The sequence below is a fragment of the Lissotriton vulgaris genome, chromosome 12, assembly GCF_964263255.1.
Source record: "Lissotriton vulgaris chromosome 12, aLisVul1.2, whole genome shotgun sequence".
Classification (NCBI taxonomy): Eukaryota; Metazoa; Chordata; class Amphibia; order Caudata; family Salamandridae; genus Lissotriton; species Lissotriton vulgaris.
Window position 1 is genome coordinate 671,527,460 of NC_141700.1, and position 72,089 is coordinate 671,599,548.

Genomic DNA, 72,089 nt, shown 5'->3' on the forward strand with positions numbered 1-72,089 from the left:
TCGAAATTCACTGAAAAAAACATAGGTTTGGGGCCTTATATCTAGTTAGGAATTAGCATTTAAAAAACCTATGAAATTCACTGAAAAAAACCATAGGTTTCACACCAGTTATAGTTAGGAATTAGCATTTAAAAAACCTATTAAATTCACTGAAAAAACCATAGGTTTCACACCAGTTATAGTTAGCTGGAAATTTTACTGACATAAAACCATTGAAATTCCCACGTTATAGTTAGTTGGATTCACTATAACTTGCGCGCCTGCAATGCACTGCTGATGACATCACATATTACATCACTCATGACATGATCAGTGACATCACTCATGACATCACTGATGACACCATCCTTGTGACAGAGTGACAGACCTCCTTTCAGTGTAATGTAATACAAATTCAAAAATAGAAAGTAACATTTTCAAAAAAATGGAGATACCCATACCAGTTACAACAACCAATTCAGTAATACCACCATCTATATACACATCCACTCAGTTCAGTTCAAATATCTTTATTTGGTACTTAAAAAGATACCATTAAAGAACATGACAATACATACATACAATGTTTAAAAAGCATGTTAAAAATGACATATTTAAGAGCAATAAAAATAGGTCTAAAAAGGGGCGAAAGGAACAATGGATCATTGGGAATCTTATACAGACGTTGATTCAATTTACAGCTTAATGTGGGCCGATATTTCCCTGGTGTTCCTTAATCTCTTGGCCACCTTAATAAAGCTTATTATACATAACAGAGTGTATGGGTCTGAGGCTTTTTGCAAAAAAAGGAGGGCTGCTTTAGCATGTCTCAGTCTTTTATTTTTCAGGATCCTTACTAAAAACTTCCGTCTAGGGTCTGAATAAAAAGGGCATAATAAAACAAAGTGAAGGGTATCCTGCGGAGACCTAGTGTCGCAGCCGCAGGTACCCTTCAACTCTACCGAGCGCGTGAATCCTGCGGGAACAGCCAGTAGGTGGTGAAGGAGATTAAGTCGGAACCTAGTCATATAAAACCTTTCCTGCGCATTTTGCATCACCGCTAGGTATGGTTCCATTCCAGGCGTTGTTTTTAGTGGGCCATGGGCCACAACGGATATTTTCCCGGTTTCAGCGTGGGCCCTTCTAGCGGTTGTCCAGGCAGTAAAAAGTTTTTTGACCAGAGTTTTATTCAGGTTGGCCATGGACTCCGGCTCCAAGAACAGATTCTTGCAACCAATTCCTTCCATAGTGTCTTTTACGTATTTGAGCCACGGAATCTGTCCCCCTCTCTCCCGGCTCAAGCAATCCTTAATGATCTGTCTACTGAGGCCGGCCTCTGGGTTAGTCCAGATCTTAATCCAGGCCAGGATGGGTTGAACCATGATTCTATCCTCGATATATGGCTCGCCCAATTCCATGTGTGTTATATATGAGGCGGTGCTCTGAGGAACCTTTAATAATCTTTAAAAAAAATTATTCTCCTCAGCTTGAATCCGGTGCACATGATTGATTTTGCAGCCCCAAACCTCTGCCCCGTATGACACCTTGGAGCAAGAAACCGCTCTATATAGATTCAGAATCTGTTCCGGCGACCATCTGCCTAACCTCCTCCCGTATGCCTTTATGGCACCCGTTGAGGCCACCAATTTGACTACATGTTTTTCAGCCAAGTTTCTGAATTCCAATTTCTCATCGAAAAGTACGCCTAGATAAGAGAAAGACTTTACTCTTCCTAGTCTGTGTAGTCCTATACTGTGTAAAAAGTCCTTTTTTGAATTTGTACCTGTGGACATAACGAAGGACTTATCCAGGTTAGCTGAGAGGTCCAGTGAATTCATAAAGTTGACGAAACTATCAATTAACTTTTGTAGACCCAGTGGGGTGCGGGCTAGCAACACTGCATCGTCCGCATACAAGAGGACGGGTACCGGGCGCTGGCCTATTTGGGGGGAGTCCACTCCCAACTTAATAAGTTCTCGGTCCAAATTAATAATGTACAATGAGAATAAAAAAGGAGCTAATATACAGCCCTGACGGACGCCGCTTGTACAAGGAAATGGCTCTGTCTTCATTCCTTCTTTGTTATAACGAACTGAAGCTGTGGTCTCCCAGTGTAATGCCTTCAATGTGTCTACTAACCCTTGATCCACCCCAGGGAGATCATCAGGGCCCATAACTTCTGTCTGTTGACACCATCAAAGGCCGCTGAGAGATCCATGAAACCCATATGGATAGCCCCTCATTCAGCAACAGTTCTATATAGTTACTCATACATATACTCACTCATCATATGTAGTGATACGCATATACATCCTGTTACACACCGACAGTCTTCCAAAAGTTACTCACACACATACTCACACATGCAAATAAACTATTGAACATCCATTTATTAGCATATACAACTAATACACACACTACCACCTTACTTCTAAGGAAACTTACAAATACTTACTCTCTTAAACAATCACTTATAGAAACACATACTTATTTAAACAGGAACTCTTACAATCTCTCACTCTCACATATACTCACTTATATACATCAATACTCACATATACTAGATTAGGGCTACCGTCCTTTGCGGTGACGCCGGATTGGCTTCACCTTGGAAACGCTGTGCTTACAGCGGGGCTCTTTCCACGGCCGGGCCGACCGCTAACATACATCAAACAGAGTTACCTCCAGTGGAAGAGCCAACAAACCGGTAGGTTGTAGTCCAAGTTGTACTTTATTTCACGAAGGCTGCACACAACAAGGGCAAGGAAGTCATCCCAGTTCAGCTGCCCTGCCAGACGCGTTTCGAGTCTCCTGACTCTTCTTCCATGGCATCATAGGCTGCGTGGCATCAGGCCGGAGTGTGCAACTACTTTACTTTGATTCCTCAGCCCCAGTGGGCGCGGCATGTCTTGTAGCCAATTTGAGTTTCCCGCCCCAGTGGGCGTGGCCTATCGTAAGGCTGTGTGGTCTTTGTAGTATGCACCCGATTATAACTACAGTTAATCCGGTCCGTGCAACGTTAATTTTAAAAGATTACTCCCAAGTGGGATGATGACGCTCCTTATCACAAGTCTGTTGCATCTTTGTGCCTTCGTGAAGCAGGCTACCGTCCTTTGCGGTGACGCCGGATTGGCTTCACCTTGGAAACGCTGTGCTTACAGTGGGGCTCTTTCCGCGGCCGGGCCGACCGCTAACATACATCAAACAGAGTTACCCCCAGTGGAAGAGCCAACAAACCGGTAGGCTGTAGTCCAAGTTGTACTTTATTTCACGAAGGCTGCACACAACAAGGGCAAGGAAGTCATCCCCGTTCAGCTGCCCTGCCAGACGCGTTTCGAGTCTCCTGACTCTTCTTCCATGGCATCATAGGCTGCGTGGCATCAGGCCGGAGCGTGCAACTACTTTACTTTGATTCCTCAGCCCCAGTGGGCGCGGCATGTCTTGTAGCCAATTTGAGTTTCCCGCCCCAGTGGGCGTGGCCTATCGTAAGGCTGTGTGGTCTTTGTAGTATGCACCCGATTATAACTACAGTTAATCCGGTCCGTGCAACGTTAATTTTAAAAGATTACTCCCAAGTGGGATGATGACGCTCCTTATCACAAGTCTTTTGCATCTTTGTGCCTTCGTGAAGCAGGCTACCGTCCTTTGCGGTGACGCCGGATTGGCTTCACCTTGGAAACGCTGTGCTTACAGCGGGGCTCTTTCCGTGGCCGGGCCGACCGCTAACATACATCAAACAGAGTTACCCCCAGTGGAAGAGCCAACAAACCGGTAGGTTGTAGTCCAAGTTGTACTTTATTTCACGAAGGCTGCACACAACAAGGGCAAGGAAGTCATCCCAGTTCAGCTGCCCTGCCAGACGCGTTTCGAGTCTCCTGACTCTTCTTCCATGGCATCATAGGCTGCGTGGCATCAGGCCGGAGCGTGCAACTACTTTACTTTGATTCCTCAGCCCCAGTGGGCGCGGAATGTCTTGTAGCCAATTTGAGTTTCCCGCCCCAGTGGACATGGCCTATCGTAAGGCTGTGTGGTCTTTGTAGTATGCACCCGATTATAACTACAGTTAATCCGGTCTGTGCAACGTTAATTTTAAAAGATTACTCCCAAGTGGGATGATGACGCTCCTTATCACAAGTCTGTTGCATCTTTGTGCCTTCGTGAAGCAGGCTACCGTCCTTTGCGGTGACGCCGGATTGGCTTCACCTTGGAAACGCTGTGCTTACAGCGGGGCTCTTTCCGCGGCCGGGTCGACCGCTAACATACATCAAACAGAGTTACCCCCAGTGGAAGAGCCAACAAACCGGTAGGTTGTAGTCCATGTTGTACTTTATTTCACGAAGGCTGCACACAACAAGGGCAAGGAAGTCATCCCAGTTCAGCTGCCCTGCCAGACGCGTTTCGAGTCTCCTGACTCTTCTTCCATGGCATCATAGGCTGTGTGGCATCAGGCCGGAGCGTGCAACTACTTTACTTTGATTCCTCAGCCCCAGTGGGCGCGGCATGTCTTGTAGCCAATTTGAGTTTCCCGCCCCAGTGGGCGTGGCCTATCGTAAGGCTGTGTGGTCTTTGTAGTATGCACCCGATTATAACTACAGTTAATCCGGTCCGTGCAACGTTATTTTAAAAGATTACTCCCAAGTGGGATGATGACGCTCCTTATCACAAGTCTGTTGCATCTTTGTGCCTTCGTGAAGCAGGCTACCGTCCTTTGCGGTGACGCCGGATTGGCTTCACCTTGGAAACGCTGTGCTTACAGCGGGGCTCTTTCCGCGGCCGGGCGGACCGCTAACATACATCAAACAGAGTTACCCCCCGTGGAAGAGCCAACAAACCGGTAGGTTGTAGTCCAAGTTGTACTTTATTTCACAAAGGCTGCACACAACAAGGGCAAGGAAGTCATCCCAGTTCAGCAGCCCTGCCAGACGCGTTTCGAGTCTCCTGAATCTTCTTCCATGGCATCATAGGCTGCGTGGCATCAGGCCGGAGCGTGCAACTACTTTACTTTGATTCCTCAGCCCCAGTGGGCGCGGCATGTCTTGTAGCCAATTTGAGTTTCCCGCCCCAGTGGGCGTGGCCTATCGTAAGGCTGTGTGGTCTTTGTAGTATGCACCCGATTATAACTACAGTTAATCCGGTCCGTGCAACGTTAATTTTAAAAGATTACTCCCAAGTGGGATGATGACGCTCCTTATCACAAGTCTATTGCATCTTTGTGCCTTCGTGAAGCAGGCTACCGTCCTTTGCGGTGACGCCGGATTGGCTTCACCTTGGAAACGCTGTGCTTACAGCGGGGCTCTTTCCGCGGCCGGGCCGACCGCTAACATACATCAAACAGAGTTACCCCCAGTGGAAGAGCCAACAAACCGGTAGGCTGTAGTCCAAGTTGTACTTTATTTCACGAAGGCTGCACACAACAAGGGCAAGGAAGTCATCCCAGTTCAGCTTGCCTGCAAGACGCGTTTCGAGTCTCCTGACTCTTCTTCCATGGCATCATAGGCTGCGTGGCATCAGGCCGGAGCGTGCAACTACTTTACTTTGATTCCTCAGCCCCAGTGGGCGCGGCATGTCTTGTAGCCAATTTGAGTTTCCCGCCCCAGTGGGCGTGGCCTATCGTAAGGCTGTGTGGTCTTTGTAGTATGCACCCGATTATAACTACAGTTAATCCGGTCCGTGCAACGTTAATTTTAAAAGATTACTCCCAAGTGGGATGATGACGCTCCTTATCACAAGTCTGTTGCATCTTTGTGCCTTCGTGAAGCAGGCTACCGTCCTTTGCGGTGACCCCGAATTGGCTTCACCTTGGAAATGCTGTGCTTGCTGGCCCAGCCGTGGATTCAGCCCCGCCGCGTAACGCAACGGTCTGCAAGTGACGCCAGATGGAAGTCATTAAGACAGGAGGTTCGTGCTGGAAAAAGTAACCTGCACACTGTGAATAGTCTGACTTTTGGCAGAGCCCACTCGGGTTTCATTTGAGGAAGCTACATAGCGCGAAGCACCTCACATGAGGAACACTTAGGCACTTCAGTGACCAGCAAGCCATGCGAAACTGCCACGGGGCGGAAGCTAAGATTTGAATATAAGTGCCCACTATGCTTTGCGCTCTGTTGACGATCCTGCCTTTGAAAAAGTGAATGGTTTCACGAAACGCGTCAGGCATTTCATCTGCGAGGAGCTGACTCTCATGATTGTAAGCTTCCAGGATTAAAGACACGAAGAAAAACCTACCTGTGTGTGGCTGGTCTCTTGGGTGTAACTCTATTTGACTTTATGAATACGGCTGGCCCAGCCGTGGATTCAGCCCCGCCACGTAACGCAACGGTCTGCAAGTGACACCAGATGGATGTCATTAAGACAGGAGGTTCGTGCTGGAAAAAGTAACCTGCAAACTGTGAATAGTCTGACTTTTGGCAGAGCCCACTCGGGTTTCATTTGAGGAAGCTACATAGCGCGAAGCACCTCACATGAGGAACACTTAGGCACTTCAGTGACCAGCAAGCCATGCGAAACTGCCACGGGGCGGAAGCTAAGATTTGAATATAAGTGCCCACTATGCTTTGCGCTTTGTGGACGATCCTGCCTTTGAAAAAGTGAATGGTTTCATGAAACGCGTCAGGCATTTCATCTGCGAGGAGCCGACTTTCATGATTGTAAGCTTCCAGGATTAAAGACACGAAGAAAAACCTACCTGTGTGTGGCTGGTCCTTTGGGGGTAATTCTATTTGACTTTATGAATACGGCTGGCCCAGCCGTGGATTCAGCCCCGCCACATAACGCAACGGTCTGCAAGTGACGCCAGATGGAAGTTATTAAGACAGGAGGTTCGTGCTGGAAAAAGTAACCTGCAAACTGTGAATAGTCTGACTTTTGGCAGAGCCCACTCGGGTTTCATTTGAGGAAGCTACATAGCGCGAAGCACCTCACATGAGGAACACTTAGGCACTTCAGTGACCAGCAAGCCATGCGAAACTGCCACGGGGTGGAAGCTAAGATTTGAATATAAGTGCCCACTATGCTTTGCGCTCTGTTGACGATCCTGCCTTTGAAAAAGTGAATGGTTTCACGAAACGCGTCAGGCATTTCATCTGCGAGGAGCCGACTTTCATGATTGTAAGCTTCCAGGATTAAAGACACGAAGAAAAACCTACCTGTGTGTGGCTGGTCCTTTGGGGGTAACTCTATTTGACTTCATATATATATATATATATATATATATATATATATATATATATATATATATATATATATATATATATATATATATATATATATATATATATATTTTCTTAATGCAAAGGCTCAGCTTTTATAAAAGCACTCCGCAGCGTTTAAGGTTGCACCTCATTTATTGGCATACCGAAGGTGGCTTCACATCCGTTTTTTAAAAACATTTCAACACGACAGCTTCATCATGGGAAAAGCACCACCCAGGTGTAATGAAGGAGGGAGCCTCTGGAGAAAGGGGCCGTCAGACCAGGACTATCCAGAGGTCTAATACACGGCACAGCGTTTGGTGAGAATTGTGAAGGTGGAATCAAACACCGGGGCACACTGGAGTGCTTTAATTATCACAGTGGTGCCTGATTCAACGACTGTGATCTTGTGAAATATTACGGCAAAACGGAACCCACTGTGGGTGTTTCAAACATAGAACTACATGTCCCAATATTCCAAGCTACAAAGCTGTTACGCCTACAGCTGATACTACTAAAGACAGCTGCAGCAAGGACTTTGAACAGTTAAATATACCGATCTGCCGGAGCCCAGGACAAAGGAGTAGACAGCTCAGAAACGCGTTGGCAAGCAAGTTTTAAAAAAATGGATGTGAAGCCACCTTCGGTATGCCAATAAATGAGGTGCAACCTTAAACGCTGTGGAGTGCTTTTCTAAAAGCTGAGCCTTTGCATTAAAAACATTTCAACACGACATCTTCGTCGTGGGAAAGCACCACCCAGGTGTAATGAAGGAGGGAGCCTCTGGAGAAAGGGGCCAACAGACCAGGACTATCCAGAGGTCTAATACACGGCGCAGCGTTTGGTGAGAATTGTGAAGGTGGAATCAAACACCGGGGCACACTGGAGTGCTTTAATTATCACAGTGGTGCCGGATTCAACTACTGTGATCTTGTGAAATATTACGGCAAAACGGAACCCACTGTGGGTGTTTCAAACATAGAACTACATGTCCCAATATGCCAAGCTACAAAGCTGTTACGCCTACAGCTGATACTACTAAAGACAGCTGCAGCAAGGACTGTGAACAGTTAAATATACCAATCTGCTGGAGCCCAGGACGAAGGAGCAGACAGCTCAGAAACGCGTTGGCAAGCAAGTTTTAAAAAAACGAATGTGAAGCCACCTTCGGTATGCCAATAAATGAGGTGCAACCTTAAACGCTGTGGAGTGCTTTTCTAAAAGCTGAGCCTTTGCATTAAAAACATTTCAACACGACAGCTTCGTCGTGGGAAAAGCACCACCCAGGTGTAATGAAGGAGGGAGCCTCTGGAGAAAGGGGCCGTCAGACCAGGACTATCCAGAGGTCTAATACATGGCGCAGCGTTTGGTGAGAATTGTGAAGGTGGAATCAAACACCGGGGCACACTGGAGTGCTTTAATTATCACAGTGGTGCCGGATTCAACTACTGTGATCTTGTGAAATATTAGAACAAAACGGAACCCACTGTGGGTGTTTCAAACATAGAACTACATGTCCCAATATGCCAAGCTACAAAGCTGTTACGCCTACAGCTGAAACTACTAAAGACAGCTGCAGCAAGGACTGTGAACAGTTAAATATACCAATCTGCTGGAGCCCAGGACGAAGGAGCAGACAGCTCAGAAACGCGTTGGCAAGCAAGTTTTAAAAAAACGAATGTGAAGCCACCTTCGGTATGCCAATAAATGAGGTGCAACCTTAAACGCTGTGGAGTGCTTTTCTAAAAGCTGAGCCTTTGCATTAAAAACATTTCAACACGACAGCTTCGTCGTGGGAAAAGCACCACCAAGGTGTAATGAAGGAGGGAGCCTCTGGAGAAAGGGGCCGTCAGACCAGGACTATCCAGAGGTCTAATACATGGCGCAGCGTTTGGTGAGAATTGTGAAGGTGGAATCAAACACCGGGGCACACTGGAGTGCTTTAATTATCACAGTGGTGCCGGATTCAACTACTGTGATCTTGTGAAATATTACAACAAAACGGAACCCACTGTGGGTGTTTCAAACATAGAACTACATGTCCCAATATTCCAAGCTACAAAGCTGTTACGCCTACAGCTGAAACTACTAAAGACAGCTGCAGCAAGGACTGTGAACAGTTAAATATACCGATCTGCCGGAGCCCAGGACAAAGGAGCAGACAGCTCAGAAACGCGTTGGCAAGCAAGTTTTAAAAAAACGGATGTGAAGCCACCTTCGATATGCCAATAAATGAGGTGCAACCTTAAACGCTGTGGAGTGCTTTTCTAAAAGCTGAGCCTTTCCATTAAAAACAATTCAACACGACAGCTTTGTCGTGGGAAAGCACCACCCAGGTGTAATGAAGGAGGGAGCCTCTGGAGAAAGGGGCCGTCAGACCAGGACTATCCAGAGGTCTAATACACAGTGCAGCGTTTGGTGAGAATTGTGAAGGTGGAATCAAACACCGGGGCACACTGGAGTGCTTTAATTATCACAGTGGTGCCGGATTCAACTACTGTGATCTTGTGAAATAGTACGGCAAAACGGAACCCACTGTGGGTGTTTCAAACATAGAACTACATGTCCCAATATTCCAAGCTACAAAGCTGTTACGCCTACAGCTGATACTACTAAAGACAGCTGCAGCAAGGACTGTGAACAGTTAAATATACCGATCTGCCGGAGCCCAGGACGAAGGAGCAGACAGCTCAGAAACGCGTTGGCAAGCAAGTTTTAAAAAAACGGATGTGATTCCACCTTCGGTATGCCAATAAATGAGGTGCAACCTTAAACGCTGTGGAGTGCTTTTCTAAAAGCTGAGCCTTTGCATTAAAAAAAAAATATATATATATATATATATATTCACGTAAAAAACCATAGGTTTCATGCATTATATAGTTATGAATTAGCATTTTAAAAACCTTGCAAATTCACTTAAAAAAAACATAGGTTTCAGGCCTTATATAGTTAGGAATTAGCATTTAAAAAAACATTGAAATTGCTCCTATATATTTAGTTGTACTAACTATATTTCGCGCACCCGCAATCCACTGCTGATGATGTCACATATTACATCATTCATGACATGGTCACTGACATCACTGATGACATCACTGATGACATCACTGATGACATCTCATTTGACATCACTGATCACATCACTGATGATATCATTCATGTGATAATACGATGCACCTCCTCACACTCTAATATAACCTTTGATACACCCAGTGTTAAATACAGACTACCATTCTTGAAACCACTGACACACCAACACCAGTTACTACATACGCACTCACTGATTCCTAGGTCTACACACACATTCACTCATTCACCCATAGAATCACTCATACATACAGTCACTCATCAATACAACACTATCATATGCACTCATTCACCTATGCAGACACTCACACACTGCCACTCAATTTCAATTTCAAAAACTTTATTCGGTTATATTTCATAAATAACCATAAAAGTACATCAAATCACGTCGAATTAATACATCTTCATGATTAATATTATAAAAACAGAAAACACGATATTTATCATAGGCTCATAATTAAAAAAATTTACATGATTAATGTCTTACGTAAATAAAAATTACTCTTAAGAAATGCCGAGACAGATGCCACTGAGAATAATATATCATCCAAAGTTTGCATAGCTAAAAATGCTGGACGGCACTGTCTCATATTCATATATTTTAAAATAGGCATAATCCACCGTTTCCTAGATATTGAGTATTATCTGCAAAAGAATAAAATATGGAGATCTGATTGAATAGAGAGATTATCACACGGACATTAACAGATTTCCTTAGTCCAATCATTTGTAACAGGAAAACTCAGCAATCTAAACAGTATCCCAAATCTAAAACGGGTCAACAGAAACCAATGTGATCTTTCATTTGGAGGTTTAGGTATGGCTGAATAACCCTTGGTTTTAAAATCAGTTGATGGGCGATCACTGTCTTTTTTAACAGTTCGGTTTGTTCTCTTCGGTTCTCTAAGAAAATTAAGCTTAGCTGTTTCAGTGCTTTTCTGGAGATATTAAACATCGACAAAGGATCTTCATAAAATTCGGGGTGATTGATACTATCACAGAATGTCTTAATATAGCACAGCCATTTCATCCTGTTCACGCCGTCTAATTTCAGGGCATCCCCCAGAATGAGGCGATTAAGGTGGCATTTTTCAGTGGTCCTTACCCGATGCCATAAGAGAATCGGTTGAACCTTAATTAAGTCTTCCAGATAAGGAATACCCAATTCAGTATGACAGTTGTAACTAGACGTACTCTCTGGGACGGCTAGGAGATATCTTAAAAAGCCATTTTCAGTCAATTGTAAACTAATGGCATTAGAGTCACCCCAGATTCCTGCCCCATAGGTTGCCACCGCAACACAACTAGCTTTGTCTATATATAGAAGCTCTTTAACTGTTTTTTTCCCATCTTTTTGCTGAAAGATTTGAGGGCCATTATAGATTTGGAAAATAGCAGATCTCTAGCTTTAATTGCACTGCCCCATTTGCCAGTACAATCAAACAAAATCCCCAAATATGGGAATGTTGGGGTATGGTCTAAGGGTATCGAGCCAATGAACATGTTTTTTTTCTTCTGTTTCACATTACCACCACAGTTCATAGAGAATGTTTTAGTGCAATTTACCTGTAAATCTAGTTTAGTCATAAAGGAGCAAAAAGAGGGAATCAGAGTCTGCATGGCAATGGGGGTTCTTGCCATTAGAACAGCATTGTCTGCAAAAATAAGAACAGGTATTCGATGAGCTGAAACAATTGGCATATCAATGCAGTCCTGTAGCAAGGTTTCCTCCAGATTGTTTATATAAATAGAGAATAAAAAAGGTGCGAGGACACACCCTTGCCTCACACCCCTCGCTATATTGAACTCTCTTGCACACTCCCCATTTTTACCATACCTAACCATTGCACTAGCCCCGTTATACAATTCTCTCAGAAATGTAATGATATTTTCCTCCACACCCAACCGGGTTAAAATTATTCATAGTTTGCCATGATTTACGCTATCAAAGGCAGATGTCAAATCTAAAAACGTTAAAAACAATCTGCCACTCATCCATGGAGTTGCTCACACACCTAGTCAGTCATGCAAAGAATCAATCACACTTCTATTTCCTCAACTATACAGTTATACACACAACACCTTACTTATTCAAACATATACTAACACATATTTACTCTCTTATACAATCACTGATACAAGTACACAATGATCCATACAGCCACTCGCACATTCACTAGCACTCATGTATAGTCATTTATATATGCCAACTCTCACATGCACTGTGTTTTGCATATGTACTTACTTGGACATGTAGCACTGAGATATCCATTCACTCACCAACACACCCATGCACACAGTCAACCGCCCATATAGCTGTTTCCACATGCACTCTTGAACTCATACACCTAGTGAATCAACTGCTCACACATCTATGCACAGAGTCACACATCTCCCAGCCACCCGCACACACACTCAGTCTCCCATTCAAATACTTGGGCAACCAATCAATAACCCATATAGCCACTCATATAGCTACTGATCAACACATGCAGCAGCTTACACAACAGACATCCTGATGCACACATTCAGACAGTTTAGTCACTAACCCATGCATTTGGTAAGACACATTTAATCACTCACTCATACAGTCAGTCACGCACCTACTAAATCCTTCATCCAGACACTTATACATCCACTCATTCTTCAATATGTAAAACATACTCTCTTGTGCCTCAGTTCTCCTGAAAAACAAGAAGGTGGCCAACACTTCTTGGTTTGGACAGTTTGGAATGTTGACAGTCAACTTCCAGCCAATCAGAAACTCGCTTGCGCACGTAAGGGTACGCCACGTACGCGTGCGGTACGCGTACCGTACGCTTACGGTGAGCGCATATAGATATATAATTTGCTCAAATTCAATTTTCTCAACAACTACTGGAGGGATTTTCACCAAATATAGAAAAGGCACTACTGCATACCTGTCTCTACAATTTTGCCAAGTTTGGTGCAATTCCGTTCAGCCGTTCGGGCTGCAGCCGTGTCTAAAGGTCCATCGAAAATGCCATTTGAAAAATTTCAAATTCAATTTTCTCAAGAACTACTGGAGGGATTTTCACCAAACATAGCAAAGGCACATCTGCATACCAGGCCCTACCATTTTGCCAAGTTTTGTGTAATTCCATTCAGCCGTTCGGGCTGCAGCCGTGTCTAAAGGTCCCTATGGAAATTAACATGGGGAAAACATGTTTTGGGACCCCCCTTTTGGCCCCTGCTTGACGAATCCCCCCGAAACTTTCAGGGAAGGAGCGGAACGGAGCTGGCCAAAATTCTGGAAATTTACACACAGATTCCTCAATCGGTGCCAAAGTTATTTCCAATAGAATGTTGAGCGCATATAGATATATAATTTGCTCAAATTCAATTTTTTCAACAACTACTGGTCTGGGCCAGGGGCCATAACCCCTGCTCTTCGCCCTTCTCAGCGGATGCAGTATGATACAGAAGAACTAGGCAGCCTAGCAGGCCCTATAAGGAATATGTGTAAACATTCCATCTCGCCCGCTAGCTACCCTAAGAAATGTTCCCACTGCAGATTCCATCTGCCAACAGACCCTTACTCTAACCCCATCAAATCTAGGATCATTGCCCAAACATACGGCAGAAATCTCCATCCTCCTCGAAGAAGAAATGCCAGAGGTACTGTTTCTCACTGAAACATGGCTTACTCCTAGCTATGACTGTGACCTCGTTCAGGCTCTCCCCCTTGGCTATTCCGTACAGAGGTTGGACCGACCCACGGGGAAGGGGGGGCGGGATAGCCATTATCTATAAACACGGTTTGACCTGTCGGATGACTGACAGCCCTGTCCAGACTGTGAGAATGCTGTCTTCTCCATTGAATTTTCTCCAGCTCTCACTTTCTCAGGCATATTAATCTATCTGCCCCCGGATAACTCAGTGGTACTCTGCAATTCTTTACCCGACCTAGCAGCAAATTTGGCTAGCACATCTGCCAATTTCACTGAACTGGGGGATTTCAACTTCCACTTTGATGACCCTCTACAGATGCCAGCAAACAAACTTACTGAGGATCTAGCAGCCTTTCAACTCACACAAAAAGTTAGCGAGCCCACCCACATAAGTGGGCATCTACTAAATCCCATCTTCTCAAATGCGGAGTACTTAAAAGGAGAGAAACCTACCCCTGTCCCATGGTCACATCATTTCCTTATACCTTTTACTTTTAATGTTAAAAGTAAAGCACGGGTGCCGCGATTATAGAAAAAGTAAAGAAATAGATCTTTGTTTCTATTTCTTTACTTTTGCTATAATCGCGGCACCAGCACTTTACTTTTAACATTAAAATAAAAGTGTGGGTGCCACGATTATACCAAAAGTAAATAAATAGAAAAAACATCTATTTCTTTACTTTTGCTATAAACGCTGCACCTGTGCTTTAATTTTAATGTTAAAAGTAAAGCGCAGGTGCCTGGATTATAGCAAAAGTAAAGAAACAGATGTTTGTTTCTATTTCTTTTCCTACTTTCTCCATTCTGCATACAAGTCTCATTTTATTGTTTTCAGCATTTCCTAAGATTTAAAAGCACAAGTGTTCCGTAAGGCTTGAAAAAAATACAAAAAGAGAGTTTGTATACGAAAATGCACCTCGAGCACAGCTTTGGTGTTCTGCAGCAGTTGATTGATCCTAAACTCACATTTATTTATCACTACAAGCCCTCTAACTATCTTACTAGGAGTGAATATTTCTGCAGTCGGCTATTTTTCTGGAAGTGGAATCTGTGATTTGCAGGTTGCATGTCGATGTCTGCAGCAGGTACATTAACAAGTTGAGCTGCATTGTAAACTGGTAAGCATGTAAAGTGCTCCAATGCCTTTGGGTCAAGTTGGCGCTATATAAATGTACTTCTGTTTTGGTACAATTAAAGGAACTCAAAGGAGCTTATTTTCTTATTCAAATTGCGCAAAAATGTGAAAACTTTCATACGCACCTCTACTCGCGCTCTCTTTGTGCCTTGAAACTAAATATAACATCCCTCAATGCCATTTTCCAGTGGCCTTTTATAACAAGCATTGGCATAGCCAGTGGGTCTCACATTTGGGACCTTATAAGTGTTTACCCATGCAACAGTTGATGTTGTTGCACCAAGGATATTGTGCTGCATAATGAACTACTTTTAAGGTCCCAAAAGCGAGACCTATTGGCTATACCAATGCTTGTTCCCTTTGAAGTCTTTGTTAAGAAGGTCTCTCTTGCTCAGTAAAACAGTTCTGTCCTTCCTGGTCCACTTGTACTACAAGAGGTAGAGACAGCATTGTGCAGAGCAGTAACAGCCTATTCAGGTGCTGGTAAAAACTCTTCCCACCACCCTAAATGCAGAAAGGTCTATTTAGCTTGGCTATGAGTCACCCAGGAAAGATGAGGATGCACCTCAACCTCCGTTAGGACTGTTTAGGGTGGATGCACATCCCCAGCTCCTGTCACTCCAAAACCAGATGGTGAATACACAGAGGCACACAGGATGGTTAAACAAGAAAATGCACACTTCCTAAAAGTGGCATTCTTTCAAAAACACAATTTAAAAATCATCTTCACTAAAAGGTGTGTTATTTAATTCTTAGTTAAGAGAGCTTAAACTCCAAGGGCCTTATTTACGAGAAGTGGCGCATTGATTTGTGAAAGCAGCGATGCGCCACTTCTCAGTGAACCCTCCTTGGGACACCAATGATGCGTCATATTTACAATATGACGCATCTTGTCGCAAGGAAGGACAGATACGTCAGTATAACTGACGTATCTTATCTGTCAGTGTAAAAAGTGGCGCATTGCTGGAGTTGTGTTGGATGCCTGACGCAACTCCAGCATTGTTCCTTTCACATGGGATAAGCCCCATGTGAAAGGGCCCGCGTCCCCCTTACGCCTGCCATGAGAAAGGCGTAAAGTTTTGACGCATTGGTGTTCTAGAAGTGGCGCAGCGAAATCTCATAGATTTCGCTCCGCCAATCCTACAATCCTTTCTTGCAGTGGTACGCCCACCCTGCATACATTATACCTGGCGCAGGTATAATGTAGCGCAGGGGTTTACGAAGTGACACATCTACCTAGATGCGTCACTTCGTATATATGGCGCAACATGACGCATGTTTTAGGCCACTTGTGGGTCACAAAAAGTGATACATCTGTGGTGCAAAAGTGACGCAGAGGCTCACAAATGAGCCCCCAACTCTTTAGCTGTTCCCAGTGGAAAGGTTCACTTGTAAAAATGTTACAAGGCAGCTCCCCTGTTAACCTTCGGAAGAGCTAATCCTTGCAATAGTGAAAAAATAAATTGGTAGTATTTCACTATCAGGACATGTAAAATACACCAGTTCATGTCCTACATTTTATATTCACTTTGCCCTGCCCATGGGTGTGCATTGGGCCTACCTTAGCAGTGTCTTACACATAAAAAAGGGAAGGTTAGGGCCTGGCAAATGGGTGGACTTGCCAGGTCGACATGGCAGTTTAAAACTGCACTCACAGGCACTGCAGTGATAGGTCTGAGTCACATTTGAAAAAGCTACTTGTAGGGGTGGCACAAAAAGTGAAACAAGTCCACCTGTAGCATTTGATTTACAACCCTGGTCAAATACAGTGCACTCTACTAGGGACATAACAGTAAATCAAGTATGCTAATCATGGAAAACAATCTGAATTACGATTTACTCAGGGAGCACTTGCACTTTGGCACTGATTAGCAGTGGCAAAGTTCCCAGAGCACCTAGACCAGCAAAAATGAAGTCCAGCACATAGGCAAAAATACAGGAGGCAGAAGCAAAAAGTCTGGGGAAACCACGCCAAGAATGCCAGGTCTAACAGGTCTTTTATGATGTATATAGATGTATGGATGATGTCATCAGTGATGTCCTGTGAGATGTCATCAGTGAGGTTTCTAACTATGTCATTAGTGATATAATATGTGAGGTAATAAACGGTGCATTGTGATGGGCATTAATTATAGTTAGCTCCGGCAATTATAGCTGCTGAATCTCTATGGTTTTGTGTAAAATCTGAACCTAACTATAATGTCTCTGTAAACTTTTTTTCCATAAATTTCTAAGGTTTTCAAAATTCTGTTTCCTGACTATAATGTCCCTGTAACCTTAGTTTTTTCAGTGAATTGCCACCGGTTTTTAATGCTATTTCATAAATATAACGTATGTAACCTTTGGTGTTTTTAGTAAATTTCACTTTTTCTAAATATAAATTGTACTGAAATTTGACCCATAAGTTCAATTTACTAATACACATTTTCTCAAGTTTATAAAAACATTTTATTCACTAATTCATTCTTGTTATGTATTTCAAAACTAAAAATTAAAAAATTAAGGTAAGGTAATTTATGTAGTCTTTCTATAAATTTAATGCACCAATGGTGACATGCATCAACAAAACGTTTTGCGATTCCTTATTAGCGATTTTTAAGGAATCGCAAATAAGGAATCGCAAAACGGGATGCAACAAGGAAATAGCGATTTTCTAAGGAATCGCTAAAAATCGCAGAAATATTTGCGATATCGCAATTTGCGATATCACAATTTGCGATATCGCAAATTGCGAGGTTGCACGTTGATGCATATTGATGATGTCAGAACCAGGAACAGTGCCCTCCAAGCCTCATTCTGAAACAGGAAGTGTGCTCTGAGAGCCTCATTTTCACTCCAGGAGCACAGAGAGAGGAGGGATCTGGTACTGGGAGCAGGAGAGGAGTGTGTCTGATTAATAAAACCTGTAAGGTACACAAAATGGAGCCTGCAGACACTGTTGAGGACTCTCAAAGTGGCAGAAAAAGAAAACTTAAGTTTTCAGAAACAGAAATTGAAGCCCTGATTGAGGGAGTTGTACACAGCAATGAGAAGCTGTTTGGGAAGGCTTCTCTCAAGGTGCCTGAGCAGGAGAAAAGGAGAATATGGCTCATGATACAAAGCAGAGTGAACGCAATTGGGGTCACTCATCGTACCACCGACGAACTGAAAAAAAGGTGGAACGATTTGCGCAGTAGGGCCAAGGCGTGCATCGCAGACCGCTTGAAGGCTGCACTACTAACTGGAGGAGGGACACCACCACACACCGGAAACACTCCCATGGAGGATTTAATTGAGAGCACAATCCAGAAAGAAGCTGTTGTCGGTGTGATGAATCTGGATACCTCTGGAGCAGCACACACGTCCCAAGGTAAGAGGAATGCATGTGTACATTGTCCCTATCACTGCAGTGTGAATGGTAGCTCTGCATAGCGCACACACAAGCAGTGAAACATTAACATCACTTTCAATAGTATAGCAAGTGCATCATGGGAGATGTAGTTTGGTCAAGCAGTTCCAGTCACTGACACACATATTATTTAAACCAATTCCAAAAGTGTAGTAACTGTGCCAAAGTATTAATGTTTATTCATGTTACAACAGTCACATAACCTAATTAGCATACATTAATGCTGTTGTGCACTGTTTAACCTCACAGATGCAGAACATGGTGAGGCCAGGGACAATGATGTCCAGGACATCCAGCTCAGCAGCGCCTCTGAACCTGAAAACACACCAGCTTCGAAAAGCATCCAATCACGTGTCCCACAATCACGTAGGACACCTGTCCAAAGTTTGGTACCCTATCACACAGATGATGAGGCTGATGCAGCACCTCATGTCAGCAACCCACGAAGTACTACCGCCACAAGTAGATCATCCTTCAACCGGAGAGCCAATTCAAGGTTGACAAGGAGACGACGCAGAGCACGAAGGCCACAGCAGGTGGAACAGTTGAATGAGGTCTGGGGTGGCTTGGAGGGACAGATGCTTCGGTCACATCGCCTGCAGGCAAAAAATATTTACAACAAGGGGTGGTGAGGGACAGAGTCTCTGAATTAAACAGAATACTCTCACCCAGTCAAGAGATCAGGGCTAGATCCAACACCGTTTTTTAGCTCACTGCACCATCCCAGTTTCAGAACCTGGCTGTATGCAAATTAGTCTGTTCCTGTCCCAGTGCATGATGGGAACAGTACAAACCAAACTACAAAAGCCAATTCTTTCACTGGGAAGGAAACAAGCTACCGGGGACCGGTTTCTGGCATTTCAGCCTCTTCGGCCCGGCTTGCTTGAATCCTGATGGTGCAATGAGCAAGGGACTCACATCTGAGTATACCCTTCCACGCTTAGGGTGGACAAAAATATTTACAACAAGGGGTGGTGAGGGACAGAGTCTCTGAATTAAACAGAATACTCTCACCCAGTCAAGAGATCAGGGCTAGATCCAACACCGTTTTTTAGCTCACTGCACCATCCCAGTTTCAGAACCTGGCTGTATGCAAATTAGTCTGTTCCTGTCCCAGTGCATGATGGGAACAGTACAAACCAAACTACAAAAGCCAATTCTTTCACTGGGAAGGAAACAAGCTACCGGGGACCGGTTTCTGGCATTTCAGCCTCTTCGGCCCGGCTTGCTTGAATCCTGATGGTGCAATGAGCAAGGGACTCACATCTGAGTATACCCTTCCACGCTTAGGGTGGACAAAAATATTTACAACAAGGGGTGGTGAGGGACAGAGTCTCTGAATTAAACAGAATACTCTCACCCAGTCAAGAGATCAGGGCTAGATCCAACACCGTTTTTTAGCTCACTGCACCATCCCAGTTTCAGAACCTGGCTGTATGCAAATTAGTCTGTTCCTATCCCAGTGCATGATGGGAACAGTACAAACCAAACTACAAAAGCCAATTCTTTCACTGGGAAGGAAACAAGCTACCGGGGACCGGTTTCTGGCATTTCAGCCTCTTCGGCCCGGCTTGCTTGAATCCTGATGGTGCAATGAGCAAGGGACTCACATCTGAGTATACCCTTCCACGCTTAGGGTGGACAAAAATATTTACAACAAGGGGTGGTGAGGGACAGAGTCTCTGAATTAAACAGAATACTCTCACCCAGTCAAGAGATCAGGGCTAGATCCAACACCGTTTTTTAGCTCACTGCACCATCCCAGTTTCAGAACCTGGCTGTATGCAAATTAGTCTGTTCCTGTCCCAGTGCATGATGGGAACAGTACAAACCAAACTACAAAAGCCAATTCTTTCACTGGGAAGGAAACAAGCTACCGGGGACCGGTTTCTGGCATTTCAGCCTCTTCGGCCCGGCTTGCTTGAATCCTGATGGTGCAATGAGCAAGGGACTCACATCTGAGTATACCCTTCCACGCTTAGGGTGGACAAAAATATTTACAACAAGGGGTGGTGAGGGACAGAGTCTCTGAATTAAACAGAATACTCTCACCCAGTCAAGAGATCAGGGCTAGATCCAACACCGTTTTTTAGCTCACTGCACCATCCCAGTTTCAGAACCTGGCTGTATGCAAATTAGTCTGTTCCTGTCCCAGTGCATGATGGGAACAGTACAAACCAAACTACAAAAGCCAATTCTTGGTTGTATGCAAATTAGTCTGTTCCTGTCCCAGTGCATGATGGGAACAGTACAAACCAAACTACAAAAGCCAATTCTTTCACTGGGAAGGAAACCTGCATATAGCCAGGTTCTGAGCTGGGATGGGGCAGTGAGATAAATAACGGTGATGGATCAAGCCCTGATCTTTGGACTGGGTAAGAGTGGTCTGCTCAATTCAGACACTCTGTTCATCACCACCCTCTTTTGTAAATCGATTTTGGCCACTATAGGTGTGGCAGGGTATACTCAGACATGAGTCCCTTTCTCACTGCTCCATCAGGATTCAAGCAAGCCGGGCCGAAGAGGCTGAAATGCCAGAAACCGGTCCCCGGTAGCTTGTCTCCTTTCTGGTAAAGAATTGGCTTGGTAGTTTAGTCTGCCCTGTTCCCATGATGCACTGGGCCAGGGACAGACTGATTTGCATATAGCCAGGTTCTGAGCTGGGATGGGGCAGTGAGATAAATAACGGTGATGGATCAAGCCCTGATCTTTGGACTGGGTAAGAGTGGTCTGCTCAATTCAGACACTCTGTTCATCACCACCCTCTTTTGTAAATCGATTTTGGCCACTATAGGTGTGGCAGGGTATACTCAGACATGAGTCCCTTTCTCACTGCTCCATCAGGATTCAAGCAAGCCGGGCCGAAGAGGCTGAAATGCCAGAAACCGGTCCCCGGTAGCTTGTCTCCTTTCTGGTAAAGAATTGGCTTGGTAGTTTAGTCTGCCCTGTTCCCATGATGCACTGGGCCAGGGACAGACTGATTTGCATATAGCCAGGTTCTGAGCTGGGATGGGGCAGTGAGATAAATAACGGTGATGGATCAAGCCCTGATCTTTGGACTGGATAAGAGTGGTCTGCTCAATTCAGACACTCTGTTCATCACCACCCTCTTTTGTAAATCGATTTTGGCCACTATAGGTGTGGCAGGGTATACTCAGACATGAGTCCCTTTCTCACTGCTCCATCAGGATTCAAGCAAGCCGGGCCGAAGAGGCTGAAATGCCAGAAACCGGTCCCCGGTAGCTTGTCTCCTTTCTGGTAAAGAATTGGCTTGGTAGTTTAGTCTGCCCTGTTCCCATGATGCACTGGGCCAGGGACAGACTGATTTGCATATAGCCAGGTTCTGAGCTGGGATGGGGCAGTGAGATAAATAACGGTGATGGATCAAGCCCTGATCTTTGGACTGGGTAAGAGTGGTCTGCTCAATTCAGACACTCTGTTCATCACCACCCTCTTTTGTAAATCGATTTTGGCCACTATAGGTGTGGCAGGGTATACTCAGACATGAGTCCCTTTCTCACTGCTCCATCAGGATTCAAGCAAGCCGGGCCGAAGAGGCTGAAATGCCAGAAACCGGTCCCCGGTAGCTTGTCTCCTTTCTGGTAAAGAATTGGCTTGGTAGTTTAGTCTGCCCTGTTCCCATGATGCACTGGGCCAGGGACAGACTGATTTGCATATAGCCAGGTTCTGAGCTGGGATGGGGCAGTGAGATAAATAACGGTGATGGATCAAGCCCTGATCTTTGGACTGGGTAAGAGTGGTCTGCTCAATTCAGACACTCTGTTCATCACCACCCTCTTTTGTAAATCGATTTTGGCCACTATAGGTGTGGCAGGGTATACTCAGACATGAGTCCCTTTCTCACTGCTCCATCAGGATTCAAGCAAGCCGGGCCGAAGAGGCTGAAATGCCAGAAACCGGTCCCCGGTAGCTTGTCTCCTTTCTGGTAAAGAATTGGCTTGGTAGTTTAGTCTGCCCTGTTCCCATGATGCACTGGGCCAGGGACAGACTGATTTGCATATAGCCAGGTTCTGAGCTGGGATGGGGCAGTGAGATAAATAACGGTGATGGATCAAGCCCTGATCTTTGGACTGGGTAAGAGTGGTCTGCTCAATTCAGACACTCTGTTCATCACCACCCTCTTTTGCAGGCAAAAAACACAAGATTGATCAAGGGCGAAATTGCCAAAATGTCAGGTAACCTAGCTGTGCTTGCCACTAGTCTCCAGGAAATGACAAGAGTAATGCTGGAGGGTCAAAATGCACACAATGCACAGCATCAACAACTCATGGAGCAACTGAAAATGCAAGTGGCGTCCAATAACACACTGGCCACAGCAACAGCTATGTTGTCACGTAGAGTATCAACAATGCAGACCGAAATGTCCAATGATCTAGTGATGTTGCTACAGGATTACAGCAAGTCACAAACGCAGTACAGATGGTGACTGCATCTACAAGTGGTGAAAACATCCCTGCACCAAATGTAATCAGTGAGGGTGCCTCAGGCATGATCAATACACCAATGCCAATTGCTAATGAGGCTAGATGGTCCAAACGCTGTGCCATCACATCCAGACCCAGCCTAGGGCAAGAAGATGCTGCTGCCGAGAGGCGTCTCGGTGTTCGGGGCAAGAAACGCTAGGCTCCCATGCACAAATCCTGTTGAGATGATGAATGAACCATTCTCACATTGTGACCTCATCACTGACTGACAAGTATTTTAATTTTTTTAGAAATAGTAAATGTTGTTGGCAACAAAAGTGTGCCCAAAGTCACTTTTAAAGTGCTCCTCTGTTTCCAGGTCACATATTCTTATTATTAAAAATCACTTTGCAAACCATACTGTCTTCGTGTCATCATTACTCACCTTAAAAGTAATTTTGTGTGATCTCCATTCTGCGTCTGCGTCCTTCTGCTGCGTCAGATCCTTGTTGGGCACGTTGGTGAAGGATTGGCTGGTTTTCATCCTCAGAGTCACTGTCAGAAAGGTCAATTTCCAGGCCTCCCTTTGTCGCTATGTTGTGCAGCATGGCACATGCTGCCACAATTTTGCAGCATTGCTCTGGGTTGTACTTCATTGCTCCTCCTGTCTTATGTAGGCGTCTGAATCTGCTCTTTAGTAGCCCAAATGTTCTCTCTATCACGTTCCTTGTTGAGATATGCGTGGCATTGTATCTTCTTTGGGCTGCTGTTGCAGGATTGAGATAAGGTGTCATGAGGTAATTGCACAAGGCGTATGCGCTGTCGCCTACATGTGAGAAAAGAAGATATGTCAACTATATGTTTCAGATATGCATTTGTGACAAGTTTGTAATGCTGTGTAGCACATATTTACCTAGCAAATGTCCCTCTCCAAACTCTTCCCTTGCAAGTCGGGTCTGCATGCCACTTTGCCTGAAGATGAATGAATCATGTGCACTGCCAGGAAATTGCGCAACAATGTCTGTTATGATTGTTTTGGCATTACACACAACCTGAATGTTGAGGGAATTGTAGCATTTCCTATTTCTATACAAATATTCCTGTGTAGCTGGGGGAAATATTGCAACATGGGTGCAATCTATACAACCAATTACTTGTGGGAAGCCAGCTATTTGGTAAAATTCCTGCTTAGTCTTAGCTAGGTCATGGGCTGAGGTTGGAAAACTTATATGTGCATGTATCCGGGACATCATGGCATCAAGGAACGCTTTCAACATTCTTGATAATGCACTTTGTGAGACACCTCCGGCTACTGCAATTACTCCCTGAAAACTGCCTGATGCCAGTAGGTGTAGGCAACATAATATTTGTTCGTGCGTTGGGATAGCTTGGGTCCTATGTGTCTGTCGTTGAAGAATGGGGTCAAATTCATTAATTAGATCAAGTATCATTTGTTCATTCAGCCTATACTTATCGTATATTTCGTCATCCTGCTGCCCAAGCAAAGTTATGCGCACTCTGAATATGCGTTCATTGATTCGCCTCCTTCTCTGTCGAGCACCTAGCAGCCGCATCGTTCTCGCCATCAGGTACAGACCAGCCATTTTGAGCTCTGGGGCCTTGTGTGGGTGTGTTTTATACATTTTCAGTTGGTTTGCAGGTGTTTCAGGTTAGATTTTTATTTTTACCACCTGGTAGTGTCCCTTCTTAATTTGCAAGTGCAAAATTGCGATTTTTGAGAAAATCGCAATTACCGATTTTTTATGCATATCAATTGCGATTCCTTATTTGCGAATCGGTAAATGCGATTCGCAGATAAGGAATCGCACTTGTATTCTCAGGTAATTTTTTGCGATTTCTCATTTTTTGCGATTATTTTGCAATTTTCGCTAATATTTGGATGATGCATTTCTACACTGGCAATTGAGGACGCTATTGCTCTGAAATTGCGATTCGCATCATTTGCGAATTCGCAAACGCTTGATGCATGTGCCTGAAAGTCTTTCTTTTTTTAAATTCATTTTATGGATCTGCTGATCCTTTCCCAACCAAAAGTACACATTCAATACTAAAACAACAACACATTTGATGCAAACATATGCTATTCCAATTTCTATAAGTGTATCACTGCCTGTGTGTGGGTGTGTGAGTGACTGTGTGGGTAGCTCTATGGGTGTGTGAGTAGCTGTGTGGATGTGTAATGACGTGGAAGTAGCTGTGTGAGTAGGGGTGTGCATGGCTGTGTGAGTGGTTTTGTGGATTTGTAAAAGGGTGTGTATATAATTGGGCGTGTGAGTGGCTGTGTGAGTCTGTGAGTGGGTGTGTGAGAGGTTTTGTGGATCTGTGAATAGGTGTATGAGTGACTGTGTTGGTATATGAGTGGGTGTCTGAATGTGTGTGTGGGTGTGTGTGTGCATGTGTGAGTGGCTGTGTGAGGGGTTTCATCAGAGTGTGAGTGGGTGTGTGAGCAGCTGTGTGGGTGTGTAAAAGGATATCTGGGTCTGTGAGTGGGTATGTGATTGGTTTGTGGGTATATGAGTGGGTGTGTGAGTGTTTGTATGGGTGTGTAAGTGGGTGTGTAAGTTGGTGAGTGCATGTGTGAGAGGGTGTGTGAGTAAATGTGTGGACCTGTGAGTAGGTATGTGAATGGTTTTGTGAGTCTGTGAGTGGCTGTTTGAACAGGCATGTGGGTGTGTAATTGGGTGTGAGTGGATGTGTTGGTCAGTGAATGGGTGTGAGTGGTTTTGTGGGTCGGCGAGTGGGTGTGTGAGTAGCTGCTTGGGTGTGTGAGTGGTGGTGGGGGTGTGTAAGCATGTGCGTAATTAGCTGTGTGTGTAAGTGTCTGTATTGGTCTGTGAGTGGGTGTGTGAGTGGCCTTGTGGGTATGTGAGTAGCTGTATAGGTGTGTGAGTGGGTGAGTGAGTGGTTGGGTGGGTCTGTGAGTGGGTGTCTGTTGCTGTATTGGTGTGTGAGTGGGTGTGTGAGAGTAGGTATGTTGGTATCCAATTGAGGGTGTGAGTGTGTGTGTGAGCAGATGTGTGGGATTTGAATGGATGTGCTTACACCCCCCCAGCCTATAGCTACTTCACACCCACTCACAGGCCTACGAAACCACACACACATCCATTCACAGACCTGTGAGTGGGTGTGGAAGTAGCTGTATTTTGGGGTGTGTAAGCATGTGTGTGAGTGGGTATGTGAGTGTCTGTATGGGTCTGTGAGTGGGTGTGTGAGTGGTTTTGTGGGTGCATGAGTGGCTGTATAGGTGTGTGAGTGGGTGTGTGAGTGTGTGTGTGAATCGTTGAGTGGATCAGTGAGTGGGTATGTGAGTGGTTTTGTGGCTGTATGAGTGGGTGTGTGAGAGGCTGTACGAGTGTGTGAGTGGGTGAGTGGTTGTGTAGGTATATATGTGAGTGTGTGAGTGTGTGAGAGGGTGTGTGAGTGGCTGCATGGGTATGTGAGTGTTCTGTGGGTGTGTGAATGTGTGTGAGTAGCAGTATGAGTGTGTGAGTCAGTGTGTGAGTGGTTGTGTGGGTGTGTAAGTGATAGTGTGAGTGTATGCGTAGGTGTGTGAGGGGCTATGTAAGAAGCTGTGTGGGTCTATGATTGTGTTTGCAAGTGGTTTTGTGGTTGTGTGAATGGGTGTGTGAGAAGTTGTGTGGGTAGGTGTGTGGGTCTGTGAGGAACTGTATATGTTTTTTTAATTGGGGTCTGGATCCTCAGATCACACAGGGAATCACATTGAGCACAGTGGTGGATCTGCAGAACCTCAAGCACCAACAAAACAATTTTGGACAATTTCTTGCCCATGAGGGGTCACTCATAGTCCTCTTATGTTAGCCACAATGGAATCCTCCAATGAAATCAGTTAACATGACTTAAATAAAAGTATTAACTTTGTTTCTATTTAACAAGCATTGATGAATGCACATCAAGACACGTCTGCTGGAAAAATAAATATTGCATTTGATACCCTGACAGTGCTCCATGCAGTTGTTTAAAACATATATATATATATCCAAAACACAAAGAGCACCCTTTTGAGAGAGGCCACAGGAACATTGATACAGCGACTTTATTGGCAGCAGCTAGGGCATACAGAATTGCTGGTAAGTTCAAGCAAGAGTCCTTGACATGGCCAAACGCGTTTCAGGAATCAGAGTTCGCTTTCTCAATGGCAACATACTCCAGTGAGCACAATCAGGTAAAATGCAGTCTTTAAAATTATAAGATCCCCAGCTAACTTCTGCTGACCATTTTTCAAGCTGTTGCCATTGTTTTTATTTTCTGGAAGGGAACACACGAGCAGGCAGCACATTTTGTCAATGACATCAATATGAACAACAGGAGCCTTAAATTTACTGCTAACATCACATCTAGCTCTGCAGAATTCCTAGATGTCCAAGTATACATTGACCACAACACAATCCAGACAAAATTACATAGGAAAAGCACTGCGGGAAATTCCATCTTGCATGCCCGCAGTGCTCACCCTCCACATACAATCAACAGCATACCGCTAGGCGAATTTATCCGCATTAAACGGATTTGCAGCAGTTCTGACACCACCAATCAGTGTTTGGCTGATTCCAGGGAAAGATTCCTCAGGTGAGGGTATAAACGAGAAACTTTAGACCGGGCTCTTACAAAGGCTTTAGCTCGCCCAAGAGAGGAACTTCTCACCCCAAAAACTAACACCACCCTGGATTCTGCTACTGCTGGATCTATTTGTTTCATCACCACCTACTGTTCCCAGGTACCAAAGTTAAGAAAGATCATAAAGTCAGAGTGGCCGATTGTGCTAACTGTTGTGATTTTAGGCCCATTTTTACCAAAGCTACCGGCCATCACCTTTAGGAGGGCTCCTTCTATGAAAGATCTATAAGATAGAACACAACCTGAGCTCCAACCAAAAACCTCCTGGCTTAACAAACCAGGTTTCTTTAGGTGTACTTCGTGCCGTGCCTGCACGTTTGCTGTTAACGGCACACACTACACATCAGCTTTCAGTGAGAGACCTATTGCAATAAAAGAACATCTTACATGTCGCAGCGATTTTGTTGTATATCAACTTACCTGCACATGTTCACTCTGTTACATTGGCAGCACCAAGCTGCAAGCTAACCAACGCATCTTGCAGCATATCCGAGCAATAGTAAACTCTGACATGAACTATCCTGTGGCTCACCACTTCAAGGCAGTGCACGATAAAAAACTTAGAGATTTGAAATATACTTTGTTGTGCTCTGTCGCCAATCCGGGCAGAGGTGGTGATCGTGAAAAACGTTTGCGTCAAAGAGAAGCCTATTTTATTCTATTGCTCGACACTAGATCTCCTAACGGTTTAAATGCTTTTGATGAATTACACCACTTTCTGTAACTGTGTTGATTTTCTGAATCATTGATCTCTTTAAGTTATCCTTTTGCCATTATTCTAATGTATTTTCAGAGTATACATATATATACATGATGAATATTTGTTAGTACTCAGTGTACATTTTTCTGCAGGTTCTCAAATGAGTTTTCAACCGCCTACATTTCTAATATTCCATGTATCTAACATCTGAATGTGATGACCACGTTTTTTAAGCACTTGCACTTTAGCATTCAAGCACTTTGAGACATCGACATGCAAGAGTTGATCATTCATACTCTATTTTGTGAAGGCTAGTGTTGCATGGTTATATAGCTATATTTTGGGCATGCAAATTATTTATCTATACTATTTTTACGTGCAACTTTGATATGGATTGTAAATGTTATTGTTTATAGTCCGCAATTTACCATATTACAATGTTAGTATAAACAGTTTGTTTAACTTAAATGGATTTAACCAAGTCACTACTGTTCTTACTGATTTGTTTAGCCTTTTCACCCATAAGCACTATGCTTTAATTGTGTCTTTAGATCATTTAAAGTTATTTGATCCTACATTGTCACATTTTTTCGCGTTACTGCTTGTTTGCTACCTTATTTTACCCATGCGTCCTGTTTCTTTAGGCGCTTGGGCTTTTAATTCCCATTTAATGCTTTGCCTACTCCTGACGCGTCATGTGACCAAGCTCCGTTCGCGGAGCGAAACGCGTCAGGGAGGGCACTTGCTCTGACACACTTTTGAAAATAAATATTGCACTGCTGGCACTTTGATCGGTGTTGTGGCTTCGATGATTTAACATCTAATTGATTGAATGGTGGAGAGGAGGTCTATGCCCATTTAGACCGCAGCGAGAAGCGGTCGGGATTCTTTTTCATATATATATATATATATATATATATATATATATATATATATATATATATATATATATATATATATATATTATATATATGTATATAAATCCAATGGTTCAAATGTATTGTACCACGCTCTCAGAGTCCTGAAAAACACCACACAAATCAGCAGAGTCCAAGGGTGTTTATTAACACCTACTACATGTTTCGGCTTCCACGAAGCCTTGATCACGTAAGTGCCGTGCAAGCATGCAAATCATAAATACTTTCAAAAAGTGCTGTAAACATAAACAATGGACAGTGGTCTCCAGTAGTAAATCATGGCAGCCATCTTAGAACAGTCAAAATACCAGGGCAAACGGTTAGTTTGTAACACAATCAAATGATATGCAGTGAACAAAAGGACACACCATAATGCATAAACCATACATGATTAAAAAACGTCAGGGCTCAAATTGTAAATGCACTGAGATTAGAAGCGCGCTGGCGAAGTGGTGGTGGCGGTTGTTATGGTGATACCAAGGGCAGGAACGCCGCATCTCGCTACGCAGCACAATGGATTGGCTAGCCAGAGAAAGTGGATGGGACAGTGTCAGCCAGTACTTAGACTAGACCCAGACACATAGTGTGGGTCTGGCGGAAGACGGAGAGCCTGCTCCTACCCCGTTAACCCAAAACAGTTATCAGGTAAAATACCATACTTAGAAGGGGGTGTGTCAACCTCTGGAAAATGATCAATGAATAAATGACAGTAAATCCAGAGTAAATGTCAGGTTAGTCCAGTTACTAGGTAAAATACACCGGTGTTAACCACTGGCATGCAAATGAAATATGACTGAAATTGGAAACCCAGGACCATGGCAATGTCTAATAGTTCAAGGTGATGCCCGGAATGGGCGTGCTCTTAAGGTGCTAACAGGAACGTGATAGACGCTGGGCCTGGCGCAAAGTGCAGAGTGGGGCCTCTGTCCCTGGGGTGCTCCTGTAGAATCAAAAATCAAAAGCAAAACTTTAAAATCAGACATGACAACATCGTATGCATGCTATTAATAAACAGACTTGCTCAACATGAAAGAAGAATTCATTAATGTGGAGACAATGCTGAACTGGCAGAGGAAAGCAAAACAATGAAAATCAATAAAAATCATCTTTCAAATGAACTGCCAATTCTTCATCGTGGTTCAAGCCCCCGGGGGCCTTGGTTTGAAAATTGATAATGTATCTGGATTCTGTTTGTCTCATCCTAAGCACTCTGTTACCACCCCTGGGATTTCTGTTGATCTGTTCTAGGATAAAGAATCTCATGAGTGCTGGATTAGAGAAATGATGATCGCTAAAGTGCCTAGCCACAGGATATTTGGCATTCTTGTGGATAATAGCACAATAGTGCTCCAGTATACGGTTTTTGGCATGAGCCGTGGTACTGCCAATGTACCATAGTCCACAGGGGCAGACTATTACATAGACCACGAACATGGTGCTGCAAGTTAGAAATTGAGTGATCTCTTTGGTAATGACATTGTATTCTGCTTTTTTGACCAGAGTGCTGTTTTTACAGGCCTTGCAGTGGCCGCACGGAAAATATCAGTCCCAAATCTTGGCTGTTGGAATACTCCGTGATGTCACTGTGCACGCAAAGATCTCTTATGTTTATGCCTTTCCTGTAGGTAATGCTGGGTCTGTCAGGGATGAGATTACCTATAATTCCATCACTTTTCAGGATGTTCCAGTTTCTGGCCACAATTTTTCTGGATCTGTTTCGACTCCTTGTTGTACGTTAAAATGAGTCGTGTGATGTTGTCTTCCGGAGTCATGTCATCCAAAACACTCTCAGTTAGAGTGTCTTTGCGATTGACAGCATCCGCCTTGGCTTTGGCTTTTTTCAACACCCATGCCGGGTAGTCACGGTGTTTGAAACGATCCAGCATTTCCCTGGCCATCTAGGAGACTGGTACAGCGATGGGTTCGTGTTTTGCCCCAAGTTTTGCTAACCTCTTCATGGGGTATTTGGAGCAGAAGATCTTCGTGGACCCATCGCTGGCTGACCAGGTGAGCCATATCGCCACCTGGTATAGATATATTGATGATCTCTTCTTGGTGTGGAGGGGATTGGAGGAAGAAGCCTCCCTTTTTATTGATCTTCTCAACATCAATGACAGAAACATCAAACCTGGCTCTACCTGTACAGACGTCGGCAGACCCCCCCATTGGAAGGCGAACGGAAGGCAACTATCAGATCCTTTCCGAACCGCCACAATCATGACGGCATCCGTTCGCTAAATCTCAGAAGCCCACAGACCCCCATTGGAAACTTATTGGACGCTACCAAACGACTGTCAGCGCTACAAGAAACGTCCAGAGACCCCCATTTAGAGAACTGTTGAGGATAATTTGCAGGTCACCTACATACCTCTTTCCTGGCGCCTGCAACAAGTAGCCTTTCAATGATATAGGACTATTTTTACAGCTCAGAATTCGAAGCTGATACTAAAATAGCAGGACACCAATCCAAAGAAAGGGGAAAAAAACGAGTTAAATACGACCAAGTACCCACGTCTCCAAGACAGACCGTCCTATACTTCAGACTACTCTATCCTCCCTTCCTGTGAGAATCTGCACCATCTTTTTCATCCAGGTTCATTTGGACACTCACATGGCTCCCTGATGAAGGCCCTCAGCCGAAACGCGCGTAGATGTCATACTTAGCCATGTTTTTATGTACAGTGTGTTAAAACAAGCTTCGACACAGCTTTCAAGTCAAAATCATCATTTGAAATGCACTGAATTAAACTAAGGATACAATAATATGTATATATATGTAGATCAATAATCACATGTATAGTGGAGGCATGCACACAACAATAATTTGTAATAAAGTAATGATGTTTTTTACTATAATGATAATCTAATAAAATAAAATCCTTAATTTTGTACCATGCACTGCGTTTCCCCATAGTTTTTGCTGTCTCTTGTCCGTCCATGTCCTTCATTTAAAACCAGTTCCTAATTTCTTTTCTTTCAAATAGAAACATCAAATTGACCAGTACCATCAGCAAAACCAAGGCTGAGTATCTAGATGTCAGGATTGACATAATAGACAACAAGATACATACCTCACTTTTCAGGAAGAAGACTGCTGTTAACAGCATACTCCATGCCCTCAGCAGCCACCCGGAATTGCTCAAGTGGAGCATTCCTTTCGGCGAACTGCTGAGGGCAAGGAGGAACTGTAACACGGATGCTAGTTACCAACAGATCGCCAGGGAAATGTCACCTTCATTTCAATTTAACAAGCATTGATAAAGGCACCTGCCGAAATGCGTCTGCTGTTCTAATAAATACTGCATTGAATACCCAGAGGGTGCTCCGTGCAGTTCTTTGGAGTGTTTGAAATGAGTCCACCCTTACGATTTATGGAGGCACCCATCCTGAGTTTGCCACTTCCTGGTGGAAGTGTTTTGAACATTGCAATTGGTATACTGCCTGAACCGCTGCACGGGGACTATCCAACCGACCATGGCCATACATTATTTCATTTAAAGACACCAGTCATTGGACTGATGCCTGTGCATATGTGGCAATTGCTATATTTGTTGTGAAAAGGGGTATAGAACATAAAGAGGCACGGCTCCCAGTGGGATTAGTGGCAGTCCATCAAGGGGGAATTCAGTAAGAAGACTGAAAAATAATGTGTAAAAAAATGATATCAGTACCAGAACATTTGTGGAAATCCATTAAAAGATAAATGTTTTATGGATATATTGGGATTTCATTAAATGAATTATACCAAACGTTGTTACTGCTAATTGGAATGGCATGGTGAAATGTCACATTAAAATGGCAGCCTGATACACCTCATCGGGACCAGGATGGCAGCAGAATCAAACGTAACTGTACAGATGAAAAAGAGTTCCAAAGTGCAGCCAAAATTGGTTTGCAACGTTTCAAGGCGCGTGGCTACGGTCACGAAATTTTGAACAATGCCCTTGAAAGAGCCAATAAACTAAAAAGAGCTAATCTTTTAAAAATCAAAGATAAGAGTACACAAGTCTCCAAAGATGGGGGGAAATTCCGCCTCATAACCACATTTTCCAAGAATGCCAATGAATTTAAAAAGATCTTGAAAAGGAGTTGGCATATACTACAAACCGATGAGGTTCTGAATGTGGATCTCCCTTCCAATCCTTTAATAACTTTTAGGAAGGCGAGGTTATTAAAAAATGACTTGGTACATAGTTACTTGGCCGAAACTCCCAAATCAGCTTTTGGACCCATGCAAGGATTTTTCCCGTGTGGGAAATGTAAAGCCTGCATCATCAGCAAACGAGTCCTGACCTATGAAATCCCTAAGATAGGAATCCGCAGAAAGATCAGGAGGTTCCTCACATGCACCACCCCGTACAGTGTCTACTGTTTAACTTGCCCGTGTGGGCTACGGTACGTGGGAAGCACAATCAATCCCATGAAAATGAGAATGCTTGAGCACATGCGGGCGATAGCAAAAGGTGATGAAGCATACCCTGTTACACGTCATTTTGACAAGGTTAATCAACGCAATAGGGATCTGCTCAGCTACTTTGGACTTGATCATGTCCCAAGAAATCCTAGAGGGGGGGGTAGATGGCTTAGGCTCCGTAGACTGGAGTCTAGATATATCATCGACATGCACACAAAACACCCTCTTGGTTTGAACAGCAGTGAAGAACTGGCAATACACTTGGCATAGTAACCTGGTCATATTCTGTGGTCAAAGGGATGTATATATTCTATGGTCAAAGGGATGTATATATTCTAGGTAATGCTGAGCTAGGTGTTCTAAAATATACAGGGATGTGAACTTATTGTTTTACACCTGAGGGTTGCCTTGAAACGTTGAATGTATATCTGTATATATGTATATAATTGCAAGTAGGTCTCTCTGTGTTCTCCACTTCAATCTTCCTGGTCTACCTCTTTCTTGAGTGGTTCTGATATTCTTACTCTTTCTTCTAGTGTATATAATGTATATACAATGTTTTGTTGGTCCAATTTAGACACAGGTTTGGTACATATTTTTTGCAAGCCCATCCAGGGTAGGATGTGTTTAGCTTTGATTGATTACAGCATTAGATTATTAATTGTTATGGAGCGCTGTATGGCCAATATATATATATTGTTTTGAGCCCATCTGTGGGCATTATTTCTCCGTTCAATGGGTTTCTTTAATCTAATTTGCGTGTGAATGTTGCATGCTCTAAGATGGCGCCCCATTTGCTGTGACTCTAATGAATTTCAGAGTCCTTCTTTGATTGCAATTATTGTACATGAAGATAAAACTGTGTCCAAGATGGCGCTTCGGTAAACATAGATGAAGGTTTTTTACCGAAATGGGTCTGTTGATGAAGTGTCCGTTTGTTGGTGAACAATAAATAACCCAAACGACCCCCGCGAGTGCTTCTTTATTCCGGAGGATGGAAGCCCAAAGTTACGGGATTTGGAGCGAGTATTGATTTGTGGGTGCACCCCCACAGTGAGTAAAGCACCCGCCTGCCTGCGAGTGCCCTGCCTTGGTGCTTTCTGGAGCGGGATATATATATATATATATATATATATATATATATATATATATATATATATATATATATATATATATATATATAAATCCTTGTTATCTGTCAATAAAAACAATTAAAAATTACTGATCAGAATTTAAAACACGAATTAATATTGCAATCATAAAAACTTAGTAAAAATAGAAAAAGATTTCATGAATAACATGCCAAATAGAATTAAGGCATGGCCTAAGGTGCCGAAATTGACATAAAATCGCTCGATAATGTCCAAAGAGTTTTACAGTCCAAGTACAAAATTATCATATACTAATGACGTAGACACAGTAGAAGTTCAGTAGTAAAAATCCAATGTGTGCATTACAGCTATGGGGCCGATTCTGATCTCGGTTGGAAAGCACTCCAACCGAGCCGGATCGTGTACTTTGACGTCCGGACCCGTGTACGAACCAGACGGTAATTCAGCTATCGAATCTTATCAGCTAATGCCGAACCCGATTCGGTGCCCTTCCGACCGAGATCGGAATCGGCCCCTAAGTGTTAAAAATACAAATACATGAGCGGAGGATGCGTTAATGGAGAAATTCTTCGATAAAAAACGCCATACTGAAAACAATGTACACTAAGCAGTGATATATTACAGACATGTATAAAAGTCCTCACTGGCGTTCAGACTATTAGGTGTCTTAGTGTCTAATATCAAAATGTGTTGAGTTTCCAATGCTCGGAGGCGGGCTTCATGATTGCCATCTCTTCTAAGTTTCATAACAGAGTCAATTACAAAGATTTTTTTTATTTTTCTAACTATATTTTTTAAATCTTTTTATTTTTAGATGTTATATTTTAAATTACATTACAAATGTAAAATGTTTTTGTTTTACATAAAAATATATATTTTTCCATTATTTTATATTGTTTATAATATACTCAAAATATTTCTAATATTTTTTCTTTTTTTTGCGATTGTGCACTCTACGAACACCCTGCTAATTTACTGCGCGAAACGTGACCGCCATTTTAGGGTCGCGAAGGGTGTGCGACGCGTACAACTTTTCCCACGCTGTTGCTATGCTACTTGCGCGCTACGCCTTGCGCATACGTAAGATGTACGTAAAACGCGACGTGACGGACACGCGGTAGCGCGTGACATCATATAGATAGCAGACGTGGTTTGTGCACGACTTCTGCAATTATTTCAATGTTGAAAAATTTATTTATATATATTTAATATAAATATTAAGACAAGAGATTATCTGAGGTTATTATTTTAATAATTTTCTTTAACTTTCTTAAAAAGTACATCACTGTTATCCAATGGGTGGAAATTCACTTAGCAGATAAATAGTGTTACCATTACCTTTTCTTACTCAGTGGTTGATCCTGGATACAGCACTGCTGCATCTCCTCTAAACAGTTAAAAGAATGCAAATTACCAAAGATGCGTGGAAGCCCACGTCTTTTTAAAAAAAAATAACGCTAGAATGCGCGGATCATACGCGCACCCCCTGATTTTTCCCCAAAAAAGAAAAAAAAATAGGGGTTCTGGGAGACCTTGTGGGACCCCCTGAGGAGACCTAGAGGATCAGCGTGTGTCTTCCCTCCCCCTTTTCACGTTTCAAACACACATTTCACATGCTTTTTCAGGCTCCTTTGTACCGAGACATAAAATGGCTGCCAACAGTTTCTAGTTTCGAATGTTGACAACCACTTGACAACCAATTAGCCTTCATTGCGTGATCGGAAGGGTGCGCTTATGGTACGATGACAATAAGCGGAGTATCCGTATTCAAATTTTTTATGGGAAGTGGGCCGCGTGGCCCCCTTCCGTAGCCAATTCCGGGCACTGGGGTCCCCAGCCCCCGGGGCATGGCTAATTATATAATATTACTTTATGGAGGAGGGCTGCAAAGCCCCCCTCCTGAAGCCGCTTCAAGACCACGGGGACATCGGAACTCCATCTATGTATGTACCCCGTAGGAGTTGCCTTCACCTTGCGCATGCATGTTTGTGGCAGCGCATGCGTGTTAATGTTACGCATGCGCACAATACGTCCCACCGTCTGCCTTTGTACCCCTAATGTATGTCATTTTATTTGCCCCTGCTCAATTACAACATGCCCAATCACAGCTCTCACACCCAGTGACATCATGATCAACCAATCATCCTTCCGCAAAGCATTTATAAGCTGTCAAACTTCTTGAACTTTTCCTATTCCGCAGTCACAGCCATTGAGAGTGTTCGTATCCACCTCTTCGTAGGTGAGCACTTTTTTAAAGAGTAAATAAATTAATTATTCTGAACAATATTTAAATACTGCATAAATGCAAATTTATGTTCGAAGTGACAATGTTGTTTTTAAGAACGCATTCCTGCTTTTTTATATCGTTAAAGTTGAGTTTGTAACTTTTGTTTCTGGGCAAATCACTTAATCCTGGTGCGTTTGTTTAGTTTGCCAAGCACCACGTGGCCGCTCCTACAGCAGTGTGCTACGTGCTGTTCAGGTGAATGCGATGTAGTTTTTCTCGTGTAAAGAGTGCGTTGCGTGCCCCATGCATTGCAAAACGAAAGTTTTCGGCAATAGTGTATTTTAGCACGATTTCCAGCTCTTATACCTCAAATATTTTGCCTTAGTAGGGGATGTTTCCTGGCAAATCACTTAATTTTGCCGCCTTTCATTATTTAAGTAGTACGCCACATGCTGCTTCCTCCTCATATACTGCACATGTAATAATTGGTCATAGTTGCATTTTAGCACGATCTCCATATTTTTAAATAACGTTAACCTTGATTTGCTATCCTTTGTCCTGTGCAAATCACTTAAAGCACCACATGGCCGCTCCCACAGCAGTGTGCCACGTGCTGTTCAAGTTAATGCGATGTCGTTTTTCTCATGTAAGTAGTGCGTCACTAGCCCCTTGCATTACAAAAGTAATGTTTTCTGCAAAAGTGTATTTTAGCATGGCTTCCAGCTCCTATAACTTAAATATTTTGCCTTGGTAGGCGATGTTTCTGGGCAAATCACTTAATCCTGCCGCATATCATTTTTTAAGTACTACGTCACTTGCTGCTTCCTCCCCATGCACTGCACATGTAATCGATTGGACAATGTTGTATTTTAGCTCTCCATGTTTTTTAATAACCTTAAACTTCATTTGCCCCCTGTTCTATCTCATACAGATATCTCAACCATGAGACGTATTGGTCGCCACAAGCTGTCCTGCCCATACACTATTCCAAGTGGTGGTGAACAACTCGACACACCAGGTCCACTGACTGCTCTTCATTTGTTATCAGCCAAAAATTGCAATGGAACTAATGGAGTTATCAGGTTTGTCTTTAACATTTCATGATCGAAAACCATTCTGAGATAAGCATTTGTGAATTTCATGTGTTTGCAGATGGATAACTGTGTTATTGTCATGTTTTAGTAGAATTCGTGGGCATTCAACCAAATGTAAAAAAGGCATGTCCTACCGATTTTATTGCCCAAATATGTGATTTAAAATTGAACAATGTATGAGTTATAATTTTTCTTGCTTCTATAAATATTTTTATAAAATATTAATCTGCATTGTGATAGTCTTGTAGACGTTTCTTCTGAAACCCATTTCTCATTTAAATGCTCGTTACATGTTTTCAGCCTGTACTTCAGATACAAAGTAAAATGTTGATCATGGAAGTCCAAAAAGGGTTCTATCAGATCAAGCCCAGGAGTTTGTGAATGAAGTGAGTGACCAATATCGGCCTAACATTTTTGTAATGCATACAATTTCCTATTTTGCTGTCCAAATATATCCTCTGATGATTATTTTTCATCCCCAATCCTATTGAGAACAATTGTTTTTATGAACATTAAAATGAAGCTTGGAAATATGTACAACATATACATTTTTAACTCTTTTTTCAGTTACCACAATGTTACATATGGCTGAGATACCCGCCACCCCCTCTCAACACAATCCCCAAGGATGGGAAACCTGGAAACAGTTCTGAAGTCTTTGGAAGACGGGAGGGAGTAACCCTCCCGGCCGTATTTATTAAAATATGAAACAAAATTAAAACATTAAATAAACAGTTTCATATTATGTACAATTTCATTACCACATTGCGATGTTTGGCTAACCTTAACAGATTCTCTAATACAAAGGTTCTCCTAGCCGAACTAACATCCTACAAAACATTTACTTGAAATTTTGAAGTTGTACATCCTAACGTTTAAGGGCCAACGGCAAGGTCGTAACCGGTGTCAAGATCCCTAACCCAGAAATATCGCCCTCACTTGTGAGGGGCGGCCCAGAGGCGTACCTCAAGTGCAATTACCAATTTCCCTTGACTTGACGGGGGCCCCAATAAAACTCGACGCCACTTAGAGGTCGTACGAGGACTCGTGTGAGGTATCTAGAAGGTAGCGTAGACCCCCCCCCAAACCCCACACAACTTACCACATCTGCCGTCGCAGACGTCCTGGCCCCGGGAAAAACCCCAGGAGGTGGCTGTAACCCCTCCTACCCAGGAAGGGGCCTTGACCGCCTTTCCTTTTCTTTCGGCGACCCATCCTTAGAAGGGACCGCCTCCCATGTTGAGGGGCCAATGGCCACCTCCCCCGAGCGCTCCCATCCGTGTTGGGTGACGCCCACTCATAGGGATCTTCCAATTAGTGCTCACCGATCATGACCTTACCGCCCGACCAAAATAAATACGACAATGCTAACTAAATGACTAAACTAAAAAGACAGTAGCAACTACACTTTTATTAAATGCGTGCTTACCAATGAACACTAAAGCAGAATTTCTTTATTTGCGAAATGTAACACAAGTCGACCATTCTTTATTACATACTCAAAATCATCACGATAATAACACAACCTGTAAACGAAAATCAGAGTTATCCATCAACTTTATTCAAAAACCACTTGCTGTCCTCAGGGGCTGGTGGGTGGGTCAAAATTGGCTCTTCGTTCCGTCTCGAGCTCACGTGCAGCGAGGAGGTGCAGCTTCAGAGCACAGGAACAAGAGGATGCCTTCGGATCTTGCTTCTCCTTTTATCCGTCTTCTGGGCGGGCGTAAACCCGCCCCTGCCTGCCCCAAGGGCGTGGCCAGCCGCGTCGGTGTCTAGGCCAACCCACTCTAGGGCGGGAAAAGGCGCGCCCCGGCTACGCCGCTTCGGGCATACCAGCCGAGACTCGCCTCCCGCCCAAGATGGCTTCCCGGGGGGATCGTGGTACTCCGCCATACGTTCGGGGGGACCGAGTGGTCGCCCCTTTCCATATGGCTGAGATACCCGCCACCCCCTCTCAACACAATCCCCAAGGATGGGAAACCTGGAAACAGTTCTGAAGTCTTTGGAAGACGGGAGGGAGTAACCCTCCCGGCCGTATTTATTAAAATATGAAACAAAATTAAAACATTAAATAAACAGTTTCATATTATGTACAATTTCATTACCACATTGCGATGTTTGGCTAACCTTAACAGATTCTCTAATACAAAGGTTCTCCTAGCCGAACTAACATCCTACAAAACATTTACTTGAAATTTTGAAATTGTACATCCTAACGTTTAAGGGCCAACGGCAAGGTCGTAACCGGTGTCAAGATCCCTAACCCAGAAATATCGCCCTCACTTGTGAGGGGCGGCCCAGAGGTGTACCTCAAGTGCAATTACCAATTTCCCTTGACTTGACGGGGGCCCCAATAAAACTCGACGCCACTTAGAGGTCGTACGAGGACTCGTGTGAGGTATCTAGAAGGTAGCGTAGACCCCCCCCAAACCCCACACAACTTACCACATCTGCCGTCGCAGACGTCCTGGCCCCGGGAAATTCCCCAGGAGGGGGCTGTAACCCCTCCTACCCAGGAAGGGGCCTTGACCGCCTTTCCTTTTCTTTCGGCGACCCATCCTTAGAAGGGACCGCCTCCCCGTTGAGGGGCCAATGGCCACCTCCCCCGAGCGCTCCCATCCGTGTTGGGTGACGCCCACTCATAGGGATCTTCCAATTAGTGCTCACCGATCATGACCTTACCGCCACAGGCCGGATAGTTGACCGGCTATCCGGACCCCCCACACAACTCCTACCTAAAGGTCATGTTATAACGTTTTCAGCCATGCCAAGTAGTCTCCTATGAGTAACTCATTCCCCACCCGAGACAAATGCACACCATCCCCCAAATACATACTGTCATCATTAATACACCCATGTGAAATAGAATGCAGTGTCTTGGAACGGAACAACCTACTCACTTTGTTATTAAGCTTTCTAACAGAATGATTTAAAGCCGGAACCGAAATAGCCCCCCGCCACACTTTTCATGGGATCATATGGGACCATGCAATTGTGCACCCTGGAACTCTCCTAGCTAACCAACTTACAGTGGAAAGCATTGCCTCAAGGAGAAGTCGTCTACCAGTGGTGACCAAATCATTACCCCCAAGATGTACTATGACTACAGCCGGCGGTGACCTCGTCCTCCCTAGTAAACCCTCAAAAAATGATTGAAACTGGTCAATACAGAGACCGCCTCTTCCGTAGAAGGACACACTGTACCCGTATTCCCCAGCCACGTGAATCATGTCACCTGCCTTGAATACGTCCGCGGCACGTCTCACGTATGAGTGGCCCACGACCCACACCTCCTTTCTCACAGCCGGTGATGTCTGACCGCTGGCCTGGTGTTGGGTCGACTGCAAAGTTCGCCCCGCCTCGTAGGCTTGCGCAACTGAAAACCAAACAAAAACAAGAAGCGTGAGTACATTGTTACAGCTTCACTACATGTGCAACCGCACATACCTTTTATAACAATTGGAGGACCAACGCCCCACCCGTTTAACTTGTTCAACATTCAGACCCCTGGCTGTAGCTTCTGTAGCAGCCCCTATCCGAAAGGAATGGGTCCCAAACTCGCCCGGGTTCAAGCCCGCAGCGGCAATCGACATCGCAAGCACCCGCTGAAACTGAAACTTTGTCAGTGGGGTGGCGTCAGCGTGTCTCAACAAGGTCCCCCCCCATGATGCTACCCTTCGTGCTAAATAATCTTCTAGACACCTTACCGGGCACATGGAGGACCCGGGAATCCTGCGTATGATTACGCAGTCACCCATCCCACTTTGATCGGTCTTGGACCTGACAAATGAGACCGTCATCGTCTCCCCTCTGATCTGGACGTGCTCCTGGCACAATCCACCTGTCACATCCTGCTTGTTCCTCGCCACTAGTTCGCTTACCCGCATAGCCCCATGGAATGCCAGCGTAAAAGCGGCTCGGAATAACACCGTCTCAAACTGAGATGAACACGTAGCAGGGAGTCTAGATAATAACTGGGCCAGCCTATCCAAACCTATCGGGCGCCTCTCGTCTACTCTGCGACCCTCAAGGCGTTGCCACCCCCGTAGCGCTTTCTGTACTACGAAAGACGCTGTCGGGTCCTGGATCCCATGAGCCCTAGCAACAAAAGAAATGGCAGCCCGATGCCTCTGAGCCGTGGCCACCGATTTCCCAACCAGGTGTAAAGACATCAGAAAATTTACCACCCACTCCTCCTGTCCCCAAAGCTCCTCTCTATCAGTCCCCAAAAAGGCTAAATAGGACCGGAACGCCCCTTCATATGCCTTCCTCGTCCTGGGTGCTAAACTCTCTCCCACGAGGTTACGAAGTTCGGGGCACCGAGAGACCAGAGAGCTTCGGGAAAGGGTGCCGGCTCCGGGTCCGCTGTGGGAAGAAAACCCCAGAAAGCCTGCATACGAAAACGAGACAGTGCATCAGCTGCCTGGTTCATTACCCCCGGGACATGTCTAGCTTTAAACAACACATTCAATTGCATACACAGTAAAACAATTTCTTTTAGTAATCTCAAAATCCATTTGCATCGTGCTGCCTGGCTGTTGATACACTCGACCACGGTCATATTGTCAGACCAGAATACCACGGAGTGATCCTTGAACCCTTCGGGCCAAGTTCTCAGGGCCACTAAAATGGGGAAAAGTTCCAGGAAAGCAATGTTACTTGTCAATCCACTGTCATGCCACCATGTCGGCCACTTTTGTGCCGACCATCTTGTGCCGAATATAGCACCAAAACCTATGCTCCCTGCCGAATCCGTCCACAGCCCCAGCTCCTCAGAGGACACGGCCGGTTTATTCCAGACGACTCGACCATTGAAATCCGCCAGGAATGCCAACCAAATGCGCATGTCCTGGCGGACCTCAGCCGAGAGCCTCGTGCGATGGTGGCCTTCCTTCAGGCCGACCATGGCTTGAGCAATCGAACGAGAAAAGGGGCGGGCCATTGGTATAACCCTCAGGGCAAAATTCAACTGGCCCACTAGCTGCTGTAACTGATGTAGTTTGACCTTGGATCCATTTATACACATTTGCAGGGATGACTTGAACTTTAACACTTTTTCGGCTGGTAAACGAAAACAACCTTCATCGGAGTCCAACTCGATCCCCAGAAACTCGAGGCAAGTGGACGGCCCCACAGTCTTACCAGGTGCCAATGGCACGCCAAACTGATTCATTAAGACACAAAATTGTGCCAAAGCCTGCCCACATTCCGGATCCCCGGCTGCCCCCAGGAACAAAAAATCATCAAGGTAATGCATCACATTTCGGAAACCCGTCTTCCTTGTGAAGACCCATTGTAGAAAAGTACTGAATTTTTCGAAATAGGCACAAGATATAGAGCACCCCATCGGCATACACCTATCCATGTAATAATGACCCTGAAACATGAAACCTAGGAGACGCTGATCGTCTGGATGTACCGGGAGCAACCGGAACGCTGACTCGATATCAGATTTTGCCATCAGCGCCCCGGGCCCCAGGCGATTCAAAATGGCTACGGCCTCATCGAAGGATGCGTACCGCACCGAACACACTTCCGGGTCTATCGCTTCGTTTACGGAAAGACCACGTGGGGCTGATAAATTATGTATCAGTCGAAACTCACCCGGGTCCTTCTTTGGGACCACACCTAAAGGGGAACAAACAAAGTTAGGAACCGGTGGTACACTAAACGGACCGGCGACTCGACCTCGAGTCACCTCTTTCCTGATCTTATCCTGTACCACGGTCGTATGCTGGAAGACCGATAGCTGATTATTACATTTTGCTGCACCTTGAAAGTCCCCCACTGGGATGCGGAAACCATAAGAAAACCCGTTCCGCAACACCCCAGCAGAAGTACGATCCGGGTATTCACTGAGCCAAGGAATCATCGCCAAGGTATCAATCGGGGTAGGTAAAGGCGCCCCTCGGACTATATTAGACCTGTTTGGCGCCTCCTCTACCCCCGTTATCACCCGTTTTGGCTCTGCACGTGGACTCAGGATGGGATGATTGCCCACACCCACTACATTCGTGCCTAAATTTGCACGATCCCTGGGGCCTGGTACATTTACCCCTGTTGAAGTTCCAACAAACCCCCCTTTTTCCTGTATTTCCTGTATTTCCTGTATTTCCGGCAGGCCTCGAATAATTGTCGGTACCTGTACCTGATCGAAAGGGCGTCCCCGCATACTGGCGGTAGGATTCGCCAACGTTACTTCCCACCAATGGCACTTTCAACATACCAGTCTCCTTCATTTTATCCCAAGACACAGAATCATAACAATCCCAAGTTAAGCATTTATCATGTTCTTTAGCCTTTCTAAACAGATTATCATAGCAGAACCAATGGTTACCCTCATGTGATACCGAGTACCCCATGATTCGAGACTGATAAATCGGCAATTCGTGCAGCAGATCGGGCCTTCGTTCCCCCAAGATCGATGTAAAGACCCCCCACGCTTTGCCCCAATTGCCAATATTTTCGTTCACCTTAAAGGCGGCCATTTTAGCGTGCCAAACACTCGGATGCATGAGATCCTTCTGGCCCTTAACATGCTCCATTTCATAGTGATCAGTAAGCAACGAGAAAATGTTTACATATTCTCCCGCCCATATCTTCTCCTTAATAGCCAAGGGAACATGCTGGCCCACCCTTTCCCTACGAGAAGGTGCTGACTCATCCCTTGCAATCGGCAATGGCCGCTTACCTGAACCGGACGGCGTCTCTGCGACCGAACCTGTCCCCTGTGGCTTCTCTACTACCGCAGCCGGTGTGGATACCTTCGCTGCTTCCCGTGACTCACGCAGTTGCTTCATCAGCACCTGCGCGTCGACAGCCGTGGCGCCCTCACTATCTTTACCCAACCACGCTGCTAGTTGTGCTGCCAGCTCAGGCGGCATATCGTCCCCGGACACGGGGGTGACCACAACGGGAATCGGATTCCCTCCCTCCGGCACGGGGGTGGGAGCCTCTAGCGGGGCACTAGGGCTCGGGATGTCTTCCACAGCTCTCCCTCTCCTGGGCCTCTTGTATTTCCCTCCCGGGGCTGCTCCCGCCAAAGGACGTTTCGGTCCCCCTTCCTCGTTTTCATCCATTCGCCTCTTTAACTCAGTCATCTCTTTCATAAGAACGCGCAGCATCTGGTCAGTAGTCATGCGCTTTCCCGCCTTCTTCGGCATTCTCCAACAGGGTATCTGGAAGACAAACAAGAAAGATTACAACGCTCAAAATTGGCTCTTCGTTCCGTCTCGAGCTCACGTGCAGCGAGGAGGTGCAGCTTCAGAGCACAGGAACAAGAGGATGCCTTCGGATCTTGCTTCTCCTTTTATCCGTCTTCTGGGCGGGCGTAAACCCGCCCCTGCCTGCCCCAAGGGCGTGGCCAGCCGCGTCGGTGTCTAGGCCAACCCACTCTAGGGCGGGAAAAGGCGCGCCCCGGCTACGCCGCTTCGGGCATACCAGCCGAGACTCGCCTCCCGCCCAAGATGGCTTCCCGGGGGGATCGTGGTACTCCGCCATACGTTCGGGGGGACCGAGTGGTCGCCCCTTTCCATAAGTCAGCAGCAAGTTACCAACATTGAAGAAAGTATATCCTCCTGTTCCAGCTCATAATACCGATGTCTCAAATATAGCATGAACTAGTTGTATGTAGCCAGAGAGAGTCACAAATTTTTAACGGACAACTTTAAGGTAAATACTCACAATACGACTACTCGACGAAGTTAAAAAGTAACGGATATAAGTACTTGAGGGGTTTTCGGTGGCAGATAATCTCCAATTCACACTTGTACGGATGGGTCTGATACAGGGTAGATCTCTGTATAACTAAAGGATGATTAGGTATTAGGATGGCATACAGAGCTCCCAACCTTCTTACTTTGTTTCTTAAAGGGTTCCAAATTGGGGACGAATATTAGGCTATGCAGGTGACGGTGATGCTCCACTGGTACTTGGGCCTCCTCATGAAGCAGGAGGAACCTCTCTCAATCTCCTAAACTCTTCCCTTGCAAAATTGACCAGATTCTTAGTCTGCAAGTGCTTCCGCATACTTGCAGTTCCACACCAGTCCTCTTTATTGGGGTCTCCTCTTGAAAGCAGTCTTGCATATGCGGCAAGTAACTTTTCTTGCATTCACCTTTTTTAAGACTTGTGAAAATTAATTTCAAAACATTCAATAACTATGGTGTCACTATGCATTGTGTCAAATGCTTTATTAAAAATATGCAGATAATGTTCCCTTTAATTATTATTAAGGTCTTTACAAGAGAATTTGAAAGGAGAAACTAGGAGATGAATAACAGAGTTAGGTCGTTATATCTCAAACTGCAAACATTGATAAAAAGGGTAGACCAAAGTCTGCATGTACAATTCCAGTAGAAGCGTTTCAGGGACACTGCAAACATTTTTAAAAATATTAATATCGTCAACTGTTACTTTGACTTCATTTAGTCACATCAATCTAATTTTAAACACTAATTTTCTTTTTTGTTTTGCAGATTAACTACAATACTTCTTTTGGAGTCCATATTATATGTTGTTTATTATATTGTTTTGTTAGTTATAGTTCTAGTTATTTATTGTATTGTTATCTTTTAGTTATAGTTCCAGGTATTGTTTTAATACAAGTTAATAAAAAAAGTACATACATCTGTATTTTTTTGTGGGGTTAGCAGTGATGAGTAGAAATGATATTTATAATTTGAAGTATAATTCTGAGGCTAACTCATTAGCAACATAGTGTGGTGAACCTTTAACCTCTGTGCTCACGTACATGTTCCATGAACTGTTACTATGGTAACAGGCAGAAAGTCGTTTGGGGGTAGGGTTAAAGGTTACTGGCTGTACAAAAACCGTTATATTTACCCAGAATCTTCTACATCACAGAAAGGAAAGCAAAGTAAAACAAATCACTGTGTACTAGATTTACAACCCCCTTGCACCACTTTTTTGCGTCCAACCCCCCCCTACAACATTACAAGTATGTGGGCTTCAACGAACCCCCTCAAGCCCCGGGAACCACCACCCCTTGAAATTTGTGTATTACGGGAGGCAAACTGCATGGCCTATGTTTATATTTGTTCACATGCCACCTTGCGTGATGCACCACTAGGATGCAGGAGCCCTTCAGCCCCAGGATCCGCAGCATCAACCTGACTGAGACCCTTTATAAAAGCTGAAAGATCAGAATCAGAGCCCGAATATCCCTAACCCGCTGTTCGGAGGGAAAAAGGCCAAAACTGCGCCGAGTCCAGAACTGCTCCGATGAAGAGGAGCTTCTGAGAGGGGCACAGGTGTGACTTTGGCACTTTGATGGACAACCCTAGCAGGTGCAAGAGGTCGACCGTAGTATGGAGGTGGGAGATGACTGTCTGGGGCGAGCCCACCTTCAACAACCAGTCGTCGAGATAGGGGAAGACTGGAACACCTGATCTGCGCAGATAAGTGAATAAACATGTGAATAAATCTTTCTACTTTTCCACGAGACTATAGAATATTGTCCATATACCACAAAAATCTGCGTTTCAATATGCATGGCATCTTTAAAGAGATAGTGTACATTTAACAGATGGAGGAAACCGAGTCTTCCTCATGAACTTTAGACTCTGCATCAGTACTTACTTGTAATTACTAAAATCTCTCAATAAACACAAGGGCTCTTTGTAGAACCACCCAACATCTATACACATAAACTTGATATATATCTCAAAAATACATGCTTCTTTTTTTTCAGCGACCAAATGCGCGGATCCTACACGCATCTCACGACTTTTTTTGTAAAAAAATGTTCTTACTTTTTGGGTCCCTATGTCACCCCCTGAGCAGGCCTAGGGGGTCAGGGTGTGTCTAACCTGCCCCTGTTCACGTTTTGCCAACATACTTTGCAGACTTCTTCACCCTCGCTTCTAACTAGGCACAAAATGGCTGCCACCAGTTCCTGGTTTCGAATGTTTACAACCTCTTGACAGCCAATTAGAATTCAGCGTGTGATCGAAACGGTGCGCTTATCCTACGAGGCCAATCCTCGCACAATCCGCGGATCCTCCGTACCCATAGATATATTAATGACTTTCACCGTAATTTTCAAAAAAACTACTTAACAGATTGACACCAGATATACCAAAGGCACAAGTCGGAACTGAGGACTACCTCTCTGCCAAATTTGGTGTAATTCCTTTCAGCCGTTCGAGCTGTAGCCATGGCTAAAGGTCCTATGAGAAATTGCATGGGGAAAAAGTGTTTTGGGACCCCATTGTTTCTCGGTCCCCGCTTCACCAATCAACCCCAAATTTTTAGGGAAGGAGCGGAACTGAGCTGGACAAAAGTTTGAAAAATTTCGCGCAGATTCATCAATCGGCGCCAAAGTTATTGTCAATAGAATGTTGCGGATTTCCTATGGATAATAGGTTCTAACTATAACTATCTACTGGCAACCGCCAGTAGATAATATGTGTATATATATATGTATATTGATACAACAATGCCTGTGACATGAGAGGCACACTGCAGGGCTCTTCCCTCCGGGCTGCAATGTCTCAGCACGCTTCACCACGTTGCAAGGAATAGTGTGCCCGACGCGTTTCTGGGGGACTCCCCCCGTCTTCAGGGGCTGCTTCCAGTCGACACTCCGTGTTCGTCACCAGTTTTATGGACACTTTCTATCAGGCAAATCCGTGGACAGGCATGTGTCCTGTTTGGCTGGAATTATGGGATTTGTAGTCCATGGTGATGCAAGCACATCGATCGTCTTGGGTAAATTATGCTTGATTTGGTACCTTGAGTAGGCTGCTTATTGTGCTTTGGCGCGCTGCAATTCAATGACGAGTCCTGCGCTCTTTGCACAACCAAAGGTTTGGATGCGATGAGCTTCATCCTGCCGCTCAACGTTTTAGGACAGCAGGCGATGGTGCTCTCCCCGCGGCCAGGCAGCCGCGTAGAAATGTTGATACAACAATGCCTGTGACATGAGAGGCACACTGCAGGGCTCTTCCCTCCGGGCTGCAATGTCTCAGCACGCTTCACCACGTTGCAAGGAATAGTGTGCCCGACGCGTTTCTGGGGGACTCCCCCCGTCTTCAGGGGCTGCTTCCAGTCGACACTCCGTGTTCGTCACCAGTTTTATGGACACTTTCTATCAGGCAAATCCGTGGACAGGCATGTGTCCTGTTTGGCTGGAATTATGGGATTTGTAGTCCATGGTGATGCAAGCACATCGATCGTCTTGGGTAAATTATGCTTGATTTGGTACCTTGAGTAGGCTGCTTATTGTGCTTTGGCGCGCTGCAATTCAATGACGAGTCCTGCGCTCTTTGCACAACCAAAGGTTTGGATGCGATGAGCTTCATCCTGCCGCTCAACGTTTTAGGACAACAGGCGATGGTGCTCTCCCCGCGGCCAGGCAGCCGCGTAGAAATGTTGATACAACAATGCCTGTGACATGAGAGGCACACTGCAGGGCTCTTCCCTCCGGGCTGCAATGTCTCAGCACGCTTCACCACGTTGCAAGGAATAGTGTGCCCGACGCGTTTCTGGGGGACTCCCCCCGTCTTCAGGGGCTGCTTCCAGTCGACACTCCGTGTTCGTCACCAGTTTTATGGACACTTTCTATCAGGCAAATCCGTGGACAGGCATGTGTCCTGTTTGGCTGGAATTATGGGATTTGTAGTCCATGGTGATGCAAGCACATCGATCGTCTTGGGTAAATTATGCTTGATTTGGTACCTTGAGTAGGCTGCTTATTGTGCTTTGGCGCGCTGCAATTCAATGACGAGTCCTGCGCTCTTTGCACAACCAAAGGTTTGGATGCGATGAGCTTCATCCTGCCGCTCAACGTTTTAGGACAGCAGGCGATGGTGCTCTCCCCGCGGCCAGGCAGCCGCGTAGAAATGTTGATACAACAATGCCTGTGACATGAGAGGCACACTGCAGGGCTCTTCCCTCCGGGCTGCAATGTCTCAGCACGCTTCACCACGTTGCAAGGAATAGTGTGCCCGACGCGTTTCTGGGGGCTCCCCCCGTCTTCAGGGGCTGCTTCCAGTCGACACTCCGTGTTCGTCACCAGTTTTATGGACACTTTCTATCAGGCAAATCCGTGGACAGGCATGTGTCCTGTTTGGCTGGAATTATGGGATTTGTAGTCCATGGTGATGCAAGCACATCGATCGTCTTGGGTAAATTATGCTTGATTTGGTACCTTGAGTAGGCTGCTTATTGTGCTTTGGCGCGCTGCAATTCAATGACGAGTCCTGCGCTCTTTGCACAACCAAAGGTTTGGATGCGATGAGCTTCATCCTGCCGCTCAACGTTTTAGGACAGCAGGCGATGGTGCTCTCCCCGCGGCCAGGCAGCCGCGTAGAAATGTTGATACAACAATGCCTGTGACATGAGAGGCACACTGCAGGGCTCTTCCCTCCGGGCTGCAATGTCTCAGCACGCTTCACCACGTTGCAAGGAATAGTGTGCCCGACGCGTTTCTGGGGGACTCCCCCCGTCTTCAGGGGCTGCTTCCAGTCGACACTCCGTGTTCGTCACCAGTTTTATGGACACTTTCTATCAGGCAAATCCGTGGACAGGCATGTGTCCTGTTTGGCTGGAATTATGGGATTTGTAGTCCATGGTGATGCAAGCACATCGATCGTCTTGGGTAAATTATGCTTGATTTGGTACCTTGAGTAGGCTGCTTATTGTGCTTTGGCGCGCTGCAATTCAATGACGAGTCCTGCGCTCTTTGCACAACCAAAGGTTTGGATGCGATGAGCTTCATCCTGCCGCTCAACGTTTTAGGACAGCAGGCGATGGTGCTCTCCCCGCGGCCAGGCAGCCGCGTAGAAATGTTGATACAACAATGCCTGTGACATGAGAGGCACACTGCAGGGCTCTTCCCTCCGGGCTGCAATGTCTCAGCACGCTTCACCACGTTGCAAGGAATAGTGTGCCCGACGCGTTTCTGGGGGACTCCCCCCGTCTTCAGGGGCTGCTTCCAGTCGACACTCCGTGTTCGTCACCAGTTTTATGGACACTTTCTATCAGGCAAATCCGTGGACAGGCATGTGTCCTGTTTGGCTGGAATTATGGGATTTGTAGTCCATGGTGATGCAAGCACATCGATCGTCTTGGGTAAATTATGCTTGATTTGGTACCTTGAGTAGGCTGCTTATTGTGCTTTGGCGCGCTGCAATTCAATGACGAGTCCTGCGCTCTTTGCAGGACTCGTCATTGAATTGCAGCGCGCCAAAGCACAATAAGCAGCCTACTCAAGGTACCAAATCAAGCATAATTTACCCAAGACGATCGATGTGCTTGCATCACCATGGACTACAAATCCCATAATTCCAGCCAAACAGGACACATGCCTGTCCACGGATTTGCCTGATAGAAAGTGTCCATAAAACTGGTGACGAACACGGAGTGTCGACTGGAAGCAGCCCCTGAAGACGGGAGGAGTCCCCCAGAAACGCGTCGGGCACACTATTCCTTGCAACGTGGTGAAGCGTGCTGAGACATTGCAGCCCGGAGGGAAGAGCCCTGCAGTGTGCCTCTCATGTCACAGGCATTGTTGTATCAACATATATATGTATATATATATATATATATATATATGTATGGCAGCAGTAAATCGTCACACCTCCGATTTTCCAGAAAGACGACAGCAGACCCAAAATTAGAAGTGCTGAATATTTATTGTGCAAGACCCCGCACCTCCGCCATGACGCGTTTCGAGCCTCAACGGCCCTTGATCACATGACACGCTATGGAGTGCTCACAGGCTATTTAAAGTGACAGTCCATTCATTGTGCTAATTAACACATCGAGCGTCATCATAGACATAGAAGATACAAAATTGAGTCCTGGTTGTCTAAAACAATTTAAAATAAATATCATTTTAAAAAGTAACCTATTTACAAATAATTCATATTATTCATGAATAATTTATACACGGTTTAAAAACAGAAATTAGTACTGAAATAGTAATTTAAAAAACACTGTATCATTGATAGTGAAAAATTGCGCTAGTCCTGTTGTTCATAAATGTAAAATACAAGAAGTGTGTAGGTATCCACACTGACATCCATTAAGTGAACCACTATTCAGCCCAAGTGGGCAGTCAAAATGAGGCTCTTGATAAAGTGCAAAAATGTGCATTTTTTTTAGTACAACCAGACCTGTGCAAAAGTGTAAAGAATGTGCAAAATGTACAATACTTTGTAAAAAATAACATATATATACAATGACGGAAAAGGCATAGATGTTAAAATATCAAAGTTCATATTTCAGACAAGTCAATGATGTCAGACCTAAAAATCCCTGTAAATTGAGTGAATTGTAATAAGAGCAAGAGTATACATAAAAACAATCATTCATAGACATGTATAGAAATCCTCACATGAATTAAGACCTGCCGGATATTTACTATCAAGATTTAAAATATAGTACGTTTCTAGTTTACGTAGGATCCCCTCTCTATTACCCCCACTTCTGAGAGGCATGACTGCATCAATCACGTAAAACTTTAACAATTTCAGGTCTTTCTGATGACAGTCATTAAAGTGTCTGGCGACTGGATATGTTTTGTCGCAGTTGGTAATTGCCCTCATGTGCTGGAAGACCCGTTTATGAACCATATTCAGATATGTGCTCCCCACTTATCTGAGGGCACAAGGGCACATCAGCACATATATGGCATACTCAATTTTACATGTGAGATATTTAGTGATTGGGATGGCCTTGTCTTTAAAAGGTGTGGTATAGGAAAGCGTATTGACTCCATGTTTACATGCCTTACAGGATGAGCATTTAAAGAATCCTGTACGTGAGCTGAGCCAGATTGTCTTAGCCAAGAATTCTGGACTGCTACTGACTAGGCTATTTTGCATTGAAGTCACTTTTCTATATGTAAGGGTATATATATATATAATAAACATCTCAAAAAAGGGAGCCCCTTGACCCAGCCGGCCAGCTTCAGTGAATGCGAGTACGGAGCATCCAGCCAGGTAGGCATTCACACAAAGAAATCTGAAGCACTATTTGCTAATGAGAATGCTTTATTGGATCACTGCGCAGCGACAGTTAAATGCTCTGACGTGTGTGTTTCGGCTGATAGACTTTATTATAGAGAATCACTTGTGTATTCAAAATGTCCACGTCCTCTGATGATCATAATGCACCTGAAACAGAATTCAAAGATTGTTTGTAAGCCACATACCAAATGTCAAAAAGCAATAAATATTGCTGGTGCAAATATGCATATTTCCAATTGTGTTGCACATACTGCTGTCGCAATCCTATTTTCCGATATCTTCATTACAAGTTTGCAAGAGGTGGTCTTGATACTCCTCTTACCTCCCTTGCTCTCTGCCATAATATTAGTCAATTTAAAGGTGAATCATTCGGGGAGAGTGGGTCATGCTTCCTTAATAAATATTCTACAAACAACTCCAGGAAGGGAGCTCCCAACCCTAGAGGGCAGCTTTCGTGAGCACGGGTATCGAGCATTCCACCATGAATCCATTCACACAGCAGCCAGCTCCCCCCCCACACATTCCCCCAGCCCCATGGATCGCACAGCCTCTGGCCATGCACGGAAGGGGTTTGAATTATGAGTTGGTGCATTTTTTACCATGAGTTTCACATCCGCAGATCAATCGCAGTTTACACTGGGAGCGGTGCTGAGCGCTGGGATGGATCTACGGCTCGGTGGTTCAGTATAAAAAAAATAGACCCATCCATGTGTCCTATAGGGTCAGGATGCCTTTATTCTGACCTCTTCTGTTATTTTTCCCTTTTCTTTCCTCCCCGGGCCCACGAGAAACAAAATGGCAGCCTCTACTTTCCTTTCAGGTTGCGGCCAGCCAATCAGGGCCTTTTGTGTGCCCGCAGATCCTCAGCGGGTGGAGCCGTGTCTCTAGATATACAAATAACTCCTTTGTTAATATCTCTGAAACTACTGAGCAGATTTATAGAAAATACAAAAAGGGCTCTTTCTAATCCAAGATCTACCTTTCTGCAGACTGTAATGTAATTCTTTTCAGCGGTTCAGGCTGTAGTCGTGTTAAAAAAATTATAAATCCCCATAGACATTGTATGGGGAAAAAGAGCTATGAAATCCCCCTTTTTCTTGGTCCCCACTTGATGAATCACCGTGACACTTTTCAGACAGCATCTGAAGTAACTGGTGTGCTAGTTTTTAACATTTTGTGAACATTTATGCTTCTTCCTCAGAGGCCGGGCGTGAGTAACCGGATCCTTTGCTCCATATCGTCCTACTGCGCTCCTGTAATTAATTAGGCCCCTGGTGTGCCTTCACAAGGGAAAGTTTATCGCAGGGCGCGCTGGGACATGTAGTCTCTTTTTATGCCGATTTTACCCTCCAGTGGGTTGTGTTACTTCACGCTGTTTTCAGGACACATTTCAAGCCCTAATTAATTACAAGCGTGCAGTAGGACGATGTTGAGCAAAGTATTCGGTAACTCACGCCCGGCCTCTGCGGAAGAAGCCCAAATGCTTCAGAAACGCGTCAGGCCAAGGACTTAAAATAGGGATGGGAAGCCGCCTGCTTTACAAATAAAAGGCTGTTACCTACCTGCTGGTGGAGTGCGTCCTCATATCTGGGCAACTACAAGAAAGAATGTAATCACGGCGGCTCCAGGCCATTGAGTTGATCGCACCGCCCATGAAAAATATCACTGGGTCCTGATGAAAGGTAATATCCTTTACTGAAATGGCACAGCAGATGTACTATTCAAAGCAGGTATAATCCTATCTGGGCTTAATGGAGGGCTTGAAATGTGTCCTGAAAACAGCGTGAAGTAACACAGCCCACTGGAGGGTAAAATTGGCATAAAAAGAGACTACATGTCCCAGCCCGCCCTGCGATAAACTTCCCATTGTGAAGGCACACCAGGGGCCTAATTAATTACAAGTGCGTAGTAGGAGGATGTGGAGCATTCGGTTACTCACGCCCGGCCTCTGAGGAAGAAGCACAAATGCTTCAGAAACGCGTCGGGCCAAGGAATCAAAATAGGGATGGGAAGCCGCCTGCTTTACAAATAAAAGGCTGTTACCTACCTGACGGTGGAGTGCGTCCTCATATCTGGGCAACTAAAAGAAAGAATTTAATCATGGCGGCTCCAGGCCGTGGAGTTGATTGCACCGCCCATGAAAAATATCACCGGGTCCTGATGAAAGGTAATATCCTTTACTGAAATGGCACAGCAGATGTACTATTCATAGCAGGCGTAATCCTATCTGGCCTTAATGGAGGGCTTGAAATGTGTCCTGAAAACAGCGTGAAGTAACACAACCCACTGGAGGGTAAAATCGGCATAAAAAGAGACTACATGTCCCAGCGCGCCCTGCGATAAACTTTCCATTGTGAAGGCACACCAGGGGCCTCATTAATTACAAGCGTGCAGTAGGACGATGTGGAGCAAACGATTCGGTTACTCTCGTCCGGCCTCTGAGGAAGAAGAACAAATGCTTCAGAAACGCGTCAGGCCAAGGACTTAAAATAGGGATGGGATGGGAAGCAGCCTGCTTTACAAATAAAAGGCTGTTACCTACCTGCTGGTGGAGTGCATCCTCATATCTGGGCAACTACAAGAAAGAATATATATATAGATTGAACAGCTCAATGCTTTCACCCGATTTCAGAGTCTTGTCTGACGCGTTTCGTGTCGTGGACACTTCTTCAAAGGCACTAGGCTCCAACAGCATTCTGACTCGGGCTGAATTCCAGCACTACATAAAGTTGTAATAGTCCCCGCCCGTTAGGGCGTGGCCACCCGTGTGGCCTGTTGGTTAATGTAGTGCCCGTCTTTTCAAGTGAATTATTCGCCCGGCAGGTATCTTTGCATATAAAATCCCAAGTGGGTTGCTAAAGCATTGGCGTTGTGCAAGTTGCCGTGCCACTTTTCTCAATGGCATCACGATGCCCCTTGCACTCCTCCGCCGGTTGGCGAAACAGTAGGACTGCACGGATGTGCAGTGGGGCTCTCCTCGCGGCCCAGGCAAAGCCGCAAATATCAAACCAAAGAAGTTTGCCTGCTAATGAGGGAGCCCAGGCAGGTGAGTAAATCTTGCCTTAATTTTATTGAGGAAAAACAGATTGAACAGCTTGATGCTTTCGCCCGATTTCAGAGTCTTGCCTGACGCGTTTCGTGTCGTGGACACTTCTTCAAAGGCACTAGGATCCAACAGCATTCTGGCTCGTGCTGAGTTCCAGCACTACATAAAGTTGTAATAGTCCTCGCCCATCAGGGCATGGCCACCCGTGTGGTCTGTTGGTTAATTTAGTGCCCGTCTTTTCAAGTGAATAATTCGCCCGGCAGGTATCTTTGCATATAAAATGCCAAGTGGGTTGCTAAAGCATTGTCGTTGTGCAAGTTGCCGTGTCACTTTCCTCAATGGCATCACGTTGCCCCTCGCACTCCTCCGCCGGTTGGCGAAACAGTAGGACTGCACGGATGTGCAGTGGGGCTCTCCTCGCGGCCCAGGCAAAGCCGTAAACATCAAACCAAAGAAGTTTGCCTGCTAATGAGGGAGCCCACGCAGGTGAGTAAATCTTGCCTTCATTTTATTGAGGAAAAACAGATTGAACAGCTCGATGCTTTCGCACGATTTCAGAGTCTTGCCTGACGCGTTTCGTGTCGTGGACACTTCTTTTAAGGCACTGGGCTCCAACAGCATTCTGGCTTGGGCTGAATTCCAGCACTACATAAAGTTGTAATAGTCCCCGCCCGTCAAGGCGTGGCCACCCGTGTGGCCTGTTGGTTAATGTAGTGCCCGTCTTTTCAAGTGAATAATTAACCCGGCAGGTATCTTTGCATATAAAATCCCAAGTGGGTTGCTAAAGCATTGTTGTTGTGCAAGTTGCCGTGTCACTTTCCTCAATGGCATCACGTTACCCCTCGCGCTCCTCCGCCGGTTGGCGAAACAGTAGGACTGCACGGACGTGCAGTGGGGCTCTCTTCGCGGCCCAGGCAAAGCCGCAATTATCAAATCAAAGAAGTTTGCCTGCTAATGAGGTAGCCCTCGCAGATGAGTAAATCTTGCCTTCATTTTATTGAGGAAAAACAGATTGAACAGCTCTATGCTTTTGCCCGATTTGAGAGTCTTGCCTGACGCGTTTCGTGTCGTGGACACTTCTTCAAAGGCAGTAGGCTCCAACAGCATTCTGACTCGGGCTGAATTCCAGCACTACATAAAGTTGTAATAGTCCCCGCCCGTCAGGGCGTGGCCACCCGTGTGGCCTGTTGGTTAATGTAGTGCCCGTCTTTTCAAGTGAATAATTCGCCCGGCAGGTATCTTTGCATATAAAATCCCAAGTGGGTTGCTCAAGCATTGTTGTTGTGCAAGTTGCAGTGTCACTTTCTTCAATGGCATCACGTTGCCCCTCGCACTCCTCCGCCGGTTGTCGAAACAGTAGGACTGCACGGACGTGCAGTGTGGCTCTCCTCGCGGCCCAGGCAAAGCCGCAAACATCAAACCAAAGAAGTTTGCCTGCTAATGAGGGAGCCCACGCAGGTGAGTAAATCTTGCCTTCATTTTATTGAGGAAAAACATTATATATACATACATATAGCTCTTCGATCAAGTCCTACTGTCCAGGTTGCAGAACTGGATTGACGACCACCACATCCTAACCTCCCTGCACTTTGGATTTTGTTCGGGGGTCTCCACGATCGATCAACTGTTCAGACTCCAGCTTGTATACTGGAGGACTGTTGCTCTAGGGGCGGGTAGTCTGTACTTGATCTTTGTGGCCCTTAGGTCCGCATTTGATCTAGTCAACAGGGAAAAGCTTTGGGCTCTGCTCTTGGAGTTGGGTGCCCCACCTTATCTGTGCGATCTTCTAAGGTGCATGCACGAGGGCAACTATGCCAGAGTCAGGTTTGGAAAAGGTGGGGAATTGTCTGCCCCGTTTCCTGTCGATAAGGGCGTGAGACAGGGGTGTGTCCTAGCCCCTTTGCTTTTCTCTCTATACCTGAACGAGTTGATCAAACATCAAGCCGGGGCTAGGGACTTGGATTCCGCTGCCTAGCAGGGCAAAGGATACCGGCCCTAATGTTCGTTGATGACACCCTCCTATTGTCTAAATCATTTGGGGGTGTCAAGCGAACATTGGAGGCCTTCTGCGGCTTCTGTAAGAAGAGGGACCTGGAGATTAATATCTCCAAAACCAAATACATGGTGTATAATCCAAAGAAAACAAATTGTCCCCACCCTCAAATGGATGGATTGCCTTTGGACCGAGTGTCCACATTCGACTATATGGGGGTTACCCTTAATGACAAAATGGATTGGACTTCCCACGTAGCTAGGGCTAATCTGAAATTGTCTCAATCCTTGGGTGGCATTTTAAAAGTTTTTAATAATTCGTCTCAGAAACTGGCGGGTCCGCCGGTTGAAATATACAAAGTGCAGGCGCGAGGGGGTGCGATCTATTGAGCTGATCTCTGGGGGCTTGTTAATACTCCTTCGCTTTCCCTCACGGAGAACAGCTTCATTAGACGCATTTTGCGACTCCCTAGGAGCACCCCTCTAACCCCTTTAAGGTTTGACCTTGGCTTAGTCCCCATACAGGAAATTGTTTCGAATCGCCCGCTCCTATATTGGAGACGACTCTGGTCCACTCCAGAATTAGAGAGTTATAGAGAGGACCTGCACGATCTCCTGTCTAGAAGTGGTGTGGGAAAGATACCATGGCTGAGCCACATTAAACACCTCACTCTAACACTAGGAATGGGGGATTTGTGGCCCGATCCACAGCCCCAGCATCCCCGGAGGTGGCCTGCCCTCAGATCTCCAAAAACTCTTTGAGTCTAGCTATAAATCAACATCGTCTTGCTAGTGTTGTTACAAATCCTTCCATGGGTAGGTTGACTGAGCACTTCCTTGATTTTAAGGCAATCCCCAGATTTGAGAAATTCCTGGACGTCATCCAATTGCCCCTGGTCAAAAAACTGTACATCCAGTTCAGGCACAGCGCACTGCCCCTTAGGGGCCTCACGCACAGGTGGTCTGGGACCTCACATCTCGTGTGCTCGTGCCCCGGGTGCGGGGGGGGCAGAGGAGACAGATCAGCACATTCTGCTCTTCTGCCCCTCGTACCAGGGGGCGAGGGCCAAGTGGATAGTACAGTACTGCAGGTCCAGGGGTCTCAGAGATTTTAGGGAAGTGCTGAGAATTGTAAGAACGGGCACCTCGGCCCTGGCCGTGTTCGCAACATCAAGGTTCCTTTTACCCATGTGGTATATTAGGTGTGCAATCTTAAAAGGAAATTTAAGAACATGCCCCATTAGCTAAGGGTGCTCCTCTCGACTATGGTGGGGGTATTCTCCCTTTGGGAAACCTGTGTGGGGCTCTATCCACACTTTCCATGCTTGACATTACGATACGGGTGTGTGCTGCCATATTGTCCCCACTCGTCCTTTTGTATATTTCGTGATATAGTTTTTATTGTGAAGTCTTTTTAAATGGTTTTAACTTGTACTTTTTATATCAACTTATGAATTTGTAATATGTCTTTTTATGGTTTTTAACCGAAATAAAAGCTTTGACTGACTGACTTTATAATGTGTGGCTGTGGGCCTGCTAATCAGATCCCCAGCCCAGCTGCTCTCTCTAAATTCAGTACAATGTACTTTAGATACATTACCAATTGGATACTGGGTCACCTAATGAGCCCCTGTACAGTGTACTATAGGTACCCAGGGCATAGGTGAATCCAAGGCCTACCAGGGGCTGCAGCATGTATTATGCCACCCCTGGCTGGCCACTCACATTGACACAACTGGCTGATCACTCAGCTGGGGCCAGGTTGTGTAATCACCCCTTGCTTAGATATCGTATTCCTATATCTAACCCTATATCTAGACACATATACACCTATAAGTCACTCCTATGGCAGGCCTTCACAATCCTGGAGTCAGAGAGCCTGGTTTTATGAGAGATGGTGCTCTAGCATGAGCTGAGCCTGTCTGCAGCTTTCGGAACCAAGTCCTTATAGCTGTTCTAGGATATTGCCATACCATATACTCTTGAGTGCATTATGAACCTCGCGGTTAAATGCTAACTCTGGTTTGGCTTTATCAAAACATGTCAAGTAAGGTGTCATACATTTTGGAATACTACCCCCTCGCCAGTTGTGGTGACGGGGGTAGCATTCCACCCTTATAGAGGGAGAAGACATGTTGTTCCTACTAATCCCGCTTAAAGTTAACCAGAGCCTCAGCATCACAAAATGGATGCTGCTGCCACAGACACAAGTCTGACCTCCTGCTGCTGGGAGTCCTTCCAGCGAGGGAGGCTTGGACAAAGGTTTCCTGTCTTGGGAGGTGCAAGCACCACCCCAGACAGGCTCTTGTGTATTAGGGCAGGGAGGGCTGAAAGAAAGGAGACACTGCCTGCGGCACACAAGGTGTCCCATGCATAGTCCAGTTCAAACCGGCGTGAAACTGGACAAAGGGAAAGGGGTGTAACCACTCCCTTCCCTGGTCCCACCCATAGGAGGGACCTAGCAGGTAATCCAGCCCCTAGATTTGGTATATAGGTAGGAGCTGAGTCCCAAGACTTTAGATTATCCTGAAACTCTGAAACAAAACTCTGGACCTTCGACGATCTACTTTGCAAGAAGACGACTGAAGAATCTCCCTTGTGGTCAAGGAATGACCACCATGCACAAGCAGGCATCATCCAGCGATCAACAGCTTGCTTTGTCGATGCTCCCGCCGGAGCCCGAGCACAGAGCCTGACAAGAACTGGACTTCCAGACTTCCTTCAGCCCAATCCACAGCCCCAGCAAAGCTGAGACCCGTGGACACGACGCGAGACGTGGGACCGGCCATCTTGAAAAGTCAGCGACTTGCTTACCGTGCAGCTTCTGAGGCACCCTCGAAGCTGTGCATTGGGGATTGTGAAGCCCCAGCCCCGAGCATCATCTGCACCAAATATCAGCCCTGCACACTCCACGAGTTCTGCGTGGGGCCCTTCTGCATTTTCCTGCTCGATGCGTCTGCCCGGTCACTTGCCCGTTGGGTAGTGGCCATCTTGGTGATGAACCTTTGAATTTACTCCACTGTTCTGGTTGCGCTTCTGACTGGCCCCTGCTTCCCTGAAAAGAAGCAGCCTATCAGACCTTGCTGGTCTGATTAAGAAGCCAACTTTGATTCCTGCATGGGTTGCTTTGCCAAGGCTTGTTGACTCCAATCTGGAAGCCGACACCGCCGACAGCGAGAGCCTTTGTGGGACAGTCCGTGCCTGACTCCTGGTTGTTGTCGACGCTTCCTGGTCCACGTGGCTGCAGAGACAAGCTTCACAACATCACCTGATTGCTGCGCAACATTGCCTGGTTCCTTCCTGGTCACTGGCTAGTGACCAAGACTCTGTCCCCTCTGCTTTCAGGTATTCTTCATCCTCGACCCGCCCTTGAATCCAACCGGACACTTCTCTGCTGGTCGCCTCCAGCTACTTTCTTCAAGGCTCCATAGGATTCAGCGACGAAACCCGACACACTTTGACACCTATGTACCCGATTCCTGTGGGTGAAGTAAAGTGAGTACTTTGGTGCTCCAGTGGGTATTGACTATCCAACTGTCTAGGTTTCAAGTAACTTTTATCGAGTCCAGTCAGAAGTGCCCTAAAAGAACTAGTTTCCATCTTTTACGTTCCCATTCATTCTCTATGGTAACTTGTGTGTGAGTAAAGACTCTGCACACGCCTCCCATGGGTAGTGCAGCGTAGCCCCAGCGATTCCCTAGGCCCTAGGCCTATTCACTTTCCGTGTAGTAGTCCTTATACCACTATTTTAGTATATGGTTTAGCATGCCCCTAGGGCTCTACTGTATTTTGTGCAACTTATTGTATATTCATTAAGTATCTTGTTATGTGCTTGTGCCTCTGACCTCATAAAGAGTTCAGAGGGATTGTCTAGAAATAAATACATATATATTTTATATATATATCCTGTGTGGTGTCCTTTCAATTGGTATTTAAGGGGTTACATATGGTAAAACTGGTGGCCTAACATGCCCTCTTGAGTTTAGCCTAAGACTGCTTTGTCCATGCTACCACTAGGATAGCTGGTCTATAAGGTTGGCTTTACAACCATCACCATAAGGGTTGTTTGGACTGGTGCAAGGTGCTCACTAGAATAGTGAACATCATATACCAGGCCAACTTCTCACATTGGTGTGCAGCGGTTGGGATTTGAGCTTGCTGTTGTTTTACCAGTTGTAATCTTTGCAAAATCAGTTGAAAGATCACATAGGTACCTATAGGTACATATAACAAGACTTAGAATACTTAAGTTCTACTTAGTTGTTTTAGACCAAAGGGCCTAGCTCACCCTGACTACAACTCCTAGAGAGGTTCAGTAGGAAAGCACTTAGTGTAGGTAGGTGCACACACCTTCACCACACTAGATCATGTCTGGCACAGGTGACCCATCTGGATCTCTACCTGTGGTGAGTGACCATCCCAGGGCACCCTCTAGATATGAAATCCTCAGCTTTCTAGAACTGAGACACTTGTGTACCACAAGAAAGTTGAAACAGGGTTCTAACCCTACCCTTCAACACCTGATGGAATTCTTAGATGAGAGTGACACTCTCAAGGCCTCTGGCACAGAGCCTACAGGGAGACCAGGTGAGGGCATGTCCTCCACAGAAGATGACCCCCCAGTCCCAGAAGAGGAGGATGAGGAGGTTGAAGAAGATTCTGAGGAAGATATAGACAGCCAGGCTATGGTCAGGAGACTTAGCCAGGCTAACCTACACCAGCTTGGGGCTGAGGATGGCGTAGCCCTATTCAGGCCCTCAAGTGGGTTTAACCAGAGATATAGGAGGGAAAGATCTCACTCAGGTGACTCTCTCCACTCCAATACCATTAGACATTCTCAGAGAGGAATGACTTCCTCTCAGAGGAGAGAGCATGAGGCTAAGATGAGGGAGGTTCAAATCAGAATAGAGTAGGAAGAGCTTGCCCTAGCCCAAGCTAAACCTGCTCTTGCAAGAGAGCAAAATTTAAGTGGATTAGATTCCACTGGTGCCAGCAATATCCCTAAGGATAAAGACAGGTCCTATGACAATAGAAACCTGAGTAAGATTGTGCCCCCTTACCAAGTAGGGGATGATATCCACAAATGGATAACTGCTTTGGAGAGGGCCTGCAAAGTACAGCAGGTACCCCAAAGTCAGTGGGCAGCAATCTTATGGCTCTCCTTTTCAGAAAAATGTAGAGATAAGCTCTTCACAGTTAATGATGATGATGCTAACAATTACACTGTCCTGAAGAGTGCTCTGATTGATGGGGTTGGCTTAACCACTGAACAGTATAGGTTACTGTTCAGAGAAACCCAGAAGACACAGACTCAGGACTGGACTGAGTTTGTTGCTTGTGCCACTAAGGCTCTGGAAGGCTGGTTATTGGGAAGTAAAGTTAAGGACTATACACGATTGTATAATTTGATCATGAGAGAGCAAAAACGTAACAATTGCAAGAACCAGTTGTTGCACTAACACCTGATTGACTCAGATCTGACCTCCCCCCAAGAAATGGGTAAGAGGGCAGACAAATGGGTCAGAACCAGGGTTAAGCAGAAAAACCAGGTCCAAGGTGGTGATCAGAAAAAGACAGACCAAAAAGTTGGGGATAAGAAACCAAACGACCAGAAGTCTTCTACAGGGCCCCAAAAGTCCAATGAGGGAGGGGGTGGGGGGTCCCAAACTTCCAAGAAGAAGAAGAAAGATGGCCAAAGAAAACCTTGGTGTAATTTTTGTAAATCCACTAGTCACTGGTCCAGTGACTGCACCAAGAAAGATCCAGCCCCAACCACTGCTGCCCCTAAGGCAACTGCACCCCCTAGTTCAGCTGGCAGTGGTAGTTCTCAACCCAAGGCTATAGTAGGGTTAACCCTGGGAACTGAGATGGATTCTGGCCTAGTCAGAATACCAACTCAGGCTGTTCTTGTCTGTGATGTGGACATGGCTATGTCCTCTACTGTGAGTCCCAATACTCTGGGCAAGTACAGACAAACACCTTTAATAAATGACAAAGTGGCTCAAGCATACAGGGACACATGTGCCAGTGTCACTATGGTGACACCTGACTTTGGACAGATTGTACTGGGTGATAATTACCTGGTGACCAATGCCAGCAATGTCACTACTACAGTTGTTGGCAGTTGTTAATATTTCCTGGGGAGGGGTAACTGGCCTCAAAAGAGTTGTGGTAAGTGCAGATCTCCCCGTTGAATGTCTGTTGGGCAATGACCTTGAATCCTCACTATGGTCAGAAGTGGAGTATAGGACTCATCCTTAGATGTTAGGTATATCATCACATGTCCTTGCAGGCCACAAAGTGCCTCAATGAACAGGCATTGGATCCTGAAACTATGGACCAGGTGCCACCCAAGAGAAAGAGCAGTAGGGTAAAGGCAGTGCCTTCCCCCCTGCCTACAAGTGAAGATCAGCCTTCACAGGAAGCTGATTTTGAGACCTCTGAGGGAACTGTCCCAGAAGAGCTTGGACCTGACCAGGTTGAGTTTTTTGGGACAGGGGGACCTTCAAGGGCGGACTTGAGGCAGGCACAGTTAGACTGTTCCTCTCTTGAACCCCTCAGACAGCAAACTACTTCTGAGGCTGCTGGGAATGCTACAGGTACCCACAAAGTGTACTGGGATGAAGGACTCCTTTATTCTGAGGCTAGAGACCCCAAGCCTGGTGCTTCCAGGAGGTTGGTCATACCTCAGTCCTTTAGGGGTTTCCTTCTTACCTTAGCCCATGATATTCCTCTAGCAGGACACTTGGGCCAGAACAAGACTTGGGACAGGCTTGTCCCTCGCTTTCACTGGCCCCATATGTCAGAAGATACCAAGGAGTTTTGTCGCTCCTGTGTAACCTGCCAAGCCAGTGGCAAAGCAGGTGGCACCACAAAGCCCCCCCTGATACAACTACCTGGAATGGAATGAGGATTTGTAGAGCGCGTTGGCTACCCAGGGGCGTCCCAGCGCCGTAGGGAACTTGAGCTAATCCGGAGGGGTAGGAAGAGGGAGGCTAGGTTTTGGTTTTAAACAGAGGTTTTGCTGAATAACCAGGTTTTGAGAGTTTTTCGGAAGGTGAGGAGGTTGGGTTCGGATCTGAGATTGAGAGGGAGGGAGTTCCAGATCTTGGCCAGGTTGTAGGAGAGCGAACGACCACCACATCTGGCCTTCCTGATGCGTGGTACTGAGGCGAGGTAGGAGGTCACGGATCTGAGAGAATGAGTGGGCTGGTAGGTTTTCACAAGGGGAGAGTTAATGGGGGGGCCTGTTCCCCAGTAAGAGCGGTGTGCAATGCACATGCTCTTAAACTCGATTCTAGATCTCACCGGGAGCCAGTGAAGATCTTTCAGTCTGGCTCTTACTGACGTTCGGCGGGGGATATCCAGAAGAATTCTTGCTGCGCAATTTTGAATAACCTGGAGTCTGTTGATTGTGGATTGGGGTGCTCCAAGATATAAGGCATTTCCACAGTCGAGGCGGGAGAGGATCAGTCCTTGAACCACGATTCGTCTCGAGTGGAATGGAAGCAAAGGGAGAATTTTGCAGAGCAGTCTCATCAGGCCAAAACAGGTCGCAGCTAGCTTAGTGGCCTGATGGTTGAAGGACAGAGTGTGGTCAAACCAGATGCCCAGGCTCTTGATTTGCTCCTTGGGTTGCGGGGGGTTGCCTAAGCAAGAAGGCCAGATGGGGTCGATGGTTTTGGCGATGTTATTACCCAGGAGCATTATCTCAGTTTTCCCCCATTAAGCCTAAGACAAGAGCTGGACATCCAGGTGGCGACTGCTTCCAGACATTTGTGTAGGCTGTGTTGAGAGTTTAGGGGGGGGTCCAGAGATACCACTAGCTGCGTGTCGTCCGCATAGGAGACGATCTTCACGCCAAATGGGCGGACAACATCAGCTAGGGGGCGCAGGTAGACATTAAAAAGGGTGGGACTCAGGGACGAGCCCTGAGGCACTCCACAATTAAGTGGTCTACTGGCAGAGGTGAAGTCTCTCTCAAAAACCTTGAAGGATCTGTCAGTCAGAAAGGAACTCATCCAACTGAGGGCGGTCCCGGTCACTCCTATTTCTCCAAGACGATGGAGTAGGATGTTATGATTGACAGTGTCGAAGGCGGCACTTAGGTCGAGTAGGACGATGGCCGTAGAACCGCCATCGTCCAGGATCCTTCGTGCCTCCTCCGTCACTGCAATCAATGCCGTCTCCGTTCCGTGACGGGGCCTAAAGCCGGTCTGAGAGGAGTCGAGGATGTTATTGACTTCTAAGAAGTTGGTGAGAACGGAGTTCACATGCTTCTCGAGGAGTTTACTGAGCCATGGCAGGAGGGAGATGGGACGGTAGTTGGCGGGGTTAGATGGATCGAGATTGTTTTTTTTTTAGAAGGGCTTTGACCATTGCTCTTTTCCATAGGGAAGGGACGATCCCAGTACGGAGTGAGGAATTGAGCAGGTCTAGAATAATAGGCGAGATCAAAGGTGTGATCTGTGTGAGGGTACTGGGGGGAGCAGGGTCGGCGGGTGATCCAGATTTGACCTGTCCCATAAGTCTCTCCAAATTAGTAAGTTCTAAAGGAGGAAAGCTGTTCAGATCCTGGAGAGGGACTGGTGGGCTACCTGTGTTGACGAAATCTGTGGGTGGAGTGACGAGGAGGGGGAAAGAGGAGTTGATCGTTTCAATTTTCTGGTGTGGCACTTAATTTTATGAAGAATGGGAGGCATTCGCAGTCTGGGAAGTCTACGGGGGTGCTGGTGACAGTGTAATTTGATTTGTGAATTATAGCCAGACCACCGCCGATGCCTTTTTTCCGGTCGAGGCGGAATATTTGATAGCCAGGGGGAAGTGCTTGTACTAGGTCAGGTTCAGAATGTTCCTGTAACCAGGTCTCGGTAGCGAAAAAGACGTCAGGACTTATTTCCTCTAATAGTAGAGAGATTTCTGCGGAGTGTTTAGGGAGCGAACGGCAGTTAAGCAACAACATGGAGAATGAAGTGGGATTCTTTATACCATGAGAAAGGTGAAAGCCACAATGGTTGCAGACGGAGTGTTGGGTAGAGGGATCCCATGTGTGTAGACAGGATGGCCCAACTGTCTGGTTTAATTGGTGAAGGGATTGCGGGTGATAGGTGATGGTCTGGCGTGATAGTTGGGCAGGGGGGTGGCCCCTGGCCCCGGCCGGTCGCGGACGGGCGCAGACGGGCTTGCCTTAGGCGCGCAAACGTCGCGCCCGCTGCGCGACCGGAAGATTCACATTATTTATGCTGATTCGATGGGTGGGGACCGTAGGGGCGTGGCCTAAAAAAGGGGCATGGCCTCGGCTCGTGGCGCGAGGAGTGTTGTCAATCAGAGTTCAGGGTCAGCGCTGGCTCCGCTGCCTCTAGCATCCAATTTCCCAACAAGTAAGTTTTTAAATCAACAATACACACGTTAAATTTGTGACAGTTTTAAGAATTTTAAAAGTGAATCGCTCCCGGCTTCCGCCTCAGGAGTGTGTCTCAAGCTTCTACTTAGAGCCCTTAACTCGGCGTCTATAAGTAGGCGACGGCAGGGGGCGTGGCCTAAAAAAGGGGCATGGCCTCGGCTCGTGGCGCGAGGAGTGTTGTCAATCAGAGTGCAGGGTCAGCGCTGGCTCCGCTGACTCTAGCATCCAATTTCCCAACAAGTAAGTTTTTAAATCAACAATAAACACGTTAAATTTGTGACAGTTTTAAGAATTTTAAAAGTGAATCGCTCCCGGCTTCCGCCTCAGGAGTGTGTCTCAAGCTTCTACTTAGAGCCCTTAACTCGGCGTCTATAAGTAGGCGACGGCAGGGGGCGTGGCCTAAAAAAGGGCGTGGCCTCGGCTCGTGGCGCGAGGAGTGTTGTCAATCAGAGTGCAGGGTCAGCGCTGGCTCCGCTGCCCACTAGCATCCAATTTCCCAAGAAGTAAGTTTTTAAATCAACAATACACACATTAAATTTGTGACAGTTTTAAGAATTTTAAAAGTGAATCGCTCCCGGCTTCCGCCTCAGGAGTGTGTCTCAAGCTTCTGTGGTGGGGGTACCCTTTGAAAGAGTTGGGATAGACATTGTTGGACCAATGGATCCACAAACAGCATCTGGGCACAGATTTATACTGGTGGTAGTGGATCATGCCACTAGGTATCCAGAAGCTATTCCCCTAAGGACCACATCAGCTCCTGTTGTGGCCAGAGCCCTCCTGGGAGTTTTCTCAAGAGTGGGCTTTCCGAAGGAGGTAGTATCCGACAGAGGTGCAAACTTTATGTCAGGATATTTGACTGCAATGTGGAAAGAGTGTGGTGTAAATTATAAATTCGCTACTCTCTAGCATCCACAGTGCAATGGACTTGTTGAAAGATTCAACAAGACCTTAAAGGGTATGATCAAGGGTTTACCTGAAAAGCTTAGGCAAAGATGGGACATCCTTCTACCCTGCCTTCTGTTTGCTTACAAAGAGGTCCACAGAAGGGGGTTGGCTACAGCCCTTTTGAACTTTTGTTTGGACATCCTGTAAAGCCTAAACAAGACATAGTGGGCAATGCACTTGGTCTCCACTCCAGAATGGCTGAGTATATGAAGAAGGCTTCTAAAAACCTTGAGGCTAGCCAGGAACTTCAAAATGTTTGGCATGACCAAACGGCTGTGCTGACTGAGTACCAGCCAGGACAGAAGGTGTGGGTGTTGGAGCCAGTGGCCCCAGCAGCACTCCAGGACAAATGGTCTGGACCCCACACCATTGTTGAGAAAAAGGGAGAGGTCACCTACTTGGTGGACCTAGGAACTCCCAGGAGCCCCCACAGGGTGCTCCATGTCAACAGACTCAAAGCATATGTTGACAGGGCAGACATGGGCTTGCTCATGGCTACAGATGAGGGGCAGGAGGAAGAGAGTGACCCTCTCCCAGACCTATTGACTCAGAACCCTGATGATTGTTCAGTTGATGGTGTGGCCTTAGCTGGCAGCCTCACTGACCAGCAGCAACAGGACTGCAGACAAGTTCTACAGTCTTTTAGACATATGTTTTCACTAACACCTAGTCAGACTAACTGGTGCACCCATGAGGTGGACACTGGTGAAAGTCTACCTGTGAAGAATAAGATTTACAGGCAACCTGACCATGTCAGGGACTGTATAAAGACTAAGGTTCAGAAGATGTGGGAACTGGGAGTGATTGAGCCATCAGAGTGCCCATGGGCCAGCCCAGTAGTCCTTGTACCAAAACCTCACACCCAAGATGGTAAGAGAGAGATGAGGTTCCTGTGTGGACTATAGAGGTCTCAGTGCTGTCACTAGGACAGATGCTCACCCAATCCCAAGAGCAGATGAGCTCATTGATAGATTGGCTTCTGCCAAGTTTCAGAGCACATTTGATTTGACAGCTGGCTATTGGCAGATCAGGCTAGCTGAGGATGCCAAGGCCAAACTGCTTTCTCAACCCCAGGAGGTCATTATCAATTTGTGGTGATGTCCTTTGGTTTGAAGAATGCACCTGCCACTTTCCAAAGGTTGGTGAACCAAGTCCTCACTGGGTTGGATGACTTTTGTGAAGCTTATCTAGATGATATTGCTGTCTTCAGCTCCACCTGGGAGGATCACCTGATCCACCTGAAGAAGGTTTTAGAGGCCCTGCATAAGCAGGCCTAACTATCAAGGCCACAAAGTGCTAGATAGGGCAGAGTAAGGTTGTGTACCTGGGCCACCTGGTAGGTGGGGGTCAGGTTCAACCACTGGAGAGTAAGATCCAGACCATCAAGTAACTGGGCTCCTCCAACCACCCAGACACAGGTCAGAGCTTTCTTGGGCCTGTCTGGTTACTACAGAAAGTTTGCTAAGAACTATGGGTCAATTGTGACACCACTTAATGACTTGACTTCCAAGAAGATGCCAAAGAAGGTTCAGTGGACAGTAAGCTGTCAAAAGGCATTTGATGACCTGAAGAAGGCCATGTGCTCTGCACCTATCTTAAAGAGTCCTGACTACTCCAAAGAGTTCATTGTCCAAACAGATGCTTCTGAGTTGGGGGTGGGAGCTGTGCTTTCACAACTTAATGTAGATGGTCAAGACCAGCCCATTGCTTTTATTAGCAGAAGGCTGACCCCTAGAGAGAAACGTTGGTCAGCCATTGAGAGGAAGGCCTTTGCTGTGGTGGGGGCCCTGAAGAAGTTGAGACCATACTTGTTTGGCACTCACTTCAAGATTCAGACCGACCATAAGCCCCTCTTGTGGCTAAATCAGATGAAGGGTGAAAACCCCAAACTGCTCAGGTGGTCCATTTCCCTACAGGGGATGGACTTTACAGTGGAGCACAGACTGTCGTGTTCTAATCTAGGACCCCGATCAATACTGTGACCTTATGCCCCTATACGGCTATAATCCATTCATATCCCTATAATGGCATAAACGATCAAGAGCGATATTTCAGAAACTTGTCTCTGGCCTAACACGATTAGAGCCACATTTCAGAATCTCTTCCTCTGCAGCTCATTACAGCAGATGACACAGCAGAAGCCACTATCTTGAATTCCTAGATTACACTCCGAGTTCTTCAACAAGATAAAACTCAGCAACCTGGGAAAGCCCCGCTTGCTATGTTTTGATTAGTAATAGAACTCTAATGAGCACTGAGAGACAATCACTTCCTAGTGACATCTTTATTGACGTCTTATGTCCAAAAACCTACGTCAAACAAGGCACCTTTCAGGTATAAATATTACCAACGTTGCCTTAAGCAAACGCTGCCGCGACGACATCGATGATAGCGATGGTGTGGTGAATACAGGAGCAGAACAGCTGTCCCTTGCAGAGCCCAGCAGATACAAGCTGCCACGGACGCTGCCCCTCCTCCTCCTTGACGCGCTGAGAGAGACGCTGTCTTTTCTCTTGCCGAGAAAATCCAGCTCCGGCGTTTCCAGCCTACTCTTGCGAGTGACTGGGATATCGAGTCCTGGAAGGAGATACAAGACCTCCAACATTCTATTTCAGAGGTTTGGTGTTGACTAAACCCTTAGAGAGAATTCTTGAAGCAAACCTTGGCAAAACCAACTTAACTAAAACTGCTACTTACTTACTCCCTCCCAAGTATTAGGCTTAGGTCAGGTACACTAGGGTAGGCGTAGTTAGAAGCACCAGTTGAGTACGTTAGTCAAATGTATATATGAATGTATATATTTTATTCATTTTAACCATTGTATGGCTAAGAAACCATATCAATGCTTTTACAGTACTATTTCGCAATCCTCATTTTACTGTACGCACTTTTTATAATAACAAGTCTTGCAATTGTGGCAATTCATTTCTCTTGCATGAGAAGAAAGACTGTTCAATAAATAATACCTTTTTATTGAAAACGCCCCTCTCTCTATTCTCTGCATCTTGGTGAAAGTAATCTGCTCAACTGACTGAGTAAAATAACTGTCTATTGTTTCACACGACTCTAGAGATTGACTCTTATTCTAAGGAGCAAAGTTGTCATGTTTATGCGGTTGTTGGAAAACTGAATCCCTTCTTGTCTGTACCAGGGAAGCTGATCACTTCCTATTTCAGTCAAGAAAGTTTCCAGTGACCTCTGAGCTAGTTGGTACAAACCCAATTAAGTTTAGCATAGTCAGTAGAGACCTGGAAGACCACACTTCTACGCCTATACTACTGTTTATGTTATTCCAATGCGCAGGGCCTATAGGGAAAATAGGAACTACACTACATGGCGCCCAACGTTTGGTAAGGCGATAAAACTAACGCAAGACTTAGAGTAACTCAGTCGTGCATTTTTCACACAGACCCTTTCTCCCGTAAATACTCCAATAGACGTCTGGAGTGGGTGAAAGGTTAAAATCCGCCCGAACTTAGTAGGTCTGGTTTATTCAACGTTGAAGGATACAGTGTTCCAAAATATTGTGCACCTAATCTTTGTCTCCTTGGAGACCTGCTCTGCAAAAACCTTTTTGACAATAAAATGTCAGACACTGAAAATGAAACCGTTGATGCCGCAGTAAATGCGACTCAGCAGGATCCCGATGGTACAGGGACTACTGAACCGGGTGCAATAAGTATCCCGGTCAA